Raw genomic sequence first — 72,089 nt, forward strand, 5'->3', positions numbered from 1 at the left:
AAGCGACTCTTCTCCAACAGACCCAAAATCTTTTATTATTTTTACACAACTTAAGACAGAAGGATTCTGAATTCCTTCCATAGCAGTGACTGGTTTTATTATTACTTTTTAGATGGTAAGATACTAAAAGACAAATATGTACAGAAAAACTGAAGGGATTTTCTGAATTATTGAGTCCTGTTCTTTCGTGTTAAAAGCAACACTTTATAGCATCACTTTGATAAGTGTCTTGAGCTCTGTCTTAAAAGCAGTTCAATTTTTTGCCCCTTCTTAATGATGCTGGAGACACGTGGCAGACTATCCTCACACTTTGGAATCTGTAAATGTCTGTCTAAATGTATCCATTATTAATTTCTAAACATTTGTCTTGAACCAATGTTGCCCTTTCCTTTAAAAAGAGATATTTCTTCTCTGATGTGTCCCTCATAAACTCCCTAGTCACCTGATAAACAAGGATGCAGTCAATGTAGATAGCTTAGAAATTACGTGTATGCACAGAAATTATCTCCAACAGAAATTGTGTCTATTCAATTATCAAGAAGTACACTATATTTAAACTTTTTATAACTTTTCTCCGGTCTTCCATCATTTTGTTTTGCCATGGTACCTCATCTCCTCTTTCCTGTTCTCCCAGACATACTATCTTTCCTCCGAATCTGTTCCAACCTAAATTCAACGTGTCGAAAATGGGCATAGAGAATTACATACATTATTTCTGATCAGGTGCATGAGGGCCTTGCACAACGGCACTAACACCCCCTGGGTTTAGCCCCCAGGACCTGCATTTCCCTTTCCATGGCCACACTGTCAGGGCAGCTCCCAGCCTTCCTCAGGCCTCCCCCTACGTCATTCTCAACCCAGACACTTAAACACAGCATTTTTTACTACTAAACTTCATCTCATTCCTATGACTCATCCCCAAAGCCACTGTGCTCTTTCTGTCTAGTATTCCAACTCTCCTTTTATTCAAAGACAATAAATAATGGATAAGTACAGCCCATATTGCAAAATTAAGCAGGCTGCAGGTTATGGATTGCATCATATTTGAAACAAGCCACACAATTACAGAGACTTTAGTAAACATTCTGTATATTCAAGAATGGTATTAAAAATTGAGTGGGTTATTATTTCATAAAAAACTTTTTTCAGTGTAAATGCGATTTGATTTTTGTCTTCTGTTTTGAACATTTAGAGTTCATGCATTTATTCCAGTTAACACCAGGTTATTTCAGTGTCAAGGAAGTCCCCATATGACACAGTCCTGTCTAATATTCTCTTTCAGCCTTGACCATGCGCACAGGGATAGCCAGAGAAAGGATAAGTACAAATACAGTGCAGCAGCTGAAGACACCTGAACCTGCTTTGGAGACTGGAACTATGACTCAGTTATACTTGGTTAGGGATTATGGGTTACACAGCACCTTAAAACTTCTAAGACTGCCCATATTCCCAGAGTTATGCTATGGTTATAACTATGTGCAACCTAGAAAAGAAAGGGAATTTATTTCTCATGGTTATATGTTGACAATCTAGCTGGCATTCACAAGCAGGAGAACATAATGCCTAAAGGCCATCTCTTCTGCCACTAAGAACATTTCTCATGTTTTCTCGTTCTGAATTGATCACTGTAGCTAGCAGAAATCAAAACACCTAACGAAATAATTATCATGATGTATCATTATGGGAATAATCCTATATTGCCTATATATACTGAAATATCATACCTCAGCCTACTGCAATGTGTAGGTAGTATTGAATTGGTAAAAAAATCATAACGACCCTTATTCCATCTGCTTTAAACAAATGACTTTCTACCACAGCCAAAAATGGCTTAGCTTTTAGGAAGTTTAGTGAAAAATTAAACCTCCCTAAGGAAACACCGTACATGCTATGCTTATGGAAAATTATTCTCACAGTAATCAGCTGTACATGCTGTCAAACTGGTTCTGTTCTGGTTGCTTAGCTGTCTACCAACCTCCTCTGGCTTTCCGCCATGACCTCTGTGAAAGAGCTGCTATAGCAGTACAAAGTATTTTCTCAGAAAGCCTTATTAACTGTGCTGTACAATTCCAGTTTTCAAACAGCTACTGACTGTACTATAATTATTTTAAGAGTATTTTAAATGAAGATTTTTTTTTTCACCTTTTCAATAGATACAAGAAAATCCAGGGCCAAGAAACTTGATTAGACAAAGCAGGTCAGCATTGCATATTACATAGTTACAGCAAGCACTGCAAAATTAGAGTTATGACCTCAAATAAAATCTCTTCTGGTCCTCTTAAAAGCCATAAAAATATCCTATCAGCTGAAAAATAGCAAGTCTGAAGCTGAGAAGTTTATATTTTTATAGGAATGATGGTAAACTTGATGAACTGTGACGTCTTAAAAAAAAAAAAAAAAGTATACATCCTCCCACATTTATTTGTCACAAAGAAGTACAGAAATGAACTTGACTAAGTTTCTCTCTTTTAGGTTGTAGCACACAGAAACAGTACTCAGCAATGGTCAGTTTCAGGAGGCAGGTGGTTCCTGTGGATGTTCTCCAAGTTTAACATTTACTCCCTCCAGATCTGTTGCTGGGTTCTCAGACATGTTTACAAGGCACCTGGGCAGTAAATCTCTATGGAGCTTCAGGCACTGCTGTGCTACACAAACAGCAGTATTTTAGTCGGCTAAAGAACAAAACTGCTAGATTAATTCCCATAGGACAGCTTCTTCAGGTTGAGCTGATGAGCATGAATGAAGTAGATATCCACATAATGCACTGATAGCATTTGTACGTGCCATCTTAGCATACCATGGGGAGAGGCCTTAATTGAAGGTAATAATATGGTAGCCAGGAAAGTATCAATTAAAATAACTTGGCTGCCTGTGCTAAATTCTAGATATTCCTAAGGTCTTAAGGAAATCTGATTATCTTTATTTACTAGGATGCAATCAAACCCAAAGATTTACTTTCAGACTTCATTACCTCTGAGGTGAAACAACTGGACAGACTGCAGATTTTCTTGTTGATGCATCCTACACATAAGCAACCATCAATTGACTGCACATATAATTTTGAAAAGAAAAAAAAAAAAAAAGGATGGTATTCATCCACCTTCTCAAACCAGCTTGCAGCATGTTCAGTTGCATTTTGTTCATATTTGTTAAAGCTCCTACCCCATATATGTGTTAAGCTTCTAGATTTGTTAAACATATAATCTTTTTCCTATGAAAACAACACAGTTCACTGCACCAGTGGCTCTAGTTGGCCTGGAGCTGATGTAAGTAAACTCCCTGAGCACAAAAATCAGGCTGATCAAGATAAGCATGTTCTCAATCTTGCTTTATGAGGTGGAGCCATATGCCTTCAAGAACACTGATGCATAAAGGCTGTTCTTTTTCTTTTTTCTTTTTTTTTCCTAAATATTTGCATGAACTAGCAAAACCACTCAGAAGCAAGACAATTAAAGAAGCACTAATGCACCAGAGACATTGTGATGCAAAAAGGAAGCCCCAGGTCTGGCCACATCTGTCAGATGAAGGCTGACCTTGGATGTGATCTTGCTCTTTGGCCTCCTAGAGAGAAGTGGCAGCGGAACAAGCCTGGCAGGACACGGCCAGCCCTGACACACTACAGGGCTGCAGGAGGGATCTGTTAGCGTGCGCCCAAGCACAACCCCAACAGGAACCAAGGTGCTGCTCATGCCAGTTCTTTAGGGTTATTATGTGCCAGAAACAGAATTAAAAGAAAAATTTAAAAATAAATTAAAAAAAAAAAAATAGAGAGAGGAAGAAAAAAATAAAAACTACATTAAAGTTATTAGGTCATCCATCAGGATCCAAATTGTGATTGTTGCTGAGTCACGCTACATATTTGCCAGCTGTTCATTGACCTATTGGGAGTAAACTACTGATCTCAAGCTGGTTCTTCAAGGGAGACTATGTACATTATACTTAGCGCTTTCAGTAAAAAAGGTGGATTTTAAATGCGGTTGCTTGTGCTCCCCCCACGCAGTAAGGACGAGGCTTCCCGGTCAGAAGCACGCTGCTCAGGGTGGGAGGTCAGTCACGCTGCAAACAAGAACTGACATTTCGAAGCAAAGATTTCTGTTGTTAAGGAAATGTGCTCTAACAACAGATTTGCAGACTGCTGTAAGGAAAGAACATGTTTTTCTTCTTTTCTTTTTTTTTTTTTTTTTTTTTTTTTTTAACTGGTAAAGTTCTTGAGCTTTATGGTGGCTGATTAATGGCTGAAGGGAGATTTCACTATATCGGATTTTAGAACCTGTCAGGAAACTTAGAGGGAGGAGTAAACATTCCTTTCAATATCTGTAGATAAATCAAAATAATCTCATTTACTCCACTCATGGTTATTGCTGGGTGTAAAACTCAGGAGTCATACCTCTGCTAAAGTATAAACCAAGCAAAGAGAATAAAGAGTGTTTCAACAAACCCCACGCTATACAACTCTGAAGAGAAGATTTGATGCAAGGTTAGCTGTGCTGGGAAAGAAAAATGTTTTCTTCCGATGTGCAGAGCAGCTAGAGAACTGTTCCACGGTTACTGCAGACAATGATCAATAAATAAGTATTAAGAGGAGAGAGGATGCCTCAAATTCCAGTATGCCATTTGGCCCATCTTCTCCACAGTCCTGAAAAGAAGACTTATACAGTCTGATATTTCAGCCCACAAAGGAATTGTACAGGAGCTCTTGAAAAGAGGTTGATCTTCCCATAACAGATTTCAAAGTTAACCAGAATTGCCCATATCTTACCCCAGCATATTCAAAGTACGACTCTACGTCCAAAGTAAAATCAATGTTATCCTCTGCTGAGCAAATCAGAAGGGCAAAAATAGCTTCCCTTCAAGTAAGCAATCTGAGGTTGAAAACGAGGGCTAGAAAAGCCACAGCAAACAGAAAGACAAACGTAACAGGCACTACAGGGAGAGAAAAAGTTCTAGCTGGCACCCAAGATGGCATTCGTGCAAGAAATGAAAGAAGTTATTGTCCCACAGCATCAGTTCTCAGGCTCCAGCCTGCTCACTGTGTGGCTGGCCCACAAAAGGAGAGGATTGCTCCTACTCACACTACATGTCCACATCCACACAAAGTTAGCAGGGGCTTTACTGACTAATTAAAAACTTAACTGTCAACTTTGCAACTTCTGTGGCTACTTCATGTCCTTCTGTAACTGAAATCTACAGGATATAAATTCAATACAGAGGAAAAAAGCCATCATAGGATCCAGATCCTCTTTCTTCCAGACTATTACCCACCTGAAACAGACAATATAACATCTCTGAGAAAGGAAATGCAGTGACCGAATCTGAAATCAGCCATAACTTAACAGATGACTCAGTTACCTCCAGAGTGAGCTGGGATTCCTAAACATTTAAAGGTTCAGTGCACAGAAGAATAGAAATGAATGAACATCTTGTCAGTAAAATAATATATCATTTGCCATCAGTTCAGTAATGATGTAAACCCAGTTCTCTTTGATGAGGTCTGTTGAGAAAAACAATATGTTTCACTTGAAAAAAAGAGAACTTGTCTTCACAGCTCAAAACCCACTTCCAACCACAAAGACAGTTCCTTTTTTCAGTTGCCACAAGCAGTTTTGCTGTAAGTGGACTGGTGTTTTCTACAGGCTCAATCAAATAGGGTGTTGAGGGAAAGAAGCTCTTCCCCACTTTTGTTCATTTTTGGTCTGCCCTGTGGACATTCCCGTCCCGTGCGGTGACCATAATCACAGGCTCTCACCCTGGATCTGCCCCAGCCGTGCTCATGTGGCCACCGCAGCACAGTCTGCACTTGTCCCGGGCTGCTCCACGTGTCACCAAGCATAACAGGGGATGGAAGAGTGATGGTAGAAAACATTTCTTCTGTGGAGAGCCACATTCTCCTTTAAGCCTGCTCGTTCTTTGCTGTAATCGATTCTCTTCATCTTATGGAAAAGAAGAAAACCAAACTGTGTGACCTAAATTGAGCACTGGGACAAAATAAAGATTTAGGAAATACAGTGGCACTACTAACAAAAACAATAAATCCTTGGAGAACTAACTTATTCTTGCATTTAGATCATTCAGGTTTTGCTAAAACCTTTAAAAATATTATCACTTGTAGCACTAGAAAAATGAACTTTAACTATAAAGTTTTCCTTACCCTTTTACTCCATTTTCAATTGTAGCATGTTATTTCTGAAATTGTGTGAATATTTAAACTCTGAAACTCAAAGTATGAAAGTATGAAAAATTACCATAGAGGTAATTTAAAGACAAAATTCAGAGATACATATTTTCTAACAAAGATTAAGTTTGACAAGGATAATAAAAACTGTTTATTAAATAACTATTTATAATACAAACTTTTACAGTCATTACACTTGCTTATATTGATACACATTATGTCACTTCCAATGTATTTCAGTATCTCAGTGCTACAAGCTGGTATACCAAAACACAAAAACACAAAAGAAGAACAGCTTTCTGTAAAGCTTATGGACATCAGCCATGGGTAACTACAGTAAGGAATTCAGAAGAAAGCCTCAGATAAACAATGACAACAGTTTCCCTGAGACAGGTCAGAAAGAGCATTGTAATTTCTTCAAAATACAGACACGTAATTCTAGCTGGTGGTCTTCCTTGAGATAACTTTGCCTGAAACTGGACATTTCATGCAGGAATAGCAGCTCATTGCTGGTATTACTGCAAATATAAATATCAAAGGCAAAAATCTATTTTTCAGTGGGTCCCTTGGACTCAACACCTAATACTGCTATTTCAATTTCCCTTCAGGACTCACTGCTTTGCTATGATACAAAAACAGAAACAGCTTTTGCATAATTGATGAAACACAGAGTCTGGAAATAGGCCTTTTTTTTCTTCCCTTTCCTGCCTGCCCCTATTAAAAAAGCAAACAAAATCCTAACAATAGAGCCTGAAGGTTAAAGGGCCCTTATGAATAGCTACCAGCCACCTGGGCTGAGAAGAACAGTATGAAGCAAAATGTATCACACATAACACCCAGAACTCTCTTTGAATGGCCCGATTTACACCATAGGGAACAACAAAATAACAGAAATGAGAAAAAAAATAAAGGAACATAAGTGGTCAGAAAGGTCAGGACAGTACCAGCATGTACTCATCAAAAGTGTACTATATTTTTAGCTATTTACACCATGACCACCAACAGAGATATGTAAATATCCTTGAAATGGCTTTGGCTATAAAATAATTGTTTTATGAAATAAAAAAACACAAGCAAAGCCAAACCCAAGTTTCTTGTAAAGTGCTCCCATGTGTTTTATCTTTTCATGTACACTTTCAACAAGCAAAATGCTGCCAATATTCTTTAGCTGAAATATTTCCCCGTCCACTAAAACATACACATACTTATACAAGAAAGGAGTGAAAACTGAAGAACCTAGGATTGCTGAGAAGTACTTTGGAAGCATCGGTTCCTACTGTGTTGTTTTGTTTTTATTTTTCCTTTAGAGCAAAGGCCCAAACCACTTCTGCAAGACCTGAAGATTGAGGAGGACTGTATATGCATATATTTTAAATTATTTTTATGCTGGAAGCTCAAGATTTTCCACCATGTTCTCCCTTCCTTACACTTTTGGACACAGTTACAGGCTTTGTTAAGTAGAGGGATAAGGGCCTATAAGCAGAGCAGAAGGGTTTGCCATCTGTTCCTGCTCAATCTTTTGGAACATACAAAGTCAGTACAGCTTTGTACAAAGACTTGTGTTCACAGGTTTTCCTCCTGTGCTTCTCTAGTTCCTCTCCTTCTATGCTTCTTCACTTCTTTCCTATAATACAAAGTAAACAATCAAGGGAGGATTGCTGTAGCATCTTGCAGATGGACAAATAATTTACCAGGGGATGTGAACCCAACACATTCTTCACCTAAAAACAGGAGCTCACTTTGACAGCTGTTTTTCACTTTTGCATGCGAGAAGCATGAGCATTTATTTCATGCAACCAAAAGCCAGGCTGGGCATAGGGCAGCTGTACTCTGGGTCTTCAGGCTTCAAAAGGTCTTCCACTTCCATCCCAGCTATTTGCTGTCACATGTGGAGAAGCAGGGGGACTAGAAACCTAGCTGACAAAGGCTGACGACTGTATACGTGATTCCCCCTCAGCAGCTGAGCCCCCGGAGAGCCTGAAGCACTTGCCACTGTTTTAAGTCTTTCACCCGAGGCTGCGGCCGGCTGGTCGGGCGGGGGGGCTGGGAGCCCCTCACCTGCCCCTGCGCGGGGGCACCAACGGGACCGCCCTCAGCACCCGACCCGCGCAACGGTACACCGCACTGGTGAGGAAACGCGGGCCTTTCTGTGGAACGACTTTGGAGCTGCAAATTAAATCAGGCTTCATCAAAGATTTAAGGGCTTCTGGCACACCCTCGCTCCCGAGCCCTGCGTGAGGCGCGGCTGCCCCGCGCACTCGCTCGGTGACGGGCCCCAGCCGAGCCAGTGGTGCCGTTCACGGGGTTTCGGGACTCCCCCCGCCCCAGGGCAGCACGGCCGCACGGTTCCACGGCCCCTCGCCCGCAGCCGCGCTCCCCTCCCGCCCCAACCCGGCGGCTCCCGTGTCCTCCGGGGCAGCGCTGCGCCGGCCCCCGCCGTGCGGCCACAGCCCACCAGACCCCATCCGGGGCAGGCGGCGGTGGGGACAGAGGCGACCGCTCCTTCCTCTTCTTCTGCTTCTTCATCTTCCCCCCGCCTCCGCAGCCGCCGGGCCGGCCCGGCAGGTACCGAGGCGGAGGGCGCGGGCGGCTGCCTTTGCTGGCGGCTGTCGGGGCGCGGCGGGAGCGGAAGGCGGCGCCCACCCCCCCCTCCCCGCACGGCGCATGGTCGCGGCGGTAGCGCGCTCGGCGGCCTCCCCTCTGGCTGCCGCGCGCTGTGGTCTCGCCCGCCCCCGCTGCCATGTTGGATCGTGCGGCCGCCGGAGCCGGGCCGGAGTTGGAAGTTTAGCGCCGCTCGGAGCGGCGGGTGCGATCGGCTGCCGGCGCGGAGCGGTACCGGCGCGGCTGCACCTCCTCCCCGTGCCCCCTTCGCGGGCGGCCAGCAGCTGTCCGAGGCCCCGCCGCCCCGCCCCACCTCCCTCCTTCCCCGGCCCCGAGAGGGAGGCTCCGCGATGCGGCTGCTGTGAGGCCGCGGCGGCAGCGGAGGAGGAGGGGGCCGCGGGCGCCAACGGTCGCAGGGCGGTGAGGGCAGCGCCGGGCCGGCCCCGGCCATGAGCAGCAACCCTCAGCAGCAGCCCCCGCAGCCGCGGCGGGTCAGCAATGTGGGGTCCCTGCTGCTCACCCCGCAGGAGAACGAGAGCCTCTTCAGCTTCCTTGGCAAGAAATGCGTGGTGAGTCCCGGCCCGCGGCGGCGGGGAGCGAAGCGGAGGGGACGGCCCGCGGCGCTCCGGGGCCTGGGAGCCAGAGCCCGTCCCCACGCCGGGCGCGGAGGGCCGGGGGAGGCAGGGGGCGTGTGAGGACAGGCCGGCCAGGGCGCCACCAAGTTGCGGGCTGCCGAAGTTTGAGCCAGCCCGGCTCGCTCCGCTGCCCCGTCCCGGCGCCCGGGAGGGGGGCGGCCTCCGCAGGCCTCGCTCCCTGCCCGCGTCGCCAGTAGCACCCCGGGCGGTGGGAGCGGAGCGGGGGGTGCGGCGGGCAATGAATGGTGGCGGCCGCGGCTGCCGGGGTCCCCTCGCCCAACCTGGCCCGGTTGCCTGCCCCGAGCGCCGGGCCCGGCCTCGCCCCCTGCGCCGTGCGGGCTCCAGGTGGAGCGGTGCGCACCGGGGCGGCTCCGAGACCGCTGGGACGGGCTCTGTCCTTCTGCGCTGCCTTGTGCATCGGTATCGAGCTCCCGGTGGGCAGCCGGTGGGGCTCAGCCCGCCCGTGTTCTACAGGGGAACTGACCAGCGAGGGAGCAGCCGCGGGGCTCGGCAAAAGTTCAGCTGCTCGGCGAGGCTGGGACGAGCCCCAGGTGCACCTGCGGTGTAACAAAGCAATGTTGGCGAAGTTATAGGAAGGCTCGTATCAGTGCTAGGCCTGCCTTGCATGTAGTCTGTGCTTTTCCTAACCTAAACAACAGGTTCGTGTACCTAAACGTGACCCAAATACATTTTTTCCTGTTTTTTATATATATGGCAACATAATAGTTAAAATAAAAAGCCGTGTAGTAAATGTCTTGCCAAGTATATCAGTAAGTTCTTAGTTTTTAGAATACTTTCTTCCGTGTTAATATAGAACTATATTAAAACTGCATTTATCTGTATTAAATAACTACTTGAAGGCCTCACAAGTTAAACACTTTCTTTAGAAAATAAACAGCTTTTAGAAAAATTGTATTTTGGAAAAAATTAAGAAAATAAAGCTGCTTCTTTTAAAAAAAACCAAAAAAACAAACAAACAAAACCACACACCATTTGGTAACCATTGACAATTATGTTACCTGGCTGCCTTCTGATGCTTTGTGTCCAGCACCTAGCATATTCGGGCACTGTGCATCTTGCTGTAATGTTATGACTGGTATTTAATGAACTTAAAATTATGATTTAAAACAGGATATCCGTGCAGTCATAATGGATCCACATAACTCTTTGGACTTTGAAATGGTATTGTTGATCAAACTGGCTGTTGTAAGGAAAGCATAAGATGCGGTAGCTGAACAGGAAGTAGTTGATATTTACACTGGGGTGGGTTAAATAAGATGCTGTCACAGTAACTAAGTTAAATGGGTCAGAAGGTGTGACCATAAAGTATGTAGAGACTGCTTTTTGAAAACCTATGCATTGATAAAATAACTCACCTTCAATTTATTGAACTACTTTCAGGCACACTTTTCATATGTTTAGCTCATTTGCCAAAAAACCCCAAACTTTTCTCTAAATTCAAAAACAGTGCATGAATTTGTGTAAGTTGATTTCCACTCTGTTTTTCTACAACTCATATTTTCTTGTCAAGTGAACGTACTTTTTGTTTTTGTTGTGCTCAGCTATAACACTCACCTACTCAAGTTCTCAACTTTTCTGCATAAATAACATGTTGAAAGCACATTTCGGAGGTAAATATCTTCACAGTATCTGGTAGTCATGCAATTTGTGATGGGTTGATCGTTTCATAGACATGACTTTATATCTTTCTTGAAACTACCTGTTCTTGCAGTTTACGTGGAATCTTGGATGACTTTTCAGTTGAGGTTCTTCTAATCGTTGCCTGTTCTCTTCCCCTTTTCCCCCAGCCCTATAGGCTCTCTAGGTTAAGCCTAGGCTCTTCTTGCTGTAATTCAGGGTCTCTTCTCAATCTTGAGGAGTTAAGCCTTGAAGCTCTAGAGATATTTAACCAGGCTTGTTTGGTTTATTGTAACCAAAAAAGGTGACAGTTCAGAAACTAATTAATGAACAGATTGAACATCTCTGTCTCTTGGAGGGCAGTGTCTATCAGAGAAGTGGAATGGACACCTTGAGATGGTAACAGCTTTGACTGTCTAACTGGAATCCATAATGTCTGTCAGAGCCTGATGGTACTCTTGACCTTCTAGCCTGACTCAGTGTTGGCATGCTTTGCTGATAAATTCCTTTTTACTGTAATGTACATGATATTTGATCTCTTAATAACTGTGTTTGAATTATTCATTAGTGAAACTTCAGACTGTAAATGCTACTTTTTAAGAAAGGAAAATCTTGTGAGTTTTAAAGGATGGCACAAGCTTGCTTTCCCATCAGCTGGACTGACTGTGCTACACGGCTGCTCTAGGTGATGTTTCTGTCTGTGTGGTGCATGGATGCTATTGGATGTGACATACACTTGCCATATTGGCACAATTTTAGGTTATGTTTGACTTGACCTTACATTTATGTCACTAGTGAAATAAATGGCAGAGGAACAGTTGAGACATTAAACTATTATCCTAGAACCTCTATTTGTAGTAATAATTTATAGTGTTCTTATGGAGAGCATAGTGCTGGTATCAGCCCTGAGGGACTTGGGCAAGAAAGCCTGTGGCTCTCTGGACCTGATTTATTTCAACCGTCTTTCCTTTGACTCTGTTTTTGACTGATAACAAGGCAGCTACTTTGAAATAACATTGAGGATTTAACTGCTTGATTTTTGCTCTATGGAAAAGCAAAGGAATTTATCAAGTAGCTTAATTTTGATTGAGCACTCGCAACCTATGAACTCCAATGCTGACATAATTTCAATGGCATCTTAAGTAATGATGACTGATAAGCACAAAAATTATCCGGGAGTGGGGGAAGTGGTGAAGAGCCATCGCTGTGTGTGTTGCTGAGGCTGATACCACTTTCTGGACTACTACTGATACTCTGGGAATCTTGTCAATTAGTAGGCAAATGTACACACTGATTTTTTTTTTTTTTTCTCCCTGCTTGCTGAGCTGTAAAATGCTTATCTAAATCTATAAGCAATTAAAATACCTTTGCCCATAACAGATCAGATTTTCAAGACCAAGCCACTGGCTAATAGTCAAAGCTGCAGCTATGTTAATTTAATTGAAATATGAATCCAAATGTAGAACTACTTGCAGCAGTTGTCCAGCATAAGGTAGCCCTTTAGGACTTTAATTCTTGTTTAGGCATGCAACTAATTTTCATTCAGGTACATGACATTTGTTATCTAGGTCAGGTGTAAAATTTACTATCTGTAAAAGTTTTTCAGTAAATATTTTTAATGTAATGAAGAAATAAAAGTCTATGTCAACTTCTGCTAAGGCGAACTATGAGATTACTTTTCTGCATGTTAGTGAAGTATTTTCATGGTGATGCCAAACTTGAAAGTTTTTGCTTAAGTCTACTTAGTTATAAATCAGTCACTTTAATTTTCTTGTAATGAATGAGATTTGTAAGGAAAAGCAAATATAGGTGTCCCATTAATGACTTTTGATAAGGAAGGTATTTTTATAATTTTCATGACTAATATTGGTCAGTAATGTCACTGAAAAACTAGTTTATTCTGTAGAAATAATTTTCTATCTGGGAGAGGCCTTATGAAAGGAAATATGAGAAATGTGTACTTGATAACAGTAGAAGTAGGTGATGGAGCATGGATATTGTATACTGCTTACAAGTGGGACTCAGCACTTGGATAATGTCTAATGAGTAAGGCTAGGATTAGGTTATTATTTGTAAGATCGTGCTATGGTTGATATGGTAAACAGGAACTGGAAAAAAAAAAAAAAGCAAAAAGAGAAGTGACACAGCAGTAAACTAAGAAAACTGTTTTGGCTGCTTTTAAAGTGCATGTGACCGGAATAATGTATGTCAGAGCCAAAGGACAAATTACAGTAATGGTTGACATAAAACAAAAATAAAATCCAGAATGGCAGATATAGCTCTTAATTGATAAGAATTAAAAGGTTTTATCAAGAAAGGATTTGCAAGATTACTTGTATGCATGAAAACAGCATGAAGTAAGACTTGAAGGTGGACTGCAGGTCTCAGTAATGGGCAACTTCACGTGGCTGAGAAGTGTTGAGACTTCCGTTTGAGTTTGCGATGCAGGCCATACATCCAAAAAAGGTTGAGATTATAGTTTGAGAAGAGTCCTCTCTTGAACAGATAGGAAAAACTGAGTCACCAGTTCAGTGCTGGTTATCTTTGCATGTGGTTTTAAATGAGATGCAGAGGGAGAAGACAAAGTGTATATGATAGGGTCTTGTGAAACGGAAGAATATTGAGAGTTACACCTGGCTTTCTTTTGAGGTCTGTCCTGTTCTATCAAGAGACATGTAACATCTTCAGATGCCTCACTAATATCCACTGCAGTCACTTCCCTAAACAACTTGTCAGCAATGATCTGCCCTTTTAGAGGGAATTATACTGGCTTTTGAGAGTTCTCTGAACCAAATCTGTGCCTAGAAAACTGATTTTCACAGGGATGGGTCAGGTCAAACTCTTCAGAGCAGGTAGTTTTGCCATCATCCTCAAACTGCCTCTGTGTATCTAGATTATAGTTACTTACCGTAAAGTGTTTCTCATGCTTATCTTCCTCACAATTTGCTGTTAAACTAAGGTGGTGAACTGTGCAGTAAACAGATTATTTACTCATGGATGAGATGTTTTGAGACCACATGTAAACATGCCACAAGGCATTGCATCTCATAGCTCTATATATTTGAGGCAAAGCATCAATTCACAAAGTGTGGGATTCAGTTCAGGAGTAAGAAACAATAAATTTAGATATTAAAATCCCATCATTGTCATTCGACATTATGGGCTGCTATCTAAATCTCCTGTTCAGCCTAAGTTAGAAACTTAAAATTATCAGCTGAATTTCTGTCTTTGCTTCAGTGACTGTAGTGGTTAAATCTCTTCTGACTATGCTTGTAGCTCATGAGCTAGACACAGAAATTTGTATCTTTACAGGCAAGGTGAGTCCTGCTGCAAATTTCAGTCACTGTTCACCTCTGTTATGAAGTGTTATGTGTTGTTAAACCAAAGGTGATTTAATAATATAGGACTGGAATAATATGTCAATCTGTTAAGGCTTCAGCACTCATGTATTCTCTTCTGAGCTGCTTTGTAGATCTTCCCTCTGGCTTGGAGGTAGTCAGGTGTCTTAAGTCTCTTAGCATCTCTGTAGTTAATCTGCTGGTGAAGTATACCACTAGTGCACCTGATAACATGCTCTGGAATCATATAGTTTACAGAAACAACAGGATGAAAACAATTTATAGTCACAAGCTGTTGTGTCATAACCTACCAGCTCTTCACAGCAGAGTCAGGTGAGGGAATTCGGAAGACCGCGAAGTTTTAACATAGAATTCAGACAAACAGTCATGTTTTGACTACAAGATTTGCACCAAGATGTCTGCATATCAGTTGTTTAGGAGAACACTAATGGAAGATGTAGTTTCTTGTTAGGAGATAAAGATTGAGTTTACTATTTTGTGCAATTATGTAAATGGAAAGACTCTACTTTGTTTCTCCTTTAATGGATAATTGATGTGGTTTCTCTGCAATATCTTGTCAAAAATATCTATTTGAATGTTATCACTAGAAAGTTTCCTCTATGATTATTTTTGTGGGGTTCTCAAAGGGTTTAGTATAAGCCAGATTTGTAGCGAGTAGAGCATACAAGATCCATCTTATACCATGCAATTTCAGGGTAAAAAGGTGATAGTGGAGAATGTTCTAACTGTAGATTTTGAATCTCTTCTGTCAGTGGGGTTCTGGTATTTCTGCCTGAAAAAACTTCCCTGTCTTTTCTGTAGGGCTTGTGACCCTTTTTGCTCCACCATTACTGTCTCTAGTAGTGCTGGAACTAAGAACTTGTTTACTACTATCATGGTAAGTAGTGGCAGCAGTTGCCTCTGGCAGCTCCTAGCTCAGTGCTGGAATGGAGCAAAGTGTTGAAGTGGTTTGCATATGATGAGTGAGTGTCATGTAAGAACTTTGCAGTAGTTCCGTAACCAACATGATGGAAAGCTTGATTCTTTCATTGACCTTTTATAGACAGCTCTGCACTGTAGATGGTGAGCTTTAAAGCACTCTGTCAAAGGAAGTTTGCTGTTCACTTAAGCAGTGTGGTGAGATTTATGGTGTCCTTTCTTCCGGTGAGCATACTTCATAAGCTTGTCTCTTGAGGAATCTTTGAAGTACAGAAATAAAATGGAATATATTGCAGGAGACATATGAAATCTGTCATGGGCACTAGAAAGAGTTGCTTATTGGTAGGTTAGGGTACAATTTCCTCAAGAAGAGTTGGCATTATGTGTTACTTGGGCACAGAGGGATTTTTTTTTATTGTCCAGTTTGTTTTCCTTGTAACAGTAAATCATGCAAAATTGATTTAGTGGAACAAGAACTATATCTTCATGGGTGATTTTAAACAGCCCACTATGCCAGGGCATGACTCAGTCAGATGCTGTACAAGATAGTTTTATTTCTCAACATATTTGCTTGACTACACTGCTACACTAATTTCTGTGGCTTCCAGACATGTTGTTTATGCCTGGATAACCAATAAAATGGGCGCAGTAGGTGTGCACTTGCCTTTGGGACAGTTCCAGTTAAATTCGAAGATCCTGAAGTGTGCTGTGGCCTTCACAGGCCAGGAGCAGTGTACTAGAAGGGCCAAATGGAAAAAAAAAAATGTAATGCAAGGAATCATAGGGACACTTTTTTGGAAAGCTGCTTAATTCTTCCAATTCAGTAGTGTGTTTTCAGCTAGTCATGAGTTAAAGGTAGACAATTTTCCTAACACCTTATTGTGTTTATGCAGTGAATGACACTTCAGGCAGCTCAGATTAGAATGCCTGTGTTAAGAATGTATGATTCTGAAGAAGTTCATTAAATTAATTACTCAGTTCCTGTAGACTTAATGTTCTGTGGAGAAGATCATTGCTGGCAAGGAAACTGTTGCTGCAGAGCTCCATGGCACACTGGCAGATTTGCAGATTGCAGCTCACCTTGGGCACTTGCTTTCGTATATGCATCCCACCTTGTTGAAACTGTTTCTCCTGTACTGTTTATTTGACTGTCATTAAAATCCTCACTCTAAAGCCGTTTTTCTTATTTTAAGTTTTCTCAGAAGTAGTGTTAATGCATTTTCCAGTTCTCCTGTGTGTCTACCTTAAAGCAGAAAGATCACATTAGAGCTTGCTGATCAAGGTCGTGTTTCCATTTCTGTAAGATAGTTTCACATACCATTTTCCCCTTCAGAACTTTGTGTAAATCAGAACTCCCCTGCATTCATTTCCCTTCAAAGCGAATGTGTTATGTTGCCTTTATCTCCCCTTGTTAATTAAACACTAAGCAGTATCAGGGTGGTATAGTTATACAGGAACCTGTCTCTGCTCACCAAGTGTATTTTGTATGCAGGGGTTCTATGCCTGCAATCTGAGAAATGCCAACTTAATAAGAGAAAATGTGTCTTTTCTCCTCTTTGAAAAGTTAAGAAATCTGTATTTCATTATTTGCATTTTAAACTATGGAAAGATAACCCTTGTCTCTAAGATTGCAAACACTTTGAAAATGCATTTACTTCAAGTGTTATTGATGATGGTTTTCCTGAAAGTTAGCCAATGCTTGGTAGAATTATTTACAAGAAAGATTAAGTAAAAATATGGATTCCTAAGTAACATTCTCTGAGTATTAAGTAACAAGGCCTATTACTTGACTTGCTGTGTAGACTGAAGAACAAGAAGAATCTGAGTATGGGAATTTGGCACTAAATTATAAACACTTTCTCCTCCCTCAAGGTGATGGCCAAGAGATTTATTCACCTGTATGCAATATGTGCATAAAAAATAATATTAATTTATTGTATTAATATCTTTGGGTATAAAATTTAAGAGATGTTTTATATCTTTCTTTGTATATTTTATAACAGAAGCAGTCATTTATTGACCTAAAAAGAATCTTATTTTCTAGGTAGAAAATACATCTGTTAGATTTTTATATAGCGGACTACTCTGAAGTTGGTAATGATATTTTAGAAATCAATTTAACCACTATTTCTCTTGTAAGCCATATCCTGCTGATTTGCTTTAAAGTCCTTTAAAGTCCTACACAGTGACCTCTGTACCTTGACTCTTGTGTCTCCTTACACTCTCTTATCACACTTTAACAAGTTCTCTTCTGTCCCAGCAAAAGGGTTTCCTCATCTTACTTCCTCTTTCCCCTTTGTACCTCAAGTGTTTCCAGGATCTTCCTTTCTCCCTCCAGCCCCTGCAACTGTAATCTACACAAAGGTCTCCAGGTAGAATTGTCTCTCCTCTTCACCATTCTTCCCCTCACTCCCTTTTCCCGCTACTTCTCAGCTCCACAAGTGCTTTATTCTCAGTGATGAACTTGGTCTCTTGTCAGACATGCAGTTCTGCCCATACCCAGGGCTGGTATAGACATGGCTTGTGTTCTTCTAACTCAACAGAGCATTGCACAAGGAAGAAAATGAAGAGATGGTCTCTATGCCATCCAGCTGTTTGCTGGTGCGTACACAGAGTACACTTCAGCCTCAGATATGACCATTAGAGATTTCTCTCCTATTTCATGTTTACTGGCCCAAAGTCATTGTTAATGTTGCTACTGAAAAGAGAATGGTAGATAGGAGAGGGGGAAGTAAAAACTGGAGTATGATATTCCTCAGGCTTCTTGCACTGCTCCACCCTCTACTGCTGCTTCTCCAGGGAGGACCAGACTCTCCAGTTCGTAAGCTGCTATATTAAGAAACTGTATACTGGAAGATACAGCTTCAGCAACTCTACAGACTTAGATTTGAAACCACAGAATTGCTTAGTCCTGCCTTGAGTGAACTGTAAGTTATTTCCTGCTCCTCTAACCATGTGACAGCTCTCTCTGAGCACAGCTAAGATGTGGTCATTCTTTGTAAGTAGACTTTTTTTCTTTTACTCCCCCTCAGTTAGCCAAAGCAAATAGAAACATCACTTGGCTTATGACATGGAATATACACAAAGGCATCCAAATAGGCTTCTCTCTGTAAAACTGTGCTTAATTTTTGTGGTTAACTGAAAAGAGGAAGAAAACTATGAACATCCTGTTAGTGGTATGTGTTCTGTACAATAGCACAGGGAAAAGCTTCCCCTCGTGTTTGCAAAGAAGGAAGCAGTAGTTTCTGATAAATAAAATGCAGAGATGTTTTTTCTTTATTTGCCTTTATTCTGGAGTTAAGAATCTCTCAGATATGAAATAGATTTTATAACTGGGCACATGGAATTCTTTGTGTTTATATTTTTAGTAACCTGGCAATTAACCATTTAAAAAAAATAGGTTTGGGGCTTAGTTTTCTGTAATTTTATATCAACCAGTCTTTTTTAGCCATACAGTAGGTGTTGTAATTTTGACCTTTCTTAAACAATGTGGGCCTCTTTAGGTGTTATACTGCGCTTTTAGCACTGTTCTCTGTTTGTGTAGCTGGAACTTTAAACTGAAAACTCGATAAGGTTTTAAAGTGTCATTGCAACAGAAGATGCTGGTTGCACTTGATCTCTTGAACTCAGTAGTGATTCAACAAAGTGCTTATCTATTTAAGAAAATAATTTGTTTTAGTTTTGTCTTTGAGAGATTTGCCCATATGCTATTCAGGTGCCAATATTTATATCCTTGAGAGATGGTTGCTATATCTGTATCTCTGTACAGGGTATGCCTTTCCTTGCCTTAGTTCAAGCATGTACAAGATGCAACACACCCAGTTGCATTATGTTATTGTTTCATAGCATGAATGGAGATGGATTTCTCTAGGAGGTGTAGATTCTACTTATTCCATGTAATGGTTTTAACTCATCTTTTTATGTCATTTAGAAGGGCTCTCTTTTAGGGTTTCTGTTCTTCATTGAGACTTTTCCTTAACAGTCTCTTTGAACACCTCTGGCTTTTTCTGCCTGTAAGCAAGAAATCCCATCTATTCCAGTGCCCTCTGTGCTGTTTAGATGAGGGCTGCTTATTGAACAAGTGTTCCTGCTGCTCTCCCAGCTTCATACTGTGTAACCCAGGGGTCCATCCCTCATGCTAGCCATACCTGTCTGGACCATACTTTTCTGTTCCCGATAATCAGAACTGACAGGCTCAAAATATGAGATTGCCACCCAAGGTACATTGAAGCTTAGTGGCAGAAGGATGTGTCTTGTCCTTTCTCTCACCTCTGGTCAGCCAGTTGTGATAATGTATTGATGCTGACAAACTTAAGTAGGGCAGTAGCACGAACTCAGGCACTGTCTGTGACTGTCCATGGTGTTTAATTTGTTGGCACACTCCCTGGCACAGGTTTGGGTAATGCTAGCTAGTGCTCGCCCAAATTAATGAGCATGGGTTTGGAAACAGAATGGTGTAAACACATAGATGGTATGGGTAGGGCTATCCTTGCCCAATTGGTGTTGTGTTGGGAGGAGAGTGAGTTCCTCTGTGCAGATGTGCTTTCTGCTGTTGCCATCAGATCCAGAAAGTGCCCCTGGTCCTAGTTACTAATATTTGCATAACCAGTCAAAGGTACCAGGAGACAAAAGCAAATACAGTGCTGGGGATAGAGAGACAAAGTCAACCATCTGTTCTAGTGTTTTAGTAGCATGTACATCACAGAATAAGAGTCAGTTCTGCTGCTCTTCTCATAACCGTCCTCTCTGACATCAAGCCAGAGTCAAACCTGGTTTTCATGCCAGCAATGAAGTTCAGTCTTGTCTCTTTGCTGTCAGAAATTGCTTTTGGAAACCTGAGAAAATGCAGGTGACTGGAAGTTTCCAGCAGACAAAAATGTGCCTGTGCTTGTAGCAACCTACTGCAGTAGACAAATGAACAATTGCATCTGACATGCTGTGAACACAAGCTTGTAGGGCTCCTGGTCCTCTTCTCCAATTTCAGGAGAAAAAAAAATCTGCTAAGGAGATCAGGCTAACTTGTAGCTGTGCTTCTACAGATTGCATTAGGTACAGCAGGGGTGACCTTAGAGGCTGCTGCATTTTGCTTACTGTACTTCTTGATTACAGAGCACTGGCCTACCAAGAAAATGAATTCCTGTGTAGAGCTTTCTTTTCTGATGTGTAGTTTGTAAGTAATTTAAGAGAACTGCTCATCTTCAGAGACTCCAGGGATGTGCTGAGGTCTCCTGGAATCTTCCCTGCAGCTGCGTTTTGGAGCATTTTAGCAGGTTTATGTCAGTTCAGGCACAACAATTTGTTTCCCACTTAAGCTCTAGAGACAGTTCAAGGGGGTGTTGGAGTGTAATTAATGATAGTTTAATCATCACATACTCTGTCTGTTCTGGCATCTCAATAACTTCATTCTGTCCAGGATGTAAAGGTGTGAGCTCTGGAACCTTTTCAGTTCTGTCTTCTACATCCATTAGTTCTGTTAGATACTGTTTAGATGCCTCAGTTCTGTAGACAATTACCTGAACTTTTTAATTATTTTTTTTTCTCTAGTGTGATCTCTTCTTCCTACTCAAGCCATATTTTTTCCAGTGTCTGGTTTTGGAAGTCAGCACTGGGAGGAACTGCACCCCTGGTGATGCTTGGCACTGTAGAAGCAGTTCTTCCACAGCAGGTAGTCATTGCTTCAGAGCAGAAAGGAGATAACAATCCATCATGGATTTAGAAGCTGAGTGCTTTTAGTCTTAATTTCAGGATGGTGGCTTGCATGTCTATTCTGGCTGCGATAATTGCTCTAGCAGTGAAATGACGCAGTACCCATATCTGTGTCACTGGAAATGACTTCTTCTCCAAGGTCACCACATACAGACAATATCACTATGATGTAAGTCTGAATTAGCAAAGGGTGTTCTGTAGTTGGCTTATTCTGAATAAACAAGCCAGCCATAAATAAGGATGTCTGCCATGCATCATTAAGGCTGTTTTTTCATGTCAGGTGCTTTTGGCACTTGTTGAAGTGCAGCGTGGTGCCCTGGTTTGTTGGAGTAACCTGGTCCTGAAGTGAGGTGACGTCATTTCTTTGACTCTGGGATTCTTCAGAGGACTGTAGTGTTTGTCAGAGAACTGCAGCTTTTGCATGGGGGTTGGCAGATTTAGAGATCTTAGTTCCATATCAGCTAATATAAAACTCTCAAATCCTGTAGCATATTGTACATCACATGATGGATGGCAGAGGCTGTCTTCTGAAGGATGCACTTTTGAGTGACAAATGTCCTATGGGGTGCTTTCATCGCTAAAGCTAGTCTTGCAATTTGTCTGTGTATCTGCTTCATCTTTTGTAAATAAGTCCATGTGCCTGGGAGTGAATTCTGGACTACTGGGAAATTGGGCTTTCCTTTTTCTTCCCAGGTCTCGTCAAGGTGTGGCTGTGTTACTGACATACCCCCATAGGGAGAACATTGCTGTTTGTACCACAGTATTGAAGTTTCTGGCAAACAATATAGTTCCTAGATCCTGAGAAGCCAGTTATACAGACTTTAATTGGATGTTCCTAAAATTTGCTATATGGAACCTGTAGCAACCGTTATGCATTGCTGTTATGTAGGTTCCACTCCCTATTTCTTCCAGGAGACTGGAAGAGAGATCCTGTTTCTATACTCTATATTTCTATTTTTTTAATAGGGTGTAATTTTTCTTAAATGCTGTCTTGATTGAGTGATCAGCTTGTTTTCTCTAAACTGTATACTCCTGGGACTGATAGTATCTTCTGTATACTGAACATAAAGAGGTTCCTGTTTTTATGCTAACAGATTGAGGCCGTTCAGGTGCTCAGAGCTATTGGTGTAGTTAGTTGATCACAAAGGAAAGGCATATCCACAGAAAAACTGGAAACTCAGTTTCTGCTTTGACAAGGAGGACTTTCTTTCAGTCATTGGGATTTAAGTTATATCTGTACCCTTATGGGGGAATGTCTGATTTCCAAAGGTGTTACGCATCTGAAAAGAGTAATCAGCATGTCACTAATAACCTTTTAAAAATAATTTAATGGTTACAACAAGTATTAATTAAGTTTTTTATTCTGTTAGTGTGGTGTCATAATATACCTGCTGTCTTTATAGTGTCATAAAAGCATTGCAACTTATCATTGCACAAGTGGAGGTTTTCAGAAAAGTGGCAAACACTTGACCTGGTAGTAGGGCTGTTGCCAGCTCTCCCAGGCAGCAGGAACCAGTGACATTGGGCGTTTTAGCCTCACTGGCAGCTCCAGAGCAGGCACAGAGACTTGCAGAATAGCAGTCAAATCTGATGCTTGATTAGAGTAATGATACTGGCTGATTGCACTGCCAGTGCAATACAGATTGATTGTTTTCAGTATTTCATTTTCACTGGGATCAAAAGCAAAGCTGTGTTAAAATCTTTTTCATTAAAGATGTTATTTTGGCTCAGCTTGCACTATTACATTAATTCAGACAACACTCACCATAAAGAGTAAAGTACAGTTTCATACCTAACATTTCTTCTAAATATTCTTTGTAACAACAATTTTCTGTCTTAAGAGTTTTTAAAAAATCTTAAACAACTATGTTCATGTCACAATTGTATTGGTGTGACTTTGTGGATTCTAAGCTCTTTTATTTATCTAATAAATATTGATTGTCTTTATTGTTAGCTTGTTTCTTACAAAATATAGTGCTACTTCAGTACAGTTGCAAGTAGAGTAAAATAATTGTAGTATTATCTGTAAATTCAGGCTGGGACATATTTTTAACTTTTCAGATAGCATATTTGTAATTACTGCGGAACAGTGTTCACAAGTTATGAACTGGAACAGAGCAATACTGGAGAACTAATTATCTTCTTTTTTTTTTTTTTTTTTTTATTTGTGGGGATGCTTTTGTTCTGACCCATCCAAACATAGGAATATTTAAGAATAAAAGATTGAGAGCAATACCACTGGCTCTGTTCCTCAGTTCTGCCTATGATTGCTCATTAGAACCACTACATGAAGTTGTACTACCAGCTGTGCACTGAAGGAAAAATTAGTATTAAACTGGAAACTGGTGAGTGGACATGAACACCAAAGTGTTGAGTACAGAGGAAAAATACATCCTGCTGCCATCTTTCTGCTGTCTTTGTTGTATAAATAAACACTTTATCATTAACTGTAAATGAACAAGTTCTTTGTAATTTGTGCTGTTCTGATTGTGCCCACCAGAACAAGGAACCTGGTGATAAGAAATTTTCTGGCACCTTACAGAGTTACAAAGGAAGAATCTTTGCTTCGGGGAAAGAGTTTTCCCATTCAACATCCCTCTGTGCATTTATTTTTGCTTAGTAGGTAGAAAGTTCAGAAAGGAAATTGTAAACTCTGTTGTTAATATCTGGGCTTCAAGATTGTTCTCCGTCTGAACTTTTTTGCAAGTTCTAGCTTGGCAGAGGTCACTTGTATCCGTTTCTTTTTTCACCTTGAAAATTGAGTATGGGGAGCTTTTCTTACATGGTATAGATTTGAGAGTTGTCATACCTGGGTTCATAATGCAAACAAAAATCTTGAGCTGCAGATCCCATGCCACAGAATATTGCTAAGGCCAGTCTTTTAATGCAGTTTCTAAGAGACCTAAGTAGTAATGCCAGAAGCTAAACTAAGCTATCTCTAGCATTTTTTATTATGTAGCCTTAATTCCTCATTAAAGAAACTTAGATGTATGGGTTGATGATTGCCCTTATTGAAGGGCTGTGTGGGAACAAGGATAGAGTGCGTAGTTTTCAAAACTGCTTTTGCCAGGTGATTATCTAGCTCCTCTGGCATTGCCACCATCAGTGGCTTTTAGTTTGTGGGGCTGAGAGGAGACCTTATTGTTCTCTACAACTACCTGAAAGGAGGTTGTAGCAAGTTGGGTGTTGATCTTTTCTCCCAAGCAACAAGGGATAGGATGAGAGGAAACGGCCTCAAGTTGTGTTTCTTTACCAAAAGGATTGTCAAGTATTAGAATGGGCTGCCCAGGGAAGTGGTTGAGTCACCATCCCTGGAGGTGATTAAAAGACGTGTAGATGAGGTTCTTCGGGACAGGGTTTAGTAGTGGGTGTGGCAGTTTTAGGTTAACAGTTGGACTTGATCTCAAAGGGCTTTTGCAACCAAAACAATTCTATGGTTCTCTGATTTAAGGGTTTTTGCTGGTCAAGGTTATCATGGGAGAGACAACTGAGAAATGCCAGGTAGGTGAGAAATTACTTTTATTTCATAAAAATAACTTTCTTTTTGCCATTAAGTTTTGAGTCATTTGCTTTGTGCTCTTTGTTCTTCCATCTTAAGAATCAGGTGTTAATATGCTGTTTAAAAAGTCAGTGATGACTTATCAGAGCGTTAGTAAATTTGTTACAAAGAATTTACAGCTATGGTTTGTCTAAATTGAAGGTAAGTGACTTACCTTAAGCCCAAGATTTGCATAGAATTGGCCACATAAGACCGCCATTCTGCAACACTGCTTCCAAACTACTAAAGTTTGTTTATATGTGGGTGAATTTAAGTGGCTTTTGTCCTCCACAGTACATTAGTGAATGCAGTGCTTTGGGCCTACAAAGGAGGAACCTGTACAGGCAGTGACAATTGTAGCTGTTAGATGTAACTCAAGAGGCATCCCTCATGGTAAAAGAATATCTCTGTTTCCTTATCTTCATGCTTATAGCATGTCAAGGACGTTCTGAAATAGTCAACAGTGACCAGACTATCAAGAATTAATGTTCACGCACTGGGAAGAAAACTAACAGTAATGATGTGAAAATTAAAATTGTTTAACCTTTGCCATGTAGCAGAGAAGGTAATGTAGACAACACACATCCCATACACCCGCAAAATAATGGATTTCTGTCTGTGGCAGCATACTACTTTGTTTTTTTTTTTTCATCAGTAGTTCTGAAGGCACTTTACAGAGGTAGACGTCTGTGTTTCCATATTACAGATAAGGAAACTGGGGCATGGAGGAGGAATAAACTTCATGCAACAGGCTATTGCCAGAACTAAATGAAAAATAGTAGTCCTGGAAGAATTCAGGTGATGCTTTCACTTTTATGTGCATCTTCTACTGTGAAAGAGCTTTTAGTGTTGTATTCCTGGAATGAACTTTGAATTTGGCCAGGGATCATATAACTACTACATCTTCATGCTGCTTTTTCCTGTAGTAGGACTTGGAGCTGCGAATAACTATTCATAGCAGACTCCATTATTGGTATGAAAAAACCTTATGTACAGTTATGAGTTTCCTTATATCTGACTTGAATTTTCATAGCTATTGTGTTCAAACATGCACTGCTGAGGGAGGAATCAAAACCTGCAGAGCCATGGCAGAGTGGAAGTGTAGGGGGGGGGTTGCATCCCTAAGTACCTTTATGTAAGTGGATTGAGGCTGCTTTAGGCGACAGGACACAAGTTCTATACACGATTGTGAGACCAAGTGCTGGCTATTAGTCAAAGAGGTTTTATTTTTAATAGCCTTTTCTGAAATTTGTTAATATTTTGAAGGGGTTCTTTGTTTTATGTTGGCATGAAGTTTATGTTTTCTTATAAAAGAGGTTTTTTTCTTTTAAAACAACTTAAGCTGTTTTATTTCAGTATTCTTTAAGTATCTGAAGTCAAAATTCCTTCTGTTTTTCTGTCCTCAAGTATAAAGATCATAACAGAAGTTCACCTAAGCATCACCTATGCAAAGCAAATATTCCTTTTTGCCTTTTTGATTTTTTTTTTTTAAATCTAGGCCTAGAAGTACCAGTATATGCTAAATGGCATTTTCAGGGGCTCATTAGTGAGTGTTCTGGAACTGGGATAATTTGAGAATTTCTGAAGCTTATGCTTTACATCCTTTCTTTAATAAATTTAACTGTTCTGAAGATTTTTACTTGTAAACATGATGATACATATACCATTAAGTGGATCTATAAAGAACTACAGTGGGTCTAATTCTTTAAAAAAGCAACAACAATGTTGTATGTTCAAAGAAGGTGTGAGGACCTGCTTATAACAACCTGCATTAAATATGAAACTAGTATGTAGCATCTGGAAAAAGGTGGTTATGCAGAAGACTGATAGATGAAGGCTGAAGAAAGAGGACCGTAGTGCATGAACGCAATGCGTTGCTGGTAGAAGAGGGGAGGATGTTGACTCAAAGGAGCTGGTTTCCCTTATAGCTGTATAGGGAGTGGAACAAGGCAAAACAGATTTGAACTCAAATTTTATCATGTGAGTTGTTTGAAACTCATGATTCTTGCCTTGAATCTGTATGGCTTGAAACACCAATCTGTGATTTATTTTTTTTTTTTTGTTTTGTTTTTGTTTTTGTTTTGTATATGACCATGAAACATAGTTTTGAGAACCAGTTCCTCTACATATCTGTACAGTTCTCTATTTCTGTAAGGATTATTCTAGACTTGTGAGTCTTGATTACTTTAAAATGGCTCAAAATCAAAAGGTAGACTTTAATGTTTCATCTAAAAACTCCCTGAGCTTTGAAAAGAAACAATCTCATGTGCCTTGATTCTGAGTGTCTTGGGAGGCTGGGGGTGGGACTCCAAGACAAATGTCTTCTGTAGTGAGAATTTTTGCTCCATGGCAGTATGACAGTGACAAATTTGTGGACAGCCTGTTGTTCTGAAAGTAACTAAACATACAACTTTACCAACGGAACAGAAAAAACTGTGTCTTGTCACATGTCTGCTGATTCCTGGCCATCTGGAGTTTGAGCAGTGTTGGGCAGGGAGAGTTGGCTGAGGAAGCTGTGGGGATGCTCTGCAGGTCAGCAGGATGTGACCGTGCTCAGCTGCTCCTCAATGAAACCCCAGGTTGTGTGTGTCATCTGGGAAATGATCTGCTCTGCTGAGATAGCTTGGCATACTGTAATGGGGAGCGTGCTTGTGGTTGTGTCACATCTCTGAAAGGCTGAAGTCTTACACGTGTTGTCTGAACTGAGGTCGTAGGATTTAAAAATAACTTTATTCTGTGTCTGATAAAAGCATGTCTCTTTTAATTAATCATGTGCTGATTGATTTGGTTTTACATGCTATGCCATTTACCCACATCTTAATTGTTCACCTTCTGTGATCCACAGTTGTGCAACAAGTGTTTGAAAATGAGCTGGCCAGTTTTAGCTGAACTAGGGGTTCTGGGAGGTACTGGAAGTGAAGTGAAATTGCATCTGAAGACACACATCAAAATGTGACCTGTCTGTAACTGGCCGAATGAGGATTAGGAGAGAAGGATCACTTTGGACAACTGTGAACTTAAGTCTGGACAAGCCCTCTAACAGTTTTTTAGATTTATTAAAGAGCAGCCCCACATTTCATCCCTTTTTTGTTGTAACATCACTCAGTGATCACTAGTACCTTTTCCGCATCAGTAACAGATTTTCAGTGAGGGTATTGCAGATGACTTGTGTGCTGATCACAACAAGCCAGGGAATCTGTTCTGGGGTGTTAACATTTTTGGTTTTGGTCTCTTGATCCTTTAAGTGTTTTGGGCTATGTGTTGTGTGGAAGTGTCTCTTAACTTAGATTAAGATTCTCATGTTTCAGAAATGATAGGAAATATTTGACATGGCTTTTTACTATTTCAGAAAATCTTCCTCTCTTCCTTCTCCCTTCAAATAGGAAAAATGGAAGCATCCCTTGGGCAGTGGCTTTATTTTTAATATACCCTTACTTTGTGTATGGGAAAAAAATACTGATTTCTTAGCATCTGTGCATAGTGTATTTTTTAAATTGGTAAGCAATCATAGGAAATTAAGAAATGAAATGCAAGCTTTAAGCTTAAAATTGAACACTTGGTGATTGTAGCACATAATTTCACAAACAGAACTGGTGAGGCCTCAGTGTCCTCAGTTGAGTAATTTTTCAACTTACACCAAATAAAGCTTTTCTCATGTGATTATTGGGTATTTACAAAAGACTCTCTTATGTCAGTTCTGTCAAATAAAGGGAAATCTTGCTTTAGTTTTCCTGTCTGTGAAGCAATCAGTCTGTCTTCTGAAAATAATGTCCTGTAAATGGAATTAAAGTTAGAAGATTGTTTCCAGCTGCTGAACTTCTTGAAATCTGCCAACAAACTTCTGAGGTTCTGTATCTCTTCTTTCTGTGGGGAAACTAATTTAAAATCCTGTCTGTAGCATCTGAAGATAACTTTTTGCAATACAGGTTTGTCTTTAAAGGTTAGATTATTAGTGATTTGTTAAATATATCTTTAACAGTTATAATAGATTTAAAAACTGAAGTAATTACAGTTTACCCAAATTGCAAATAAAAAAGTATCCAGATCCCCAGTGGACGAACACTGTCGCATGTCAGACTAATTTATGAAGATTCTGGAGGCAACTGGGTGCAAAGACATAAATGATAGGCCAGTCTGAGAGTTACAAAATCTAACTTACTAATAACCAGTTTCATAGTCAAAATATTGTGCAGTCCTTGAAAGTATTTTTATCTACAGAAAAGTATGTGTGTACTCTCAAGACAGTGTCATCACACTTTTTCTTTTTTTTTTTTTTTTTTTACAAGATATAGTAAACATAAGTAGGCCCATTCCACTGTTATTAAGGGGGAAAGGCTAAAAAGACAGTCAGATGGATCTATTGTACTCGTTCTTCTGTCATCTGGGGCCGTAATTCTTGTGGGCCTTCAGATGAAGGTGTCAGCAGGAAGCCAAAGCAGTCTGCCTTTAGTGTCTGTAGTCTTTCTCCTTCTGCTGCTTCTTCCTATTTCCATCCCTTCCCATTTAGAACAGCAAAAGTAAGTAATTACTAGCTGATACTTCTGCATACTTATTGAGATCTTTAAAATTTGCTGGCAATGTGTAGTTGTGTTTGTATTTCTTGCTGTTATGCCTGATTTGCACCTAAATTATCATACTAGACACCTGGATTACCTGTTATCCAGGGCTAATAAATATTGTAGAATTCTGAACCTAATTAAACTCAAGTTTTCTAAGTTACTGTGAAAGTGCAAGGAAATATTTTTGTCTACTCTGTGAAATGCCTCTGCTACTTAGGTGGAAATTTTTAGGGAAGCACACTTGCATGTTGTTTATGTGGCCTAATTAGTTTAGGTATCATCTGAATAGTGGCAGGCTTATTCAGTTCACTCAAAAGCACTGTTGGAGGAGATTGCAGTGCATGCCTTCCGTAGGATTGTGTGGTGATGAGAACATTCACCCTGGAAGTGGGTTATCAGCCTTTCCTAGCAGGAAGGGAACGCACTGTTCCCACATGGCAGGAGATGTCCTCAATGCCAAGAAAATAGCTTCACTGTGCAGAAGGAAAATGAAACTGCCAGAAAGAGCAAACAGAGCTTGGCTGTGTAGGCCACCAAAGGCCTTCCCTTGAGAAGCGAGGAGGAGGTTCCAGCACCTGATCCCTGCAGCAGGTTTTGTTTATGTTTCTGTGTTAAGAGTGATGAGGTTAAATGCATAGATGTGTTGAGCACAGAAACATTTTTGGAAGCTCCATAGATTTATGACACTGAAGATGATTGCAGAACAACAGGAAGATACTGTTGCTGTCAAACGTCAGTTTTGTTTGCTTTGAGTAACATAAATTTATTCAAGTATTGACATTTGGGTGTGTAATTGTTTAAATAAACTTTTTTTGAGATAAACTAAGATTTCAAGCAATACTTCTGCTTGGTTGGTCAGTGCTACATTCTGGAGTTCTATCTTCAGAATACTTGTAATCTACAGAAACCAATATCAACCACTGAGTCCTAATTGCCTCATTTTCTGTGGATTAGTCTTGATTTCTCATAATGTTAGCTGCCCTGTATTCTCACTTCTGCTTCTTATCTGTCTCATTCATGAGTCTTGATGAGTTTCCATACCTTCTGCTGTGACTCAGATAATGCTAGGCTGTTAGGGATTGCCGTGGTACTGAGGCTTCCTGTCCTTGTTGTGGTCATGATTAGAGTTACACCTAATTGATTTCCGCAGTGAAGTGGTACTTGACATTAGCACATCTCTATTCCTGAATCTTGCTGTCTAAGGAAGACATGAATTTACCACTGTTTTTAATGTCAATGAGTAGTGACGGCCCTTGATTCTTGCAGAGTCACCCTAGAAGCAAACTATGAGCTATCTTCCTGCTCTGTTATCAAAAAGGAAATGAGTGACGCAAGAGCACCCAGCATCACCTGGTCAGGCTTTCGCACATTGGCTTAGCCATAATAAGGATTTCCACTGTAGTAGGTCTTAAAAAATGCTTGCCACAGGTACCTTCTCATCAGCTGTAGTATTGCTCAGGCCATTTTTTCTAGGTGTCTGCTTTAAGAAAAAGATAATAGAAATACTGATTTCTGTTCTTACAGGGTTTGAATTGCACACAACTATTCACCATAACTTTTTTTTTCACAAAAGCCTTACAGTGTCTAATTGTGTTCACTGTGACTTTCAGACCAAAAGTCTTCAGACCTGATTTAGTGAAGAACATGAGGAAGAAATTTTTTACAATTAGGGTGGTAAAACAGTGGTACAAGTTGCCCAGAGGGTGGTGGATGCCTCATCCCTGGAGACATCCAAGCCCAGGCTGGACAGGGCTCTGAGCAACCTGATCTGGTTGAAGATGTCCCTGCTTATTGCAGGAGGTTTGGACTAGATGACCTTTGAAGGTCCCTTCCATGCAGCCCAAACTATTCTATGATTTCAAGAAGCCACAGGCATTGTATCAGCGTGTTTATTTTTTTTCAATAGGTTATTCTGCTTGGAAACAATGGCTACTATTTGTATTCTTACATTACAGGGCAATGTCTTTTTTTCCGTAGTTTTATTTGTAGGGTACTTCCAGGAGCTGGGAAGGGTAACTGAGAAAAGCAAGCCTGTCATGTGAGATTAAATTACATATGTATGCAGCGTTCCTGCACGTTTATTGGAAAAAATGTGACTCTTAATATTGGAGAAAGATTGGTACTCGCTGCTAGTGTGTCCTCAGTAGTACTGTCAACATGTAGCACATAACAATACTGAGCCATTAAAATCATACATCAAACTTAGTTGTTGTTTTGCATGCACTAAAATGAGAGTGATTAAGCACTGGAACAGGTTCCTCAGAGGTGATTTGCAGCCTTTAAACTTAACTGGACAGGACCTTGAGCAATTTGAGCTCTAGACTTTTTACCCTTACTGTGAGCAGGCGGTTGGACTGGAAGTCTTATAGGGGCCATGTCTGACCGAAGTAATTCTGAGTCTTTGATCTTTGTACCACAAGCAGTTGTCAGCTCTACATGAGTGCTACAAAATCATCCTGATGGGCCTTGAAATGCTTTCTGTTCTGCTGTATACTGAGGTGGCTGAACATCCTCTTAACAGCCTTAATCTTGCTGCTGCTCTTTGACTTTTGGGCCACTATATTTTACTGTCTAGTTTTCACTAATTTCTTAGCTTTTCACAATCCATGTCAGCCATAACTGATCTAGTGTGATGGCTCTTGCTTGGAATGAGATGTGCCCACTGTCTGTGTTGGCTTGCTTTACTGTTTTTGAGAAACACTGAGTTACAGCAAGTCATTAACTTTACAGGCTACTGCAGCAACTGTTCACACCAGAAGCTCATCAAAGTACACAGCTATCTGCTGCCCAGTTGGAAACCACCGGTGGCTGCTGTGATCACATTCTACAAATGTGTGATGACTAGTTGTGGCTACCTTTTGCAGGCAGGAGGTGTTTTCATTAGCCTTTGCTGATAAGCACGTATCCTGTAGTATGTGTGTCCAAGGATGAGACCAGCTCTGCCAGTGAGGCAGCCAGTGTACAGCTGACAGCACCACCAGAGTCATTGCTTTGTAGCTCATCAGTTTGAGGGGTGTCACAAGTTTCTGGAATCAGTGGCATGTCCTCTGGCCAGAGGTTGACCATGGAAAAAATAAAGGGACCTGGGTTAGTTCTCATCTCCATGGCCCATCAGTTTTTGGTGAGCTACCTTATTTCTTTCCCCTATGCACCTTTTCCAAATATATAGATACATAAAAAGGACAAGGTCCTCACCAAAGCTGTTAAGCAAAGCAGTAATGCCAACTTCAAAATTCTTCTCCTGAAAAAGTATTAACTTTAGACATTAAGTAACAGATCAGTTTACTATATCTCAGAAAGAATGCACTAGTTACCTTGAGGACTCAATTGCAATCTAATTCTGTATGTAAAATGGGTGGCATGACCTTGTGTGATGAAATATCCCCACAGTTTTAAAGAAAGTTCTCTTCAAGAATGCTGTGAGAAACTGAACTGAGTGTATTAATTGGCTTCAAAATAGACAAAATGAATGCTTATTCAGAAAATGTAGTAGAATACTCAAATTATGATATTTGCATAAACATTCTCAGATGCTGCAACTGTGCAGTTAAAGATGACTATTTTATTAATTTATGTGACTAGGATTCATAATAAATAGTAGTAGATGATGTTCATATATTTTCTCAAGCTTTATATTTTGCTGATAAGTTTGTAAGTTTCCAAAGGCTGTGGATGATTACATATTTTTGCCACCTGTCTTCCAGAAGCTGAATAGCATAAAGCATGGAACCACTGCTCTGCAGGATGAAAATGAGCAGTGGCTGAAGTAAAAGGAGGTTGATTTTATTGTCCCTCTCCCCACAAAAATACACCTTGTATTTTTTCCTGTATTGTCCTTTTACTAAAAAAAAAAAAATGGTAGTGGTGTAACAGTGGAATTCATAATTGTATGTTCTAACATCTGAAAGCCTCATGGCGCTCTGTCAGCACTAGGAATTTGCACAATGCTAATGAATAAGTTAAAATGTAATTGAACTCTAAGCTTAGTAGGCCTCAAAGCAGCACCTACTTTAGATTCAGTGAAATTGTTCTCTAACTTGTAAATTAGGCTCTACTTATAAAGAATTCAAGTGTACATTAAATCTGTTATGATTGGGCAGAATGAGGACATGCTCTTTTTGTACAGTATTCTTCTGACTACTCATGGAGTGGGTGCTGGCTCAGTGTTTTATACACAATCATCATTGAGTTACGACAGTTACTGGTTTACCCAGATAATCCTGTTGGTGCTTTTACTGCTAGATATGATAGGAGGCAGTGCACAGGGAGCCCTTCCTTGACGCAGATCACTATTTTCTGTGCCTTGAATTTAAGTTGCATAGTTCCTGCCAAGACCACCTATTTCTGTGGGTAGTACTGTTGGGGGGAGGTTAGTAGAACTGGACTTGTTTTGGAGGGTTGAGAAGGTTTCTTGCATGGACAGTGGGATGATTGCTGCAGTTGAATGTGATGCCTTAGTTACACTGTAGAATGTCCCACCTATACTCTTTTTTGTTGTCTTGTGTCTACAAGATTATCAGCTTAATAATGGGGTAATGATGGAGAAGTGAGAGAGAAGACTGTTAGTGGAAGTTTTGAACAAAGTCTGACCAGTTGTGCCCAAAGTTAAGTCTTTGCCTATTGCAACGTAAGAGTAAAAATGACATCTCTTACACCTGAAACTTAGTGTCAGCTATTTGGTTGTGGTAGTATGGCTAATTGAAGGGTCTCCTTTTTACTCATCTGATAAATCAAGTTATGATTAAAATATTGATGTTGCACTGTAGGTTACAGGGAGAGCAGTTTTACTCTACACTTAGCTGTAGAGCATTTGAGGAGGCAACTGCAAAGCTTTCTTTTCATCAGTCAGTCATGCTTTAGCTTTTTCTGTAGGTTACCAGAAAACTTAGTTGTCAGTCTGACAACTTCTGAAGAGGTGGTTGCAAAGAGGAATAGAATTATATCTTGACTTGGGAAAGTTGCATCACAGTTCTTGGTCAGAGGTTATAAAGCTTTCCCAAAGAGTAGCTGTCAGTCTGACTAGATTACTTAGACTCTATTTTAACAAAATTGGAAGGTTTTTTCCCATGAAACTTAGGTTCTTCTTTTGGTTATTTTAAACCCATTGAAAAGTGTGACATGGGTGACACTGATATTTAGTAGATAATGTTATAATGCAACAAGACATGTCTGTATTCTAGATGTCAACTGTTCTGGCAAGTAGTCAGTGTTGATGAAGGCCAAGTAATGCTTGTAGAGCGTGTGGGGAAAATTTAATATGGAGCCCATGACTCAGAGTAGGTGTGATCCCTCCAGAAGGGTCTGGGAACTATAACAGATCTATGAAAACTTCTGTTTAATGTTCCATAGTGAAAAGGAAAACAGAACTTTTTGACTTACAGGGAAATAGAGAACAAAACAGAAAATATTATTATGACCCTGTGTTCAAAGGGCTAACAGACTGGATTCATACAGCGTTAGTCTCATCTGCAGTCAAAGAAGGATGTAGTAGGACTAGCCAAGATCCATGTAGGAGACTGACAAGGCTAATTAAAGTGTGATTTTTTTTTTAAGTTTTTTTTTTCTTGGTATAAGACTGGCTTAAAACTAGTATAACTTCCAAAACAGTAGAGAACTTTTAGGGCAAAGAAGTGTCATAAATATATATAAAAGCGTGTGCAGCATGGAGGGGCAACTATGAAACCATTAACACAATGTCCTAATGTAAGAACAAGGAAGGACAGTCAACTGAAACTAGCAGCATGGCAGACTTTTAGGTAAAAAGCTAACTCTTCACACAGTGCCTATGGGAACAGTGAAATACAACCCTGCCCAGTGTTGTGATGCCCAGATGTTCACATGGCTCTTAAGAGTGGTGAGCTAAATTCACAAAGGAGAAATCCAACATGTGCTGTAAAACACGTGTGCTGGCTCAGGGAAGCTTTGAACCTGCCAGTTCCTGGGCTTGTGCTCCCAAGATTCTACAAGACGATGAGTTTAACAATGAGATGATGTTGGACTCTTGTATTCTTATGTAGGTGTCTGGTGCTGTTGGAGAGTAGATCTTGGGTTAGGTAGCCTCTGGTCTGTCCCATTACAGAGCCTCTAAGCTTTATGACTTGGCTGCTAAACAGATATTCTTCAGAGGCTCCAATTTTCGTTTCCTCATAGACCTTTTAAGGTAGGACACATATATACTAGAAAATCTGTTGAGGAACATTCCCAGTGACTGAAGCAATTTGATGTGGAATAATTTTAATCTCTTATTAAAAACTCTCAGTTTGAAAGCAGGATGATTTCAGGTTGCCAGCTGGGCATGAGCCTAGCTCATGTGAATTCTCAAACTGTGCCCAAGAATTTTAGGAGTTTGCTAGTTGGCATAGGCTAAAATCATGCCAGAGGCCATTTGAGCAACTAAGGAACATAGACAGTTGAGTTCCAGTACCCAGGAGTGTTTCCAGGCACTGTGTAATTTACAGCTCTAGCCGGAGTATTGCTGATCTGTCCACTTTGAAGTACTGAAAAGAAAGAAATGCAGTTGCACAGTGGGGCTTCTCTGTGTGACCACCGTAGTAACTGGTCTGCCTCTGAAAGTCTCTTTGCTGATTTTTTTGAGCAACAATGAATAAAATGTTCAGTTGGGTTCCTAAGCTGTCTAAATCTTGCGTAGAATTGAAAATCTAAAGCACAGAAGTGATTTGGGGTCATTTGAACTTTACCACCTGGGAAACCATCAGAGTTGTTGCCTAGAACAAGGAACAAAATTAACAGATGTTTTGATAAAAGGCAAAATGTAGAATTTGTGATTTTTACCTTAAAAGTAATAGCTACCTTTTCTTTTTAGACGATGTCTTCAGCAGTTGTTCAGATATATGCAGCAGATCGCAATGGCATGTGGTCAAAGAAATGCTGTGGTGTAGCTTGCCTTGTAAAGGACAATCCGCAGAGGTCATATTTTATCAGAATATTTGATATTAAGGTAAGCATCTTTTTTTCATTTTTCAGACTCTTTAAGCTTGGTTGTATTCTTCATTTTGAATTGACTGTTGGTTGTCGTAGCTACAAGCTCATAGAAATTGTCAAGTAAATGGTCGTGCTTTGAGCAGTGCAATTATAGTGCTTATTAATAGGCAAGTGCAACTTTCTCAGGTATTCTAAATTTAAATTATTTCATAGATGTCAGGTTTTATGGATGAAATAAATATCAGATACAATTTCCTTACAGCTCACAGAAGCTGTCCTCTGATTAGTCAAACCAGTGAAAGTATAGTGTCACTGATATGGATAGCTGTCAAAATTATAGTGGGTGTCACTACTTTGGGTGATATTAATGAAACAGATGCTGTCTTCTGTACAGGTGGAAATAATATTTTTGATTAGTGTGTTGGTGCATGTGGAAACTGCAGGACAAACAAGGTGTTCGTTTTTTTTTTTCCCCACCACAATATACTAAAAATTCATACTGAAAATCTTTGTCCTATTGTAATATTTCACTCAAGCCAGTGGAAGCTAAAAGATGAAGTGTCCAACGTGTGTTTTCATAACAAAAATGATACCAAGAAGCATAAGTCCTACTGACTTTGAGACTTTGGAAAGCTTCCCATTATCCGTGTAGCCAGGAACAGCTTGTTATCTGTCAGCATCCAGTGCTTGAAGTCTCTCAGATTTATTCAGGGTTGCCAGTTGGTGCTTGCATTTGACTTTGTGATTTGGTCACTTGAATATTAGACTTAATGAGAAACCTGTTCCTTGGGTCCTGGACTGTAATGCCATTTAAAGATATAAAAATTCTTAAAAATATGAGGTTTTTGTTTTCTTTAAGTTAACTGTTTTCAAGCCTGAGATAATAGCAGGAAACTGGAAGTCTTCTTTATTGCTATTGCTGTTATGGCTGTATTCCTATCGCTGGTCACTATTACTGCTCTCAGTATCACTATTGCAGGATTGTAGAACTTGAAAGATGTTTTTTGAAAACATGCAGGAATTGAAACAGAACAGTGACCTAATAGAATAGTCTTCCACAGCACTTCCACAAGTTCCAGTATTTTTTGATTTTGATTGAGCTCATTTGTTGGCTTAATAGCAAGGTAGTTTCTTAATGCCATGCAACTTCCAACTCTTAATAGATTCTATTGTGAAAGAAGCTAAACTCTGCAATTTCTCTTAAGTTTTTTGAATTTTTTTCTTTTTTTTCAGGATGGGAAATTACTGTGGGAGCAGGAGCTGTACAATAATTTTGTATATAATAGTCCTAGAGGATATTTTCATACCTTTGCTGGAGATGTGAGTCTCGATATCTTTGAATACCTATTTTAAAATACCTTTTATTTGAACAGTAGTTTCTTTTAATATAACTGAGGTTTTTATTTCATTCTCTAAATTATTTATGAAAATAAAATATTGCCTGTCTTCCTTTAAGCTTTTTAAGCTTATTTATAAAAGAATTTTTCTTGTATCTCAACTAGAAAACTTAATCCACAGGACAAAAGCATAAAATGCAGTACTTTATTTTCAATTCCCTTTCATGGAATTGCATTTTGACTTGCAGATAATGCTTGTGAACTGTCATATATTCTTAAAGCAGAAATTTTCCTCTCCCCGCTTTGATTCCAAGCTACAAGATTTTGCTCAAATTTGTCAGCCATGAGCTCTAGAAACTTGATTAGTAGACAGACATTCCTAAGAAAGAAAGTTTCACTAAGACTTGGTTCTGAATTTGCAGTCATTATTTTTTCTGATAACACCTTCAGAAGGTGTAAGAAGACATTTAAGAAAGGCTTTGAAACATTTTCTTAGTCATGGGTGGGGGAATATTAATGTTTTTCAGACATGTCAAGTTGGTCTTAATTTTGCTAATGAAGAAGAAGCTAAACTATTCCGCAAAACAGTAACAGATTTACTTGGACGACGACAGAGAAAATCTGGTAAATATTCAAATTAATCTTAAATTCAGGCTTGTTTATGTTGTTTGGGGGGAGGCAGGAAGCTATTTCTGTGTCTGAAAGCTGCTGGCAGCACCACTACCATATTTATGTTTAGGAGTAATTGTGTTATTAAAGCTTGCTTTTTTATTGTGCAAAAATAATATTTTTCTGAAATAACTTAATTTGGTGCTCCTTGCTCTAAGTTTCCATGTAAGCTCAGACTTCAGGGTTGTAGTGTTTGAAAGTATAGATCAGGAAGAAGCAAAAATGCTAAGCTGTCAGCAGGAAAACTAGAAATCTTTCTGTAAGCTGTTTTTGCATTTGATTAAACCCTCTTTTAGCTCTGGGCTGTTTATAACTGGTTTGTTTAAATTCAGCCCAAGTGGGTTGTAACAGATTTTACCATATGGTATATTCAGTAGTTTATGTGAATGAGTTTTTGGCATTGGTCCAGCATTTAGTAGAGAAGTATCTTTTATTCAAAACTAGTGAACAGAAGATATGATGTACCTATACTGTCCATAGCAGCACAGCCAGCCTGAAGGACACTACCTTTTTTGCCAGCTGCAAGATGCCTTAGGAACATGGTCCATGTTTTAAAGGGAGCTCAGACTTCCTACAGATCTCGTGTTGATCTTTTTCCAAGGAGCCCATAAACAACTTGCCTGTCTGACAGCAATGTGTCTGTGAAGAATAAGGTGATATAAAACATACGCTGGGAACACATGGATGTGCTCAGGCTTGCTTTAAGCTGTAGCATGGATTTGTGTTCAAGTGACAGGATGCATTTTTGTGGTCCATTCTGGAACTGAATTGCACTAGCAATGCAGAGTAGAGTAATGTAAGGGGAGGAAGCTTTCATCTTGGAGTGCCATCCTTGCAGGTATTCTTGGGAATCTACATGATCTGTATGTGTTCACTTGGATTTTGTTCAGGTATGGTGACTCAGGTGCAGGGCATTTATTCCAGAAGCTTAAATGGCTTCTTTAAGATTCCTTCTGCTCAGAAGTAGAATAAGTTCATAGGGTTTCATGAGAAAAAGTGGATTCATTAAGAAGTGGCATTAGTAATATTTCTTATACTTGTATAAAAGTAGTCTTGCATCAGCTTGCATCTTCCGTTCCTGAAGTTTCACTCTGTTATGTGTCTAAAACACAGCGATATAGTGCGCAGACTTTGCATTATTGGCCATAGCAAACTTTGAAAATAGCAGTTCAGTCAAACCTCCTGTTCACAGGACAGAGCTTGACCTCTGTCCTTCCTTATAGGCTAATATCTTGGTTTGTGTGCCCAAGTTCATGTTGTAGGATAAGCTTAGTCCATACATTGTGTTCTAACAAACAGCTCACCTTTGCCAAATGCTTACAACTTCAAGACAACTTGAGTTAAAAACAAAACAAAAAACCTACAAGTTTGGTTTTTTTGCTTGTTAAGAGCTGCAAAATGAGAATTGAAAACAGTAATGAGATTACTTAGTCAATCCACCAGATGGAGTTCTGTATTTGTCATCGATGTGACTGTATCTAATATTGCTTTTAAAATCATGGGCTTTGCAGTTGCCCAAGTCAAAGCTGATTTGCTGGTGGTGTTTATTTATTTATACATGCTTATATAAAACATATATTGATTTATGCATAAATTTATAGATAATATAAACGATATATGAAAGTTGTATCTTATTTATAATGTATATATAAATTGTGTGTGTGTGTTCTAATGCGTCTTAACCTCTCAAAACAGCGGAAATAGTCTGGTAGTTTTGATGCTTCTCTCTTTTAATGGGATCTTTACTCCCATGGCTTCCAAAATATGTGCCATTTCTTAGCAATGACGACTGACATGCTTTCAACTGAAGGAGTACTCCACGTGATTACTTAGCAGCCTGTTTTACTGTTCAGGACTTGCTAGGAGACTTCTCCAGGAGTCTTATGGAAAGCTTATGTTGTTGGAAGGTAGCAAGAACAGCAGTTCTGGCTCTCAAAACTATGTTGTGGTGCCAAGACTAGTGCACAAAATATTGTCTGACAGCTGCAAGAGGAGGCAATGGTACTCTGCTCTTCCTCACTCAGCGTGAAATGCACTCTAGCATACAGACAATTCCTGAGTAAATGCATCTGGAGTTCCAGAGAGGTGAAAGTTTGACTCTGAATGAGGAATGTACAAAAGCTTGTAAATGTACAGGTTATCCAATGGAACAGAATAAGGGAGAAAGGCAGAGAAATAATTGTTGATGTGTTGTCTTAATCTTTTTAATATCAGACTGGTTTTCATCTAGCTAAATTCTCATTTAATAATTTGCTTTTAAAGTCAATTAAATTCTTAATCTTAGGTTAGGGAAAAATTACTATAATTAGTTAATTTCTTTGGTAGATTTATTTAAATAATCTCTCCTTAAGCCTATGCCAAATAGTGCCCCAGGTAAACAGGGTAAACACAATGTTTCTCTTTTCAATATTTATCAGTGTAGTACATTCTCACTTCGGGTATTCTTGCATGTAGGTACCATTAGTTTTTATTTTATTATCTTGCCTCAGAAATGTCAGTGTGTACACACACATGTGTCCTTTCCACATACTGAGCACTCAGTTTCTTGACTAATTTTTATGGACCACTCATGGGTGGGAGCTCTGTTAGCCCTCTCTGAAGCTGCTTTTTTCCTCCACAAGCTTTTAGCTCCCGATGCGCTTCCTAACACACTTCATAAACTTCAAGCTGGATACTTAATATAGAGAACTTTTTTTCTGCATCTTTGGCCACAGCTTTTGTTTTTGCTGCCTGAGAGGTGGGCATCTCTGAAGTGCTCAGATTGCATTGGATTCAAGTCTCAGCGGAGATCCTTCTTGTTTCCAGGAATACTTACCAAAGGGACCTCTGTTTTCTGGACATAGGCAGCTGGTGAGGTTGATCTGTTTTGGATCAATAGGCATCTCCATTTTCAAAAAAGGAGAAATCTGCCACTATCCAGTTAGGTCAGCTGCAGTTCAGAACAGGAGTTCCTATTTTCTAGTCAGCAGTGGGAACCACAGGAAAACAGGTCTAGTATCTTTGGGCCATAAATTAACCTTTTATATACCTAGCAAAATTACAGGAAGTGTTTAAAACATCTTGCTTTGTTTTCCACTACCTTTTCTCTTGAACTCTTTTTTCTAATGGAAATCGTAATGGATTCCCATGATTTGGCCCAGTGCCACTTAACACTTCTATGAATACCTTGCTGAAAAGTGAAGTGTCTCTTACAAATTCTTATTGCAAAACTCTTGAAAGTCTATTAGGTTTCAGATACTCCAGATCTTAAAGGGAGGGATGTACAGCTTTGACTATAGAGCCATGGTTTTTTGATGTGATGAGATGGCAAACTGTTTGCCCATATGGATACTGCTAAATGAGAAATTCTCGAGTGTGTGTGTGTAGGTACACAAATAGTGTAGTGTGTGTGTAGGTACACAATTACTGGGGGTTTTGAAGGATGCTTGCAGGGCAGGTAAATCTGGTGGCTAGGAATTAATAGTAAGGGAAATCTTTAAAGGAGAATTTACTGTTGTAGGCTGAGAGTACTGAGGTGTGAAATGTTTACAACTGCATTTTTAACTATCAAGCCAAATTCTTCATGGTCTGTGAAACAGTTTGCCGTTGTGAAGAGAGTATCAGATTAGTGCTAAGGAACTTCTAGTTCTGTTCCACATTATTCAGTTACCTGTTGGATAACATAGGGAATTGTCTTGCCCTTCTGTGTCCTGTTTTCTTCACATAAAACAAAGGGAGAACAATACTGTATAAAAGTGCTAATTTTATTTCAAATAAAAATCAATAAGCAGTCTCATTCAGTGGAAATCAAAACACATTTCAAAGATCTTGCATTGATAGGTTGTACCAAACCAGCTGCATTTTGAATATTTCACCTTAATTTGAAGTCAAATGTTTTAAACCAACTCAGTACCTATCTTGTTATGTTTATACTTTGTTTACTTACTTGAAACCTGTGCTTATTATCCAAGATTGAGGTTTTTTTGTTCTGTAATGCTTTGTTTCAATTGCACAACAAGTAGGCTTTAAGGGTATTTATTGGTAGATTCTTGAGTTTGAGGTCACTGGAAACTAAAATTTAGATTTATTATTTCCTGTGATACCTGTGAATAAATACGACTTCTTTTTTTTTTTAACAGAAAAAAGACGAGACCCACCAAATGGTAAGCTTCTTGCATGAATCACTGCGTTTTATTTTTTCCTACTACTGTTACTTACTGTTTATGTACAGCTTTGTTTTGGAATTGTTCAGGATGGTCATGAGGTGGCAAAAGCAGTAAACTTATCCTTCAGGCTAATATATTTGTTTGGTTTCTGTTCTATGGCATTTGTTCAGTTTGTAGCTTGAAAGATTTGTGGCTTAGCTGACATTTGTAAAGAATGTTTTTGGAGGAGCATGTTTTGTTGCAAATAGGACAGAGGCCCTTGAGCATCAACTGAGAAGAAAACTTTGTATCTTGCATTTGCTGCTTGGTCTTCAGAATATTCGTGCATAGGATCACTACACAGAAATGAGTGCTGAAATTAAAAGTTAGTTTATTTGTCTAAAGGCAGCCATAATGATGACTGATGTCATAAAACATTCATAAAATTTCTATTTCAATGTATCCAGCTAACTGTGTAACACAGATATTGGCCATATGTTTGTCAGTATGAAACTTTTTTCATGAAGGCTTATTTGAATCTGTTTGCCTCTCAGAAATACATTTTACTGGCATGAAGATATGGATTTCTCTGGAGATCCTCTCAGTAAATTAATGGAAGGAGTCAAAACTAGATATCAATTTGATTTTTAAAAAAGTTACCATCTATTCTAAAAGCAAGTGAAAAATGCCCATCCTTGAGCAAGGGCACAGTTGGCTGATCATCTGAGATCCCCTTAGAGCTTGAGGAGGTAGTCTTAATTTTATACTAACAAAGACATTCAAGCATCTTGGTCAGTGACCAAAACAGGTAATCCTTAACTAATTCTTAATTATGGGAACTACTGATACCTTTTATATCCAAATAAAGCCCCTCCTTACCCACTGCTGTCCCCATGTGGAATGCTTCTCAAAAAAAGTTACTCTTTTTCATAAACATTTTTTGAGGAAGTTTGGACAATCATCACTTTAGACCAGGCATTTTTAGTATCAATTCCTTCAGCTGGGACAGGGTTGTTTAGTTCTGAAACATTCGTAGTAATACCAGCCATTATGATCTTACCAGCTTTTCTGAGCTTTCAGAAGGCTTTAACTGTTTTGCGTCTTGAGTGACATTTGCTCACCTAAACAGTGTATCTCTGATGGCAATATCTGCAGAGCAGCTCAGGAGGAAAGCAGCAGTGGTGATTCTGTAGTGTTACCTAGACTGTTCCTAACATTTAAAGTAGAGGCAAAGGCTACATTTTTATGTAGCCTTTTTTTACATTTTTATGTAGCCTTTGTCTCTACTTTAAATGTTACCAACTGTAACACAAACAATATGTTTGTCTAGATTGCTATCTGTGATTGGAATAGATTTAAGAAAACTAAGCCTGCAAAAACTTTTGTGCTCAAAATAGTCTCCATAATTCATCCTGTAAGACCTCAGGCAACAACTTTTTTTTTTTTTTTTCGAGAAGAATACTGAACTTGCATTCATTGGTCCTGTGCCTCAATCCTGAATATTCTGTGGAAGACATAGGTTTATGCCCATTGTTTCAGGTTATAATCCCTGGTCAAAGCTCTGAACATCCCTGCTCTTTAGTGAGCTGTTTCCCTGGGCCATCCATGTACTCTTTCACAGCCTATCCATTTTCCTTGTCTGATTCTGTCAAATTCTTATAAAATTAGCTGGCCTCTCTGCTGGCAAAGAGTTCACTGTGGTCATGCCCTCTGTAGTCACAGGTGAGACATGGTCAGGGTATGGGTTACAGCCTCAGGGGTTATACTCTGTACAGACTCTGCATTTCAGTATTTGCAATTCAGACTAGAGCAGATACATACTATCAGCATATAACGAGAAAAAAAATGTTGTAGGATCAGCAGGTTTTTGTTCTACTCTACATATGCAGTGAAATTCTATTGGGAACAAAAAAGAAAAGAAACACCTGCTTCTTTTAGTGGGTATAAATGCATAATTACCTTTAAAACTGAAAAACAAGAACAGTCACATTTCTGTATTCACATGATCCATGCTTGAAATGCTGTGAGGAATTTTGGTTATGGGGGCTTGTTTGCTTGGATTTTCTGCATACATTGAAGCTGCATGGAAAAAGCCCTCTGTCTTTTCATATGACATTTTGAATGGTACAGATTTAAGGTTTGTTTTTGGTTTTTCTTTTTTTTTTTTTTTTTTGTAGAATTTCGGGATTAAAATCAAATTGGCATTAACAGTTATGTAAAATGTATTAGTCTGTAATTTCCTGGGATTTGTGTTCTATGCATTTGTAACAGCTAGGTCTCTTTATGCAAATAAAGAAGAGTTATTGTGGTTGAACTGACCTCTTAGTGCAGTTCTGGATGAAATAAGGATTTGTCAGAGAATTAGGTTTTACGGGGATCTTTAAGAACCATGTGGCAGAATTTTGTTTCAGATGTTAACTAGAACAGTTCGCATTTATTGTAGGGCTGTCTGTAGTCTGGGACAGATGCCTAGAGAGGTTCTAAATAAAATATAAAGAATTTATTATAATTAACATTTCAAAATGTTCTGTACTACATTTTCTGGAGCCCCTTCTGAAGATGTCACAGATTCTGGTAACAGTGGATGCTTAGGGCCACTATACTGTCAGGTGCTTCCTAACGATGAGCTCTATATGCCTCTCTCATCCTCATTTATTGAGCTGTCTGCATCTGATGGAGAAGGTGCATGTCTTATGATGGGAAAAATTTTACTGGATATAAATATGGCAGTTCTAGAAGAGTGCAATTCTTTCCAAGGTTCTTTTATCCCTCGTGGACATCTAAGGTCTAAACCTGACGGTAAGAAAAAATTTCATCTTTAAGAGTTTACTGTGATCTCTGGTATGAATTAGCATCAAGGAATAAGTATCAGGCTATCTGTCCTTAGTTTCAGCTCAGCTGAATAAAATTTTATTTGCAAACGGCTGCTGCTTTGTGGTTAAAACCGTGTATGGTTACTTTAGGAATTTACATGCAAAATAGTGTAATTTTATAGAATTTTAGGAATTTCCAGAAGAGTATCAAGGGCTTCCTAGAAGTGCTAAGGTGCATCTTTCTTTTTGAACCTCAGTATATCTTTTGAAACTACAAGTATCGCCGTAATGGTGAGAAAATACAGTAGGTGATTGAAATGAAAATGAACTCCTAGAGTATTTTGGGGTTTGGTTTTGAATCTAATGAAATTAACACTTTTAGATCAAAGCATTTCTGCTTAGTGGAGAACACTTCAGAAAATCTTCCTGCAGTTTCAGTGAAGTTTTAAATCGTGTCCTTTAAGACTCTTACAGTAGTGTAGGGGTTGTCATGTGGCTTCAGATGAGTTTTGCTGTATGCCAGTGTTGTGTTTCTGTTCTTGTTTCTTGTTCTGGCCTGTACTAGGTCCTTCCCACTGAGGTGTTAAACTCCAAATGCCAGCTATGTTATCAATTGTTTCCTTCTTTCTGATTTGGAGTTTTCACTGTGAGATTACATATTATTTTTGCAGGGTTTTTTTTAATGTATGTGTGTGTGTGTATATATATATATATGAAAAATGCATAAACTGCCTCTTAGTATTTAAATTCTACTTTTAGTTATTTATGTCAAGGGTTATCTTCTGTCAAAATTTAAAAAAAGACTGGAAAACATGCCAGGTATTATATATTCATTTGTTAGTATTTTAATACTAAAATGTGAATATTGGCAGGAGTATAATTCAGATGCATTTTAAATAACAAGAGTAGTAATTCAGAATTGTTTAATGAAGAAAAAGGTTTGAGAACATAATTAATAATTTGAGTGTTTAATTTCTATTCCTGGTGCTGTTTTCACTGTCACTGCTCTTCAAGCTTTGTTTTTATTTGGGACTTTATTTTGCAAACCTGTCAAAGAGTAAGAAATAAGAAATCCAGAATAGCCCCATAGATATTGAGATGTACTTGAAGACACTAGTGTGTCCAGAGCAGCCTTCTCAAGTTCTGTGCTGTCCCGGTTCTGTGTGCATTGGCAGAAAGCATTCCTGTATGGGAGCTCTTCAGCAGAGGTTCCTTCTCCTTTCAGATCAGTTTGCCAAGGTGATGGTGTCCTGGGTGTTACCATTGATGGCACTCACATCTTTCATTTTGTCCAGGATTGTAGCTGAGTTGTACCTTAATGTGTCTGTTTCCATGTGTTCTGTGCACCTGAAAGCTTGTTAGTTTAGATTTACTGTCTTTGCCAAGTTTGCAAAAATCAAATTCTAGTGTAGAAAGTTTTTCTGCCATTGCTTTGCTTAAGCATTGTGGTTTTGGGTTTGTTGGTTGGTTGGGGTTTCTTTCTTCAGCAAGTCACTTAATTTCTGTTTCTGACATCCAGAACCCAGACAGATATGTGTGGCATGTAGAACTGTGGCTATGATACAATTGTTTTGCCACTCAAAAAAAAAAATATATTTGTAGGTTAAATATGGCTTTGTTGAAACACAGTAGTAAAAACCCTGTACTTTACCTTCACAGGCCCAAATCTACCAATGGCGACTGTTGATATCAAAAACCCAGAAATTACAACTAACAGATTTTATACTCCCCAAGTCAACAATATTTCGTATACCAAAGAGAAGAAGAAAGGAAAAACTAAAAAGAGAAGACTGACAAAGGCAGATATTGGAACGCCATCTAATTTCCAGTAAGGACTTTTTTCTTGAGTTTGGGTTTGTTCTGTTGGTGGTTGTGGTTTTGGTTTTCTGATTTTTCTTTTTTTTTTTTCTTTTTTTTTCTTTTTTTTTGGGGGGGGGAGGGGGAGGGGGGACGACGGGGGAGTTGTTTGTTGTTTGTTTTGTGGGTGTTGTTGTTTATGGGGTTTTTTGTTTTGTTTTATTTTAAAATGTCTCATTGAAGTGATCAGCTCAGTGCAGACTCATGTTTAGCCTCAGTGGTCCGCTCTTTCACACTGTTATTCTTACAGCTGTGCCTGCTTAGCTGTGCTTCCTTGTACAAACTGCACATGGGTCCTGACTCAACTAAAGAGAAATGATGTAGCCATATTTTTATCTCTAGCTTTCTGTTTACAAACTTGCTTATTCTGGTATATGGGCTAGTACCCATATCTTGTGAATGAAAGTACAGTGTGTATGAATACACCTCCTAGGAATGGGTTGGGTTTTTTCCTAATACCGTTTCTTATGTATCTTCAATCTTTTAGAATAGTTATGATGTATGATTTCAAGTTTTGCTTTCATGAAACTTGGGTTTGGTCAGTTTACTGAATTAACTGTTGTCTTCCTGAACTGTAATTTGGTATTTTAATCTTCTGCCTTTTAAAATAACTGTACTTTATTTGTTAAAGCAACAGGAATTTAAAGAGCTTGAGTTAGTTACTGGAAAGCTCAGTTTCTGTCAAATACTAGAAACCCAGAATGTCTTGTTCTTTTGAACCATTATTTTGCTTTACTTTCACTGATGTGCGTTCCCAGAAAAACTCTCCATAAAAGTAATGCTGGTATTACCAGTTACAGTAATGTTACTGGACAGTGTTCTGAGAGAGTGCTCTGTACAATGGGATAGTGGATAGAAAGTAAAAGGAGAAATGGGCTAAAATGATTCCCTAACCAAACTGTGCTTAGACAATTCGGACATCAACCATGTTCTTTCTGATCTGAGTACCAGTGAAGTCCTGCACTTGTTAATGTCACTTAAAGTGAAAAATGCAAAAAAGAAGGGAAGTAAGAGGGAAAGAAAGAAAGAAAGAAAATCAAATAGTGTTTGATAGCTGATCACTGTTGTAACTCTACTGATGCAGACTTCAGCATATGCAGACTTAATTGCAAATAATGATTTGCCTTAGTGTGTCTCACCTCTGTTCAGAATTTGTAGAAGTAGCGCAGATATAAGATGAATTTGAGACTTGGTTTACAAAGTCTGTCAGGTTCTGACCATTACAAAACACTATGTGCACTCATAAAATATTGAATGAGACCTAGAAAAGCTGAGAATAAGATGATAAAATATTGAATGAAGTTCAAACAAAAAGATATGTCTCCAAATCATTAAATGTAACATTAAATTTTAAATGTTGAACCTTTGCAAAAAAAGATTGGAAGTCTGTTTTTTTTCAGCTTAAGGTCTAGTTAAGTTTCCTGTAGAGTGCAAAGTGTCATTTTACTGTGTAAGACACTTTAATTGCTGGTTTTGTACAAAAGTGTGGGAATTTGTGTTCAGCGCTGTTAGGGAAATATGCCAGTAGGATAACTGGTATGTAACTTGAACTGTGATACTGGTGAAGACAAACTTCGTTGCTGTTTGTTTATGCTGGATCAACTCTGCAATCAGTAGATACAACTTTTAAATGCCTTCTGTTGGACAGGTGTGGAGTTTCGGTGTTCTGAGAAATAAAATAAACTAGACTTAACGTTAGTATAACTTCTGCATGAGTTCTTTTTAATAATGTAAGAGTTGCAGTTTACCTGGTAAATAGGCATTTTAATTGAAAAGACCTCTGTAAACAGTCAGAATACAGTCGATGTGTACAAATAACTTGTTTTATTCTGAAGTATGAAAAATAAATGAGAAGTAATGCTAACACTACTCTATGGAAATTTTAATATCAGTTAAGTACACTAAGCTCTGAATCGTATGCTCACAGCCTGTTAAAAGAGCATCCTGAATTGCACAGATGTGCAGAGATACATGGGTAAGATTGTGTTGGCTGCTAAATTTGTCAGCTTCCCTATGCCAGTTAATACATTACAATGGTATATGAGGGTGTGTATTAGGAAATGCCTGTCTAATTTATGTGAAACAAGCTGTAGCTTAACACCCAGAATTCTGTAACTAATAAAACATCCTATAGTTTGATAATGAAGGGCCTTTAAATATTTAGGCAAAACAGAGGTCTTCCTTTTTTTGCCTTTTCTGTAGCATAGTGTCACTTTTAAACCAGAATTTTTACTTCTTGTCCTTCAAACTAAGTAGTTAACAAATCATACTTATACCAGGACCATCATTGAACTTCAGTAATCACATTAAAAAAACTTATGCTGTTGGTGGTACTGACAGACCCAAGCAGGAATGCAAGGTCTGTTGCACTGTGTACTTTGACAAGCAGAGCCTAGACTGTGTTGGCTACTAATGGTTCACCTGGTATTTTTAAAGCTCTGGAAGTCCAATTCAGAAGACTGCATTGTGTTTCTAGAACTGGTCATTGACAAAAAGAAACCCAAAACATGGAGTTCTGGTGACACGATGGTTCTGTCTCCTAGAGTAAACAGCAGTTGCATGAAGAAGCTTGGAGGGGCCTCAAACTCTTTGCCTTTTTAGCTGATTATAGCATCAAATAAAATAATACTTGAGTAGCCATGTGAAATGGCTACTAGAAGCCTAGGAAGACGGCAGCTGAAAACAGTCCTGACTTTCCTTTGAAAGAAGGCAGTGAATGAGAGAAGGGTGATGAGAGAACAAACAGCGATGTTGGGAGGAGATTTTTCAGCTGCATGATGCTCAAGACTTTGGCAGTAGCTTGAAGTCCAGTTACTATATAAAGGCCAAACTCCTTCCTCAATCTCCTTCTATCACCATCCATGTGCACTACAGGGTGACTGGGAACCTTCATGTTTTGCCATGGACCATAACCTAAGGGGGGAAAAGAACTTCTCCACTTGGTCTTTTTGACAAAAAGTGGGAGTAAAGAAGGTTTTACTATTCCATTCTCAAGTGGGGTGCTGAGAAGCAAGAATTGCTTAGAGTGTTATAAGCCTGGAGGTAGAAGCTGGAAGTAATCTCTAGTTATCTCGGTGTCCTGTTATTTTAGTTAACAAGGTCCTTTTTATGCTGATTAAATGGACTTTTCTGCTCTTTTAGACATATTGGACATGTTGGTTGGGATCCAAACACGGGTTTTGATGTAAGTAATTTTATAAGTTATTTAAGATACTGAATAATTAAAAGTTTAGAGGTTTTTAATGTAAGTTGTGAAGATTTGCATTAAATAAACTTAACTGCACATCAAAATAATTATAAATTGTGATTTTATGATATAATTCAAACCTAGAGAGATGTTGGAGTAGAGGAAATAGGAGAGATTCAAGATTGAGGGGAAAACCTGCAAAACTGAGTTTTTGTGAAAGTTAGTTACCTCTCCTAAAATAGTCCTTTCTGACTGACAATTCAACCCGGAGATGTGTCTTTGGCTTTGCTGTTCCTTTTAACTACACAGTTTGTGTTCATTTGTTTGTTTTTTCTCCCAAAACAAATGATATTTTAAAAAATTATTTTATTTCAAGGTACTTAAAACTAATATATCTGACTTGCAGGTGAACAACTTAGACCCAGAACTGAAAAACCTGTTTGATATGTGTGGAATTTCAGAGGCTCAACTGAAAGACAAAGAAACTTCAAAGGTCATATACGATTTCATTGAAAAAACAGGAGGTGTGGAAGCTGTTAAAAATGAACTGCGCAGACAAGGTGGGGTTCCTTTTATTTCCATATAAAAATTAGTAGGGCGTTTTTAGCCTTAAGTATTAGAGTAGAAGCTCTTGATGATGAGCAATTTTTGATTCTCGTCTCTGAACTTCATGTTACTGCAGTTGCATTGGATTTCACAATGTTTCTGTATACCATACACTATGTTAAATGTTTGTGCGTGATCCATGAGAATTCCCTAACAACTAAGGATCTATCTATGTCAGTTAATTTCCTGTAACAGTCTGACTATAAAGCTATGCAGTATGTTCCATGTAGACTATTTTCAGACTGCATATGTTGCATATTTACTTTATAATCTCAATCTTATAAATAAATTAAAATCTCAGAAGCAATATTGCTGTTTTCAGTTACAGTAGTAGCACATGTCTGGCAGGTGTATGCGTGGTGCCTGTTTACCCTGGCAGCACTGTGTAATGAACCTTGCAACAGCTAGAGGCCTGAAAATTTTATATGAATATTCAAAAACAGGAAAAAAATCCTTTTTTCTAATTTAAAGTAAAAATTGCTAGTTTTGAGTAGGCTTCTGCTGCAAGGAAATTCTCAAAGAAGCCATTTCCTGCCCAACCTTGAAATGTGATCTCAGCTGATGCATTATCTAGTAGAATATGGCAAGTAGGTCTGAAAATTACAGTGCCAAGGTCAAACTTTCAAAAACTTGCCTAGAACACTTTGTAAGAGGAATAGGATATAAGTGCCATTGAAATTATAGCAGTTTGAAACTAGTGAATAATTGTTCAAGTGACTGAAGAGATACAGATTCAGGGTAGAATGACTTGTTACATTTGTTCCTCAGGTCCCCCTCGGTGGAGCGGTATGTATGTGAGCTGGTGTCTAAGCATATGCTTCAAAGTATTCATGCTGCTGTGTGATTTCTTTCCTAGAAAACTTAGTCCATATCTGGTTTACTGCAATAATAAAATATGGTCAGACTTCTTAGTGAAATTGCAAGCAAAATTGCAGTTACGAATTTTTTCATGAGTAAGAAATCTGTGGGTCTTAACTCTTTAAATGCTTGCAGAGTTGTTGATCCCTGACTGTGGACCATAAAATTGGATTAAGAAGACTTGTCTTGGAGTTTTACGACTAGTTTAAAATACCTTAAAAATGCCTGTCTTTTATTACATGTGTGTTAACTTCAAGTTACAGCCACTTGCATGTATGCAATTGAAAGAAAAGCGGCCTTATCTTTAACATGCATGATAAAAATCTGCCTCTGTACCTTTCGATAGAGGTAGATAAAATATTTCCAGTATTTCAGTGGGTTTATCTGCATTTATGTTAATTGATGTGTTGGTTTGATTGCTGTTTGAAGTGTTCTTTCTCAACTGAAACATGTTTTTCTGGGTTTTATTGCAAGAATTTCTGTGCTTACTTATTCAAGCTGCTAGGATGCTGACTAGAGAGTTGCAGACACATTGTTACTTTTTTTCCTGCCCTTTCCCTAGTTTTGGTATTGCTGGTTGTTTTTTGGTTTGTTGTGAGGTTTTTTTGTTTTGGTTTATTTTTTTTTTTAATGGCAGTACCACTAGTAAAAGATTTTACATACTTTTTTTTTTGTTAATAGCCATGTTCAGCTTAATGTGCATTTATAAAAAAATAAAAGAAGTTTTCTTGTTTTGCTTATACCATCTGTTTGGGGAGGGAGAGAGGATGAAGTGGTGGTGCTCCGTCTGTGCTCCTCCTCCTTCATTGCACTCCAGCTGAGTGCAGACAAGCCTTATAAAAACTCCTGAACTATTGCCACAGATTGGCTGTGGCATATCTCTCTATATACCATGCAAATAAAACCTTTCCCCACAGGAAAAGTGAAACCTTGTGTTCAAAATCTACAGCCTCTGGAGCATGACCATGTTATGTATCTTTCCAGTAATACAGAAAAGCTGTCGGTAGTGCCAGCTGAGTAAGTTATATTTGAAAATGCTGGCCTCCAATGGCAGAAAGGGAAACTACAGTCTTGTCAGCCAAAAAGTGGTGGGATTTTATTTATTTTTTTTTTAATCAACAATGGTGGCAGTATGTGTCTTGCAAAATATGTGAAGTTTGAGCAGAGATTCTCCCGTGTCATTCTTTTGAAGGGATGCAAAAGAAAAATGGAGCAGTTTCTGGAACTTAAGAACATAACACATAACTTTAGGAGGGAGCAGGGAAGGAGATACTGAGGCACTAGTGTCTCCTATTTCCTCAAAATCCCTTTTTTTTTCAGAATGTCTCTTCTTTGTTCCAATGCAGGCAGACTGCTTTTTCAGTATGTAATAGGAAGGAGATAATGAGAAAGAGGTAAAGAAGTATCTTCTTGAGTGTAATACAATTTTTATTATCAAAGCACATGAAATCAAATGTGAATTTTCTCAGTTGTGTGACAACACCAATATTATTAAGTAGCTACCATGCAGCAACTGCACAGCTTAAAGTACCGTAAGTCATTAGATGCTTAATGGAAGAGGAAATGAAATGGTGCTATTTAAAATGCCATTAGCAGAGCAGGTCCATTTCAAGGCCACTTCATATAGAAATGATCCTGTGCATTGAGGTAGCCCTGAAGTTGTTTCCTTTCTACAGTCTCTTCCCTTCCATAAAGGTGGTTTTGGAACTAATTTACTGTAAAAGGAACTAAGAGTCAGTTTATGCTGCATCATAATGCTTTGGTAGGTTTTTTTTTTACTAGAAGATGATGCTTTAAAAATATTTGCCTGTATTATTCCCTAATAAAATAATGGATAAATCATACAGTGGTAATTTTGTATTTTACTTCAAGTGTATTTTCTAAAACATCTTTTCTCTTGCCTTCTGTCCTAGCTCAACAAAAGTTTAGGGGATTTTTTTGGGAACTTTTCTGCATTTTTGTCTTGAGAAATTAAAACACTAACTTAAAATACACTTGGATTATGTAGAAAATTGCTACCATAGGACCAAAGCAAAATTAATGACCAAGCTTGCTTTGTAACTTTTAATTGTCTTTTTATGTATTGCACTTGCTTCCTGCAGTGCTGGTTCTGTTACAAAATACACGACAGACCTGGGGGCTATATTCAGTTTGATTGCATTCCTAGAAGCATAACTTATACTTAGCTATATTCAACTTAATCCAGAATTGGTAAAATTTGCACAGGCACAGAGATCCTTGCAAAAAGCAAGGCAAAGCCTTTTTTCTTTTTCTGCTAGTCTTTGAAAGGCGTACGGGTATTGAGTAGTACATAATTGCAAATTGTTTTCTTTCATTTCAGCGCCACCTCCACCACCACCGTGCAGAGGAGGACCCCCTCCACCTCCACCACCACCTCCCCACAGCTCGGGGCCCCCTCCTCCCCCTGCCAGGGGCCGAGGGGCACCGCCACCTCCTCCTTCCAGAGCTCCCACAGCAGCACCTCCACCCCCACCTCCATCTCGCCCTGGTGCCACGGTGCCCCCACCTCCTCCCAACAGGATGTACCCTCCACCACCACCAGTGCACTCGTCATCTGCACCATCTGGCCCTCCTCCACCGCCACCACCACCAGCAAGTGGATCATCTGTTCCTCCACCGCCACCTCCTCCTCCACCCCCTCCTGGTCCTCCTCCACCACCAGGCCTTCCTTCAGAGGTTGATCACCAGCTTCCAGTTCCTGCAGGAAACAAAGCAGCACTCTTGGATCAAATCAGAGAAGGAGCTCAGTTAAAGAAAGTAGAACAGAACAGTCGACCTGTGTCATGCTCAGGAAGAGATGCACTGTTAGACCAGATACGGCAGGGTATCCAGCTGAAATCTGTGAGTAAAAGCAGGTTCTCATCTATGTCCTCTTGGGACTTAGCAATGGCTGCAGTGGGTGTGAACAGTAACTTCTGGGTCGGTTTTGGGCTGGATCATAACTTTTAGAGTATTTGAAGGGATGCTTTAAACGGTAGTACTGAGAAAATCACAGAATCAGAGAATGTTAGGGATTGGAAGGGACCTCAAAAGATCATCTAGTCCAATCCCACCGCCAGAGCAGGAACACCAAGATGAGGTTACACAGGAATGTGTCCAGGCGGGTTTTGAAGGTCTCCAGAGAAGGAGATTCCACAACCCCCCTGGGCAGCCTGTTCCAGTGTCTGTCACCCTCACTGAGAAGAAGTTTCTTCTTATATTTAAGTGGAACCTCCTGTGTTCCAGTTTGTACCCGCTGCCACTTGTCCTATCATTGGTTGTCACAGAGAAGGGCCTGGTTCCATCCTCGTGACACTCACTTTTTACATATTTATAAACATTAATGAGGTCAAATATGCTTAGAATGCATATTTGCTATAGATGAGAACTAGTGCATGAAATTATCCTTGTTTCAACTCACTTCTCACTGTTCAGTAAAGCTTTAAGCATTAATCCTACAGTGATGATACCACAGTATCGTGGCTGTAAAGAACATATGCAAGAACTATGAAAGATTGCTGGTTTCCTGAATACTTTAGTAAAATCATCTGAACAACTGCAGGGGGTGAGTTCAGCAGTAATGGTAGTGGAAGGCAAATGCTGTATTATTACTTAGTAGTATTTTTCTCCATCTTAAAATGGAGCTGTGCTCTGCAAATATTGAGGTTTGTAAGAAGGTGGCTGCCTGTGTCTGGAAAAGTGCCACTCATGAGAGATGTTTCTGGTGTTCCTGCTGCAGCTCAGGCTGTTACCATTACTATTTCTTCTTGAGGTCACTGAATATCTTCAAAATAATTTTGCCTATAGTTAATCTTCTTTTTTTTTTTTGGCCACTCTGCACTTGAAGCTTCTGGTATAAGAAGTGTGAGGGCGTGTTAATATTTATTTGCCATTACAGGTGTACAATATCAAAGTCTATTACTTTCAGAAGGGATTATTGTCCCAAAACAGACCTGGTTAACAAACCCAAACAGGAAAAATTATTTTGTGTATATACCAAGGATAAAATAAATAATGATTATGCAGCCACACAAGTCATGCCTGCACAACCATATTAAGAAGCTTTCCTTTAGCTGAGCACTCACTTCATGATAGTCAGAGCTAAAATATTTAATTTTGAGTATGGACTAACTACAGTTGTGTTATGGCAAAAGAAAAAGGGTTGACTTTTTTATAAATAAAAACTTAGCTTGAGCTAAAGAAACAAACTGCAGTTTCTCTCTTGCCTCTGGCTGAAAATAAACTTCTTAATTTTATAAGGAAGCTTGTCTCAAAATACACAGGTTCTGTTTTGCTAATTGTTTATTTCTAATGTATCCTTTTTTAAAAGGTATCTGATGGTCAGGAGAGTGCACCACCTACACCTGCACCCACCTCAGGAATTGTGGGTGCATTAATGGAAGTTATGCAGAAAAGGAGCAAAGCCATTCATTCTTCAGGTGAATATGATGGAACCTTTCTGACCTCCTGGTGTCAAGTTTTCAAGAGTTAACACTTCTGTTCAACATAAAATATTGTCGGATAAAAGCATGGATTTTGGCATATAGACAGATACAAAATGCTCTAGGCATTTGGAGTCTAGGCAGACCCCTTGCGATGGACTGAATGGTTGGTTCATGCTACTTTGAATTACTGGTGTATAGTAGTTTGCAGTAATACTGAGTTAAAAATTACTAATCAAGGTTAATATCCTTATAAAGATTTTTGGTGAGGTTTTTTTTGTTTGTTTGGTTTTGGTTTTGTTTTTGTTTTTTTTACAGCTGACTTATTTTTAGCCACTAGATTTCACAGAATGTTAGCGATTGGAAGGGACCTCAAAAGGTCATCTAGTCCAATCCCCCTGCCAGAGCAGGAACACCTAGATGAGGTTACACAGGAAGGTGTCCAGGCAGGTCTTGAATGTCTCCAGAGAAGGAGACTCTACAACCTCCCTGGGCAGCCTGTTCCAGTGCTCTGTCACCCTCACTGAGAAGAAGTTTCTTCTCAATTTTAAGTGGAACCTTTTGTGTTCCAGTTTGTAGCCATTACTCCTTGTCCCGTCCTTGGTTGTTACCAAGAAGAGCCTGGCTCCGTCCTCCTGACACTCACCCTTTATATATCTGTAAACATTAATAAGGTCACCCCTCAGTCTCCTCCAAGCTAAAGAGCCCCAGCTCCCTCAGCCTTTCCTCATAAGGGAGGTGCTCCTCTCCTGTAATCATCTTTGTTGCCCTATGCTGGACTCTCTCCAGCAGTTCCCTGTCCTTCTTGAACTGAGGGGCCTGGAACTGGACACAATATTCCAGATGTGGTCTCAGCAGGGCAGAGTAGAGGGGAAGGAGAACCTCTCTTGACCTACTAACCACCCCCCTTGTAATACACTCCAAGATGCCATTGGCCTTCCTGGCCACAAGGGCACAGTGCTGGCTCATGGTCATCCTGCTGTCCACCAAGACCCCTAGGTCCCTTTCCCCTACACTGCTCTCTAACAGGTCATTGCCCAACTTATACTGGAACCTGGGGTTGTTCCTACCCAGATGTAACACTCTACAATTTGTGATGAAATAAGTTATCAAAATATTTTGGAAGGAAGGTTTTTAATGCTTTTTGTCTCTAAAGCCAAAGATCTTGCAAAGATTCATGCTCTTAAAACTGTGGCTTCCAGTGTGCTGTGGATGCCACCTGCTGGATAAAAATCAGATAACTAGTGTTACTTGACTAGTCCTCTACGAGTACTGAATCAACTTTTCATACTTCAGTGCTTGGGAAAAATAAGGTTGTTAGATGATTTGCATTTCTCAAATACTTGCTTGTAATCAAAGCAGTTAGAAGCTGCAGCACAGCTGTTTGGTCACATCTCTTCTGTTTAGGCTTTGATATATTATTGTTCCAGAGCTTGCCTCCATACCAAAACTGCACTTGCAGTCTGTAGACCATTTGACTAAGTGCAATATAGCGTGTTGATTTGCTGCCCTATGTAGTTATTTCCAATTTTGGTACTTTACATAGATTAAATAGCAGAAGAGTGCTTAATACAGCATTTTCCCAGGGAAGGAAATGCTCTTGCCTAACAAATAAGTAGTTTAATTTTAACAGGCTACAATTTTGAAATTAGGATATGTGTAAAAATAGTGGAAGGCTGAATAAAGTTAACAACAAACATTGATGTTGATGATAAACAGAAATCTTGGTATATAGTAAAGCTGGAGAAGCAGTTCTTACATTTCAGAAATCTGCCCTTGAAGTTTAAAACCCAATCTGGAACAAGCTGGCCACTCTCACATTCTCTAAGAAAGAGTAGTAAGTGTTAAATGAGAACTTCTGATTCGTTTTTCTCATAATAGAAAACAAGGCACCTGAGGAAAGGAATGAGAATGGAAAAATATTAGATTTAACTTTCAGACAGTATCAATCTAAACTAAATGTCATGTTTAAGAGTCTTAAAATAGAGTATTCCCAAATGTATTGTCATGTTTTCCTTGAACTGATTGTGCTGTTTTCAGAAAGTTGTGGGATAAATCAGTAACACTTTTGCCATGTTAACTGGTTGCATGCAAGTGACTTGTTTATTTTTGTCTTACAGATGAAGATGAGGATGAAGATGATGAAGAAGACTTTGAGGATGATGACGAATGGGATGATTGATCATATATTATTATATATATATATTTTTTAAGGTGAATGATATACTAAACACTACTTTCTGTCTATGGAATCTGTAAAATTATCATGTAAATGTTCTATCAATTTGCTGTATATTTTTGTTGCCTTTTGCTTTTTTATTAATCTGTGCAATACCTCATTTAATCTGTAAAGGTTTGTCATAATCCTCTACAAAGCTACTCCCTGTTAATGTGTGCAAGTTTACACCTGGATGATCATGTACATGTGAATACTTTCCATTCCATCAATAAGGGAGTTTAAATGTAATATGCGAGACTGACAAAAACCTTAATGTAATTTAGTTATAATGCAAGAAGGAAAACACTATTTTCATACCCTACTTTTTCTGTATCTAAATTTTCTTATTAAAACCTAGTATAGCACTATGTTCTTTAAGTGATGCAGCTCTTAGTTTATTTAGCCCCTTCATTTCAAATGCAATGCTACATGAATGTTACAGCTGGTTTATACTATTGCATGGTTTCAAATACATCACAACGTTGCAGTTCAAATCTTAGCAGTATGCTTTACATAAAACAAAATCATGACAGAAATGCACAGCTAGTTGTGAAGATACCTTGCCCTAGCTGTAGCTCTACTGACTGCTATTGAACAGCAGTAGTCGTTAAATCCTTCAATTAGGGAGTTCTCTATCTGAAGTTAAACAGGGTGGCTTTACTTTGTAATAGTGGCAAAGGCATCTTTGATGCAGATAAGTTGTCTTTTTTCCTTCCCAGCTCTTACTTGCAGAATGAAGAAGTGTAAATTACTGGGGGCTATGCTGGAGGCTGCAAATTGCTACAGTTTGATTTATTTTTAAAATCAATTTTATGTGGTTTTCAGGCTGAAGGGCTGCGTTTAATGCTTGCTTTAATAATGTTTAATTACTTTTTAAAATTTGTAGGACATTGGTGTACTAATAAAGTAAACATAAGTGGTATTACTCTGCAGTCTTTGCGTTATGGTACACAAGAAATGCTGAAACGCCAGTCCTACATCCATGAAGTTGGAAAGCCATTAACTCAGAATATACACTTTGAATAAGTACTGAACTTTATGCAATGTTCTGTCTTTGTGTTGGCTTTAAGACTACGGGTTGTGATGAAGATCAAGAACCCGATTCACAAGAATACTGTTTGAATAAGTGGATGGCAAATGGGATTCTCATTTCACAGCTTGCACATTTATATAAGTTGTACTTTGTAGTGCAGTAAACATTGGCATATCTGCCTATTACAAAATACTAATCTATGCTATGTGGGTATTCAATATCTGCAGCATTAATTACTGTACTTACTGTAACTTTCAGGTAGAAAATCTTTTAAAAAAACACATTATCTGACACAGAATGTTTAGTTAAGTCAGTCATATTTGGAGTGTAGTTAATGCATAGTGTCCTGGGTCTTTGACTGTAGTCAAGCTATCAAACTAAATTTAAGTTATCGGAGTTGTATTGACTGAAACCCAGTGTTGACCTGATCTTGACAGGCTGGACCTGCATGATGCGGCTTGGATTTCTAACCCAGTTATAACCTAGTCTTTAGCGAATTAATTTAGTCATATGAGAAGAAAGGAAAGTTGCTGAAAAGTAGTGGGGGAGGTAAGGTTGTAGTTAAATTATTCAGAGGATGCTAACTTCCTTCCAAGACTAATTTAAGCACATTACTTGAGGAAAATATTTCCAAGTGGTCTCATTGTCTTGCAGTAAGTTTTGCCTTGCCCTCTGCTGCTGGAAACACTTCTGCTCGCTTTGCTGCTGGAATGGCTTGAGTGGTGGATCAAGTGCAAGGGCAGCCTGGGGCAGCTAATGGCAGTGGAATTAAGAACTTGTGTATAGGGAAAATATTTGTATGGCTTTCATATAACTTCTGGCACTGCTCCCTTATTTTTTTATTGCATATAGGGCATTTTAAAATTAAGCAGATGAGGCCTAGAGGTTTTCCTAACATGCTTCTTACTGGGTATGTTTAGCTGTTATGTTCCCAGAATTGGAATTTCTGTAATATAGTTAATAATTAAGCATCACAGCTCAGAATTCAAAATTCTGTTCCAGGTTTTGGAAGCTCTGAAGTTACCTTATTAAATAAAACTTTGATTTGTAGATACTGGCCAAAGAAAGCTTTTGGGTTTTCTATTTCTTTTACTTCATACGAATAGTACACTCACGTTCTGTGGTGTCCAGGTTAATATTTACTTTAAAGTAGTGTTTTGTACATGATAAAATTCAGGCATAACGACTGCAGTGGCAGTTAAGTTAGTCAGAACTGCATGCTTCAGCACTCCGCCACATGCACTATGAGCAGAAGATAGCAGCGTTTCATGATACTGGTGCATTGTTGCTAAACATTGTAATGAAGGCCTCTCTTATATATTCTGGTTAAATGACTGTCCAGATAGCCTTAGCAATTAACAAGCTAGCATGAGGCTTTTGTATCTCAACACTCTATGTGCATAGACAATATCAGGTAGCCACTTGTACGTATGAAATCCGTAAGAACTTCTCAATCATTCAGTTTTCCATTTATCGAACTGAAATTTTTAGTATGTGAATTTTTGAAATGTACAGTGAATAGGATGTTGCACTGGTGGCAATTCATCATGGAGCATAATAAAATTAATTTGACCCAACTAGTGTAAAACTGTGTGGTTTTTAAGTGCTAATCGTGGCACAGCTCTTAAAATAGATCTGTATATTGATCGCACATTTTAAAAGTAACATTGGTTGCATAGCCAAGTTCACAAAGCGGTAAATAGCTGCTGTCAAATCGCAGTAGTTTTCTTGACTCTGGAAAGTTGGATTGTGCTGGTGAACAAACACAATGAGTAAGAATGTGACACCCCGTCCCTCTGGCAGATGTCACAGCTGCTCAGCGGCTCCTCTGGAAACAGCTACTGCTGCGGGCAGCGCGGGGATCCAAACAGTTCAAGGTCAGACAAACACGGCTTTGCTCTTCAACGCTCCTGCAGGAGTCCTAAATAGTTAACTCTTGTTGATGAAGGCTGTAACCTAGGAGGTTTTTACAGATGTAAATCTTTGTCTTGCATGTTGTAATGTTTGAGCTCAGGACGCTTCAGGCATCTGCTTTCCTTCTCTAAAGCAGCTGAAGAGTTTTTTCAGATTTTTATCTGGTGTACACTTTCTTTTGGAGTTTAGTGCTTCTGTGATTATTTAGGCCTTAAGTGCAAGGCGAAGTTGCAATTGTTACTTGCAGGGTGTGCTGAGGTATGTAATTATTTCCTCTCCACTTAGCGAGCAGAAGCCTGACACATGCTTTTGAAAGCGGGCTTGTCTGTCTTCATTTGACAACGATTACTTTCTCAAGTAAGATGCATGTAAAATGGAAAAAGCAGGAGAGATCCTCTTGTTTTTGTTTAAGGCTGTTACCAATCCGTTGCAACAACCTTTATCTAATCACTAGAGGAATTCCTGGTCTAATTAAAGTTCCTGAAGCTTAAGTACAGTGATAAGCAGCTTTATTTATAGAAAAGTGAAAATGGTTTAGGGAAGCTTAGAAGATACTAAAGCTCTGTCTCTCAAAGGACCAGTGTTATCCTCTGGCACTGCCGTGGGGGCTCCTGTTGCTATGGAATTGTTTACTGCCTGGAGTCTTCTTGTGGGTGAGGAGAAGGAAAGGGCAGAGTAGTATGAACTAGAATGTGAGCTGTGGACGTTTAATGCCCTTGTTTAAGCTTGACACTCCTCTCTAAGGTAGCATTTGAAAGTTTGAGGATGTTTATACAGTTGTGGAAGAGACTTTTTCTCTCTTTCTAGTCACTGAACTGCTATGGCATGTCTGCTGTTTTCTGCTTGAAGAAATAAACCAGCGGTTGTTTGAAATCACAAATTGGAAATTCATGCGGGTACATGTTGAGAAGTAGAAGCATTGCATCAATATCAAAATATTAAATTGTTTTCTGACATTTTATTTCTTGCTGAATTTTACAATATTTTTGGAGTAACCTGCTAAAATAAACTAGAGTAGTAATTTATCAGCTATTCACATTTTTCTCTAGCGTAGTTTTGTGTAACAACTCCAGGAGTTACCCATCTGGAAACAGCTTAATACCCACTTGAAATTCTGAAGCTTGATATTTTACATTTATTGTGGTTCTCGGTACTGGCAATCATACTCAAAGGCCTTTTTGCTAGTGCTCAGAAGTGTTTTTGGAGTCTCTTTGGAGTTAAATTCTTGAGCCATTACTTCATGTGTGGTTTTTTCCCTCCCTGAAGCTTAATCATCTTTTCTGAGTTTTGTTACTCGAGCAGTGTGAAATTTAAACTTGTTACTTGAGGATCAGATTAGGGGTGCAAGGTTTTCTGAGGGGAAAAAATCTTTGGATAATCTTTAAAATACAGAACAAGTTTGGAAACAGCCATCACTGGCATTATATTTTTGTATGTGCCAGCCAGGGGACACAATACAACCCGGAGTTTAAAGCTTTAGAAATATGATAATGCTTGTATCGTATATCAGACACAAAGTATTTGCTCAAATGACATTGGCAGGCATGCAAAATCAACAATCAGCTCTTCTGAATGTTGATACCAAAAAACAGGGAACAGCCGGAGCAGCCGAGCTGGATCTGGAGCCCTTTGTCGGTAGATGGCGCTTTTCCTGATGCCCGGGATACAAGGTGCACAGGCTGACAAGCTGCTGAGAAATCTGTATCCGTTGGTTTGTTTAGTTGGGGTTTTGTTCGTTTGTTTGTTTTTGTTGGTTTGTTGTTTGTTTGGGGTTTTTTTGGTAGATGCTTCTGTGGAATTTTTCTGGTTAAAATAGTCTTTTGGACCAAGGGAATAAATGATCCTCAGCATATAGCCCTTTCTCAGGGTTGTGACTGTTCAGCTGTTAGCAGAGAACATGTCTTTATATTTAAATTCAAAATGAAATGGAAAAAGCAGTCTAGACCCAGTTAACTTAAAACAGGGTTTCTGTGGTTAGCCTCCTGAGGGTAACATGTGTAAGCGTGAAGAGCAATGCAGAAATCTGCTAGGTAGTATTAGTAGCATTCTCTTTCCAGGTCCTACATCAAGAATTAAAAGTTTTCACCAGTAACAGCTTTAGCACCTAATCCTTTGAGGATATATTACTACAACTTACCTACTGTCCCCAAGACAGATAAGAGGAGGATGAAGAGCTCTGAAGAACAGGTGAACCCCGCTGCTGGCAGTTGTGTTAAAAAGCGTTCAGGCCTGTGGTTTATGTTTTAGACCATGTTAATAGTGGGTTATCTGGAACAAAAACAAATAGAAAACTCGTATCAAAGTTGGTGCCAAGAGCATGACAGGGAAGGTGCAGACCGTGATACTGGGGGGTTTGTTTTTGAAGTGGGGATGCTGCTGCTGAGTTCTCAGCATCCCACCTGACTCCTGTCTGGGTTCTGTGCTGCCCTTTTCATTTGTGAGTCAATAGAATTCTGGATGAAAAGCACAGCGGGGTGGTACCTGGACCTTTTAGTTTATTCGCCATGTCTGTAATTTGCCAAACAGAAATAATACTTCTTTAGAAGTATTTCTAGATGACTTTTCCAAAACTGCTGTCCGAATGGTATACTGTGGTTTGGAGAGGGAAATACTGATTTTCGTGGCAGGAGGTCTCCCCACAGACTCTGTTCTTAGAAAAGCATTTGAATATGGCACATTACACTGCTAATGTGCTCCTCAGCCGGGCAACCTGTCACGTGTGCATTACTCTTATGGAGAAAGTAGTTATTAAAAACCTACTGCATGTTCCTTATGAATTACTCTGATTCTAATGCAAGCTATCAGATAAAGCAGAATTCTTATCAGACCAGGAAAAAGGAAAGTTGCCAACAAAATTGAAGACCTTGGCCAGCAAGATGCCTGATAAGAAGGCACAGCCCAAATAGGGTTTTTTAGTGGCCAAAATTGAAACAAATACGTGCCAAGAGTGTATTATAAGTCTGTAGAAGGGCCAAAAGAGTGCAGTAAAGCAAGATGAAACAAAGAAAAAGTGTGTGAAAAACATTCCGTAATGTTTAAAGGGTCCTTTTTAGGGAAGTGGTTGAGTCACCATCCCTATAGGTATTTATAATATGTGTAGAATCATAAAATCATTTTGATTGTGAGAGACCCTCGGAATAGAGTCCAACCATAACCTAACCTAACTCTAGCACTAAACCACATCCCTGAGAACCTCATCTAAATGCCTTTTAAACACCTCTGGGGATGGTGACTCAACCACTTCCCTGGGCAGCCAGTTCCACTGTATCACAACCCTTTCTGTGAAGAATTTTTTCCTAATATCCAGTCTAAACCTCCCCTGGCACAACTTGAGGCCATTTCCTCTTGTCCTATCATTTGCTACTTGGGAGAAGAGATCAACACCCACCTCGCTACAACCTCCTTTCAGGTAGTTGTAGAGACTGGTAAGTTCTCCCCTCAGCCTCCATTTCTCTTTCTAAACAGATCTCTCAACTGCTCCTCATAAGGCTTGTGCTCTAGACCCTTCACCAACCCCTCGCCCTCCTCTGCGCTCTTTCTAGTACCTCAGTGTCCTTAAGATGAGTGGCCCAACGCTGAACAGAGTATTCAAGGTGGGGCTTCACCAGTGCAGAATACAAGGGGATGATCACTGCCCTAGTCCTGCTGGCCATGCTGTTCCTGATACAAGCCAGGATGTTGTTGGCCTTTTTGGCCACCTGGGCACACTGCTGGCTCATGTTCAGCTACTGTCAATCAACACACCCAGATCCTTTTCCATCAAGGAGCTTTCCAGCCACTCTTCCCTGAGCCTGTAGCGTTGCATGGGGTTGTTGTGACACAAGTGCAGGACCCGGCACTTGGCCTTGTTCAACCTCCTACAATTGGCCTTGGCCCAATGATCCAGCCTGTCCAGATCTCTCTGTATGGCCTTCCTACCCTCCAGCAGATCAACACTCCCACACAATTTAGTTTCATCTGCAAACTTATAAAGGGTGCACTCAATCCCTTCATCCAGATCATTGATAAAGAGATTAAACAGAACCAGCCCCAGTACTGAGCCCTGGGGAACACCACTCATGACTGGCTGCCAACTGGACTTGGCTTTGTTCACCACAACTCTTTGGGCCTGGCCCTCCAGCAGAGTACACCCATCCAGGCCATGAACTGACAGCTTCTCCAGGAGAATGCTGTGGGATACAGTGTCAAAGGTTTTCTGAAGTCTTAAGTACACAACATCCACAGCATTTCCCTCATCTACTAGTTGGGTCACCTTGTCGTAGAAGGTCTAGATGTGGTGCTTAGAGACATGGTTTGGCGGTGGACTTGGCAGTACTGGGTAACAGTTAGACTTGATGATCTTAAAGGTCTTTTCCAAACGAAATGATTCTATAACACCCTCCATGCATAATTGTCAGTGAACAATTGAACTGTCAGAGACAGGTCCCCAAGAAACACATGCAAATGTAGCTTGTCACATCTGACCTGTTTTATTACTGTGAAGACTGGCTGCTTGGCCCAACTGGAGTTCATGAGCAATTGTGTTGAGTATCACTTATTTTATATACATATATACACATATAAAACTGTTAGTAGCGATTGTTTATGGTTACAATTATTATGTCTTGTTAAACTGTTCTTAACCCATGAGTTTCTCCCTTCTTTATCAATTCTCTCCCCGCTCCCATGCGGGGAGGGTGAGTGAGTGGATACCATGGTCCTAGTTGCAGGCTGGGGTTAAACCACAAGAGTGCAGGTGTCCACTGGGCAGGTATGCATCCATACTTCAGACACTTAGATGTAGATGTCTTATCTGAAACCACATCTCATCCCAGCTTGCCTTGTGCCTCAGTTGTCCATCTGTGTAATGGTGGTAACAGCATATCAAAAGTAATGCACATAAATACATATAGACCATGACACTGCAGTCTGGACATGTGATACTTAAAATACTCTTAAATGACATTTTACTTGTTAAAATATCGTTATCTCAATTCTCAGAACAAAAACATGAAGACTTCTTTATTTCTACTAGGCCCGGTTTTCAGAACCAGCAGCCATGTTTAAGCTCTCAGAAAGAAAAACAAAACCCACCTGAATCATGTCTGTAAACCACAGTTAATCCAAGCCGTTCAGTTATCTGTGTGTGCAAATATCAGGTCATACTCTAGCATTGCCTTAAACTGTGCTTTTGAATTTAATATCTCCTGTGTGACCAGAACACTGGAAACCCAGCCACATCATGCAGTTCTGCATGGATTTAGTTTTAATAAACTGAAAAAAAAGTTTTAATAAACTATCTGAAAGACATGAGTTTTGAGACTTATAGAGCCATTGCTAACCTCGTGGTTCACAAGCCAGATTTGCAGCACACCCTCTCACCCATCAGGAGCTCTTCACTGTGACTGACGGTGTCAGCAGCTTAACTGATCCTGAACAGGGAGTCCTGGCCAGGGCAGTCACCCGAGCCTAGTGCGGGATTCCTGCGGGCAGCGCTTGTACGAGTGGCAGCAGCAATGTATGGCCCTATCATATGGCCACCCAGCTCCGCCTGCTTAACACACCAGACTTCCCTGCTGATTGACGATGAACAATCATGCATTTCTCCCTAACGATGTAAAGAACATGCGTTTCAGGGGTGTAAATCATTACAAAATCACAGGAATTGTTGTCTCTTCTGAATCCCTGCAAGTGTGCAAGCCCAAGGGGTGCAGCAGTGCGGCTGCCACACTGTCGGAAAGCTCAGGAGCCTTGGAAGATTGTACATAGAGGAGGCATTCTGTTTATGGCTTGGATTTAGTGCTGTTCTGTCAGGGCTGGCTGCTGCTGGTTTCATCTTACTGCCTCGTCTGTGTCTGTCATCTCGGTTTGAAAGGGGCCATCCTGTGTCCGTCAGGGTGCACATTAAAGCTCTGACTTTATCTGAGGAAAGGCAGCCAATAGCTTTGAAGTGTGTGATAATGTTTTTGCTGCAGGATGACAGTCATGCTCTGTAACCCCCAGCCTCTTGGATCATTGTGGGACATGGGGAGGAATTGTGACTGGACACAGATGAAGTCAGATTGATTTATTTTCCTCTATTAAATTTCTTTTTTACTACTTGCACTTGATAAATACTGCAGCCACAGGATTAAAATGTGTCACCTATTTCAGCTGAACCATGTGATCCATACTTACTTAAAACTGTTGGACTTGCCATGTAATTTAAGATCCCAACTAAGATTTTCTTAATTTTTCTGCATAATTTTCTGTGAACAGCTGCACTGTCAACTTAGAGAGGTCTTCCAAGAAACACATGTGCAAATGTAGCTCTTTAAATCTGACCTCCTGCTTTGTTACTATGAGTACAGTTGGATTCTAATTCAGCAGCATCTATTTTGCAGCATTAAAGAAGGGAGAAAAAGAAGCAAAACCTTTGTATTTCATGTTGCTAACTAGACTGAAACTAGCAAAATGTTTCTGCTCAGGGCAACTACTGAAGGTCCTGCTAAATGGCAGCTCGTAGACACACTAACCCCAAAGTTTTTTCATTCAGTTTAAATATTGGTTGTTCTCTTCATGTGTATGCCAGTGTTTTTTTCAGGCCCTCTCAGCATTTTCTGAACACTAACCAGGCTGGCCTGTAAGAGGTACTGTAAAGGATTCAGGCAATGAGATGCTAACTGCTCAAGTTGCAAATGGGGAAGGCTCATTGCACCACGGCTTTTGCCGAAGTTCATGATCAAGGTACATGCTCTACTGGTTTCTCCTTATTTCCAGCAGTATTACATTTATTTTATCCAGTCATGAAGTCTTTCCACCAAGCCGTATTTAGAACTACCAAACTGGATTGAAGTCACAGTATGGACTCAATCAGTCACACTGTTGGGATGTTATGGAAATGGGAGGGTTGGGAGCTCTGCAACAGCAAACGCAGGGGTACAGCACTGCTTAACTAGCAATAGTCTCTGTCTCAGAGAAGAATAGTGTCTACTTGTTGTGATACTTCAACCACAGATGTGCTGAGGAACAGAGATACTAGTTTGTAGAGAGTGAGTCCCTAGAGGTTTGGTTTTTATTGTGTTCATTGAGTTGCCCTCTTGTACCATAGCTACCTGCTGGGGACACATGGTGTGGGGTTGTCTCTGCATTGCGTTGCTGCTTCCTCTTAAATGTGTGCTGTATCAGAGAAGAATGTAGCTGATGTACAAAATCCAAAGTTACACTGGAGATGGGAGCATCTGAAGCAATCTGCACGGTATTTGTGACCAAAGCCCCCAGACTTCTCTCTGGGGCACGTGAGGGTTTGGCAGAACTCATAGGGCAGAAACAAAGGCTGGAATTACAGGCTCGAGATGGGATTTGTTAGGCTATCTGAGGCAATGACCCATTACACAGAAAGACTGTACGAAAATATATCAAGAGATCCACAAGTTCATATTACAGTTTTGGCAATTCTTGCCTTTGTAACAGGGGTAATTGTTTGGCTGTCTGGAGGCTGGAGCCACATGAAGGACGTACCCTCCTGGTAGTGGAGAAGGCTTTTAAAATAAAAATCAGGCTGACTCTGCATACTGCATTATATTTAGCAAATTCTTCCAACAGAGAGTTTTTAATACCAGAACAAGCTTATTTTCTCCTCAAAGTTGTAATTACACATTTTATATGTGGTGCAGGTGATTATGCAGCTGCTTTCCAATAAGAATCTGTAAAAGGTAATTTTTGAACACAGAAGAGCAGCAAATCTATATTAAGAATGCTTTGTGTTTTTTTTTTTCTTTAGAAAAATTGATGCCGAATGACATTAATTTGGATTCATAGTGTAAGTTTCAGTTTTATCTTTCTTTATCTACCAGAGAAATCTCTCCATTCATGTTTATCAGACTTCCAGCCACCAGGACAGGACCCTCTACCTGAAACACATTCAGAGATTTAAAAGCCAGGAAGACCTTTCTTCATTGGTAGTGAGACAAAAAGCTGTCTTGTTCTTTGTTCTTGTTCAGAGTCAATGAGAAGGAAAAAGCAGCTTGCTGGAACTTTGATTCATACTGTCTTCCTGGTTTAGTCTTGGCTTTCCCTTACCAGCTGTACTTACATCTCCCATGACGTGAGCAATGCTAGATGACAATTCAAAGGAGAAAGAAAATGTTGCAAGGTGTCTTTTGAGATGACAATGTAGAACCCAGCACAGAGGTGTGATGAAAGGATTGACATTGATGAGAGCACCCTGAGCTGGTAACACTTGGATCACACTGAGTACATCTCTGAGGGAGTTATTAGACAGACAAATGTCCCAAAGCAAACAGGGAGAAAAGCAAGCCTCTTCTATGCAAAACACTGAAATGAAGGGGAGCAGAAGAAAACAGAAGTGATGGGGCATGCTTCATCCGTAATTTTGGAAGTGGTAATTGGAGGAATGAGAAAAGACATAGAAAGAAAAAGAAAAACTGATCATAGTTAAACCTTTTTTGGTGTTGTGCAGTGTGGAGACCAAGCTGGTGAGAAAGCCCTTCAGGTGAGAACTCAGATCACAGGCAGCGTGGTGCCCGCCTCCACGTCACAGCAAGGTGACCCATCACACACCACCCGGTGGGAAGGCACATAAAGGAATATACCATCCTTAGCTCTTCATAGATCTTTATGCAGCCGTCCCCTGTGCGCTGCCCTGGATCCTGCTCACAGGCAGCCGTACAGGAAACTCTGCCGCTGGTCAGCTCAGTGTTTGTGTTTTGAAGCATTATGGAATGTCTGTTTTAAGAGGCGGGAAATCAGAACAGAGCTACAGCTTCAACAGCATTTCCAGACTAAATCCTTAATTTCACTTAAAAGCTGACTGTAATAGATTATGTAACTCCTGATCCACCTTCATGTCATTCCCAGCCAGTTTCAACTAAATCAGATGTGCTGCTTTTAAAGTATGACGTTCTGTGTCAGAAATACCATACCTAAGTCCATTGCTTGCTTTCAAATGTCAGCAATGCCCCTGGAGACCTCCCGTGACCTCAGGGCAGCAGGCAGCATCTCTTGCTGGCAGAAAGACATTCCCAGCCCCAGCAAGAGGACTGAATGGTCCTGTGGTGATTTACCACTCCATGGCTTGTTGAAGAACTGAACGGTTTCATCATTTGCCCCAGGAAGAAGTGAACCCTAAAGACTTTTTAATGAACAACAAATGGGAGAGAGAGAGAGACACTCCGAATCTGCCCAAGAGATACATTAACTTTGAATTTCAAATATGGAAATATCCTATAAACAAAGCTACAGTCAAACTGAACTTCTCTCGAGACCACCAGTCCACGTGGAGATGGGTATAAATACTTATCAGCTCAGAAAGAGGCTGATTTGGAAAGCAGGTGTTTAAGCATTCATTGGAATATGACAGTGAAGTTCAGGTCTTCATTTTGAGTGATCTCAGGCATGTGAGTCCCACCACAACAGCAGCACTTGAGATGCCGAGGCTCAGGCTGGTTCTCTCACTCTGATCAGAAATTCCACCCTGGAAGTATCAATTGGCCCATCCCTGATGAAAGAACAACCTCTATCACACCATTGCCACTTTCTCCCAGGCAGCACTAATAGTGTCAACACGATGAAACAGCATCAGAAAACTGACAGGCAAAGCAAGTGATGTGAGAGCAATATTGGGTCATGCAGACCCTCAAATGTGATAACAACCCCATATTCCCAGTTACTCACCACTGCGTCTCTTCTGGTGGGAATACAGCTGAGGAGCTGCAGAGCAACACACTGCAGGGGCAATGGGTGACTGCTTCAGAATTAAGCATGCTTTTGGTGGGATCACAGATAATATGTGCAGTGAGCTATGGGTCCTCTTAGTTTTCAAATGTATGACCATTAGAGGACACAGTACCCTTAGCACTCAACAGGTCTGATCACCCTGTGTTTAATTAAGTGGTAGAATAAGATACAGCATTTTGTAGTATTACACAATACTGTAGTATACAGGCACTCACAGATGAGGCTACACATCGCCACTGTGAGGAAGCCAAAGGAAAAGTACCCAGTGTGAATGGTCCTGCATGTCCAGAGTGGTTGATACAAAAAGTAATGGGCTTACTTTCCACCTGAGAAGATGACAAAGCACTAAGGAAGACTTTCCAGAGGATGGATGTTTTAGGGAGACTAGGAGCTCCATCTATTATGTATTTTTAAGGACCATTTTAATTATGTTTGACCTTCTCTTGGAGCAAAGGCCACTCTGGAAGCGCTTTCTATAATTAATTGTTATGCTCTACAGAGATAGGAAGCTAACAGGATTCACTCTGTGCCCTTGAGGCACACGATGCCTCATAGCACAGAGCTGGCAGAGTGGGATTAGAGCCCAGGATTGTCTGACATCCAGCTGTGAGCTCAGTTCTCCATGTGACCTGTGGGATTCATCTCAGTGGGAATGTGAGAGCAGGAGCCAGTGGCGTGCAGGGGTGATGTGGCCTGCTCAGCTGTGCTGGGCTATCAACATCCATGGTTCTGTCGTCAAAAAGAGGTTAGGGTACAGACACAGAACCATTTAAGCCAAGACAAACCCATGCTGCTCTATGCTGTCCTCCCTCTGTCCCTGGCCAGAGGTTCCTACCACCTCCCCAGCACCAGTGAGAGGTCTGGGGAACCAAACCAGAACACTCCTCCTTTTTGTTTGGCTGTTTGTTTGTTTGTTTGTTTTTCAGTGCTAGTTTACCCCAACCTGAACTGATTGATTTCAGGTTTAGTGCAACACACAGATAGGCAGGTATGAAGGGGGCAATAGGGACCACAGCAGTGCTCTACCAGAGCTGCAAAATCATCCTGGAGCTGTGCTGACTGGTGTTGCAGCTGAAATCTGGCTATAGGTATGTTTGGAGTGATGGGATCTCACTTTGACTAGTTTTGCTCACCCTAAACTATAGCAGAGGCTGAAAATTTTAGCTCATGACTGGCTAGACAGAAGATAAGCCCGACATGAGTTGTCAAAAGTCATGTAACAGGGGCTAGTGATGCACTCAAATCT

At 39.8% G+C, this 72,089-nt stretch overlaps 1 protein-coding gene across 1 annotated transcript; it reads left to right on the top strand.

The window, feature by feature from the left end:
- The first annotated feature begins 9,151 nt into the window (after positions 1 to 9,151).
- Positions 9,152 to 58,193, top strand: WASL (WASP like actin nucleation promoting factor). The gene is made up of 11 exons (XM_080354626.1): positions 9,152 to 9,342; positions 35,950 to 36,084; positions 37,302 to 37,388; positions 37,933 to 38,029; positions 42,193 to 42,216; positions 46,671 to 46,839; positions 50,010 to 50,052; positions 50,462 to 50,615; positions 53,861 to 54,381; positions 55,850 to 55,958; positions 58,082 to 58,193. The coding sequence occupies exons 1-11, from the start codon at positions 9,223 to 9,225 to the stop codon at positions 58,141 to 58,143; spliced, it is 1,521 nt and encodes a 506-aa protein (XP_080210752.1). The 5' UTR covers positions 9,152 to 9,222; the 3' UTR covers positions 58,144 to 58,193.
- The last annotated feature ends 13,896 nt before the right edge of the window (positions 58,194 to 72,089 follow it).

Source organism: Nesoenas mayeri, assembly GCF_963082525.1.
Source record: "Nesoenas mayeri genome assembly, chromosome: 1".
NCBI classification, from domain to species: domain Eukaryota; kingdom Metazoa; phylum Chordata; class Aves; order Columbiformes; family Columbidae; genus Nesoenas; species Nesoenas mayeri.

Coding starts and splice junctions, on each gene's coding strand:
- WASL (XM_080354626.1), top strand. CDS start 9,223: ATGAGCAGCAACCCTCAGCAGCAGCCCCCGCAGCCGCGGCGGGTCAGC. Junction 46,840..50,009: donor GGAACGCCATCTAATTTCCA/GTAAGGACTTTT, acceptor CTGCTCTTTTAG/ACATATTGGACATGTTGGTT. Junction 50,053..50,461: donor ATCCAAACACGGGTTTTGAT/GTAAGTAATTTT, acceptor TCTGACTTGCAG/GTGAACAACTTAGACCCAGA.